Source organism: Macaca mulatta, chromosome 1 (genome assembly GCF_049350105.2).
Source record: "Macaca mulatta isolate MMU2019108-1 chromosome 1, T2T-MMU8v2.0, whole genome shotgun sequence".
NCBI classification, from domain to species: domain Eukaryota; kingdom Metazoa; phylum Chordata; class Mammalia; order Primates; family Cercopithecidae; genus Macaca; species Macaca mulatta.
In genome coordinates this window covers 120,431,038-120,486,076 of record NC_133406.1, presented here as the reverse complement: position 1 = coordinate 120,486,076, position 55,039 = coordinate 120,431,038, and the positions used below count along the sequence as shown (strand labels likewise).

Below are 55,039 nucleotides of genomic sequence, written 5' to 3'. Positions count from 1 at the left end.
GAATCTTTTCTTTACGTCCCGTTATTAAAACTGACAATATCCTGTAATCTGTTATAAGCCCATCTTCCTCTCCCCTTAAGTTACTTTTTCATGGCTGTCTTTTCATCCCTTGGTATTGTGGATTTCTTTTATTTCTCTTTTACTTCTAGAAGGATTTTCTGTCAGGGTCAGGCATGGGTTATGACCCATGCGGTGGGACTTGAGGCCCACACACAGATTTTCCTCCTAAAGCACCAACTCCACTCCCTCAACATGCATGAGTTTCCTCAGAGATCTACTATTTGAGCTTCTCCCATGGAACAAGGGTGATCATGTCAAAATAGCTTACATCAACAGAGTGTGTTACAGTAAAGGGTTTTCCCTTAAGTCATCGAATATCCTTGTGAGCAGCACAGGACAGACATTCCCATTACACACTCAAGAAACCCGACCTTGAGAGAGATTAGAAACCTTCCAAGGTTCACAACGCTGGTCAGCAGTGGACCTGGACACTGAAACTTGTCCTTCTGACTCCAAATCTAGCCATTTGCTGAAATACAGTCCTACTGAAAAATAAGCTATTTGAAAAAAGTAACAAGATTTTCTTTTCCAGCGTAGATGGCAAAGGATTACGTTGTAGGTGCCAGAGATGACTCAACTTCAAACTACGGATTTAAGTCTGTAAAGAACCTTTATGTCTGGAAACTTTAAGTCTGGAAGGGACCATAGTAGTTATCGAATCTTACTCTTTTGTTCTACTGGTGAGGAAAATGAGGCCTAGGGAAACATTGTGACTAGTTTACTGCACAGACAGTTGTGGGTGAAGCTGATATCAGAAGCCAGCTTCCTTGCTCCCAGCTCAATGTTGTTTGAAAAATGCTACTCAGTCTTTGTTATTAGATTTTTTCCATCAGGTGCATAAATTCATGGTAGGACATGAGAAAGTAATGCTTTCATGGTTTACAAAGAACATTTTCGAGAATCTCTCCCATTCTGATGGTGCTCTGGGAGAAGAGCACACGGCTTGGCCTCCTATGGCTGTTGGTTCAGGTCCGCATTCTGTTATGCACTCACTGTGTGACACCGGGCATGATACTGAGCCTTTTGGACCCTCAGATTAGATAGATCTTCTGTGTTCTCACCAGCTATTGCAACCCTCAGTCTGCTACCTCCATGCCGTTATATAAAGATTTAAAGCCTTTAGGACCCTGAGGTTGCTAATCTGTACATGGAATGATGGTATTACTAGATCAATTTATTTGCTGCACTACTTGTTTGACACAAACCTCTTTCTCTTTAGGCAGCTGGATGGGAATCATCATTGCTTCATGGCACAGTGGTGTACAAAGATGTTAACTCCAAGTCTTTCAACTTCAGAAGTCCTGGTCCAGATGTAAGACAGAACTAAGTTCTGACAAAATGGTTGATTAGATAGATCTCCTGTGTTTCCACCAGCCATCCCAACCCTTAGTCTGCTACCCCACGCCATTATATAGATTGAAAGACTTGAGATGGGAGAGAAGAGAGTAGAACAGATGAGAAAACTAGATGTTCATAGGTCTTTTAAGAGGTCTCTCACTGAACCCCCACATTGACTAGCTCCAAATGAAGGCATTGATAGGACTCACATAAACCTTTGAGATGTAAGAATATAAAGGACCAGAAAAATATCTGAATCAAAAAGATCCACTGAATAGTAAGTTTATTTTTAAAAAATGTCTACATATAGACACCTCATACATGAAATGTACAAAGTGAGAATCTCAAAGTCCCAAATCAGCAACAATCACCTTCAAAGTAACAAGGATGGGGATGGCACCATAATGGAGAGATACAGTGGAAGCCAGGCAGCTTTCGAATATTAACTTTATATCTTTATTTATTTATTATTTTTAATTTCAATAGGTTTTTGGGGGAACAGGTGGTGTTCGATTACATGAATAAGTTCTTTAGCAGTGATTTCTGAGATTTGGGGGCACCCATTACCCAAGCAGTGTATACTATACCCAATGTGTAGCCTTTTCTCTCCTGCCACCCCCACCCTTTCGCCTGAGTCCCCAAAGTCCAGTGGATCATTCTTGTGCCTTTGTATCCTAATAACTCCCACATATGACTGAGAACATACAATGTTTGGTTTTTCCATTCCTGAGTTACTTCACTTAGAATAAGAGTCTCCAATTCCATCTAGGTTGCTGCAAATGCCATTATTTCATTCCTTTTTATGGCTGGGTAGTATGGAACTCTAGCTTTAAAGTGCAAAGGAAAACAACTTTCAACCTGGAATTCTGTACCCAGCCAACCAACCATTAAGGGTTAGTATGACAAAAAGATATGTTACAGTTATAAGAACGTAGTTAAGATTGCTATCCATAGACTCATGGAAATTACTGCCTAAGCATGCCCTTTGTCAAAAAATAAAAGAATCCTAGAAGATATGTTACAATAAAGAAATAAGTGTTGACTGTATTAAATAGTTATAACAATGTTTAAAATAAAATTAATAGTACCTTTATTTTATTTTTAATATAAGTAGGAACAAAAATACCAGAAAATAACAACTGAGATTAAAGGGAGTTAGCAATGAAGTGAAAATATTCTAAGATCTGGCCGGGCGCGGTGGCTCATGCCTATAATCCCAGCACTTTGGAAGGCCAAGGCGAGCGGATCACAAGGTCAGGAGATCGAGACCATCCTGGCTAACACGGTGAAACCCCATCTCTACTACAAATACAAAAAATGAGCCGGGCATGGTGGCGGGCGCCTGTAGTCCCAGCTACTCAGGAGGCTGAGGTGGGAGAATGGCGTGAACCCAGGAGGCAGAGCTTACAGTGAGCCGAGATGGTGCCACTGCACACTGCACTCCAGCCTGGGTGACAGAGTGAGACTCCATCTCAAAAAAAAAAAAAATCTGATCCTGATTAAATTGAGACTTCATTAGAAAATGTTAATTTAAGTATATGTGTTATCAGAGGCCTTTTTTGATAATGCAGACTTGATGTTGCTGCACTTACGATGAAATATTACAATTGAGCCCCACAGTCACCAAGACTTCCAGTAGAGCAGGAAAGTCTTTCTGAGTCGTACACCTTCACGTCACTCTTGCCTCCAGCACTAATACTCCATGCACTCAAATCTGTGCTCCTTCAACACCACATGTTGGTACTTCCTGGAACAACCCCATTCGAGGTCACACCTCCATGCCTTTTTTCATGTCATTCCTCTGCTTGCAATGCCCTTTTTCTCATTCCTTGTGTGGGCATGTTTATTCATCTTTTAATTAATTCATTCAATAAATATTGGATGTGATTAAGTGCAAGAATCTGGGTATATGGGTGTAGGTATGGTAGGGAAGGGGACAGAGGTGAGAAAAAGTTGAAGAACAGCCATCTGATTTCTGTCCTGCAGGATCTTACCACAATGACAACTTGGTTTGGTTTACAGCATTACTTTGGAGGCTTTTCCTAATTCTACTCTCTGACAGCAGAAATGCCTTCCGTTGTGCTCACATACCCCACGCCTGGCACTTAGAGTCTCTGTTTTCTGGTTGGCTACCTGATATATCGCTAAGCTACTTTAGGTCAGGGATCATACCTCCTTCCTCCCTCTCACCTTATGCTCAGCAATTTTTAGTAACAAAACTAACCCAAAGAAGAGTAGTTGCTTCAAAATCTGCCTCTTTTCTTCTTACGTATTTCCATCTAGCGGTTCTAGGGAACAAGCAAGCTCACTCATATCTTTCTTTTTCCCACAGAGGAAACTTCACTTTATTTTTATTTTTTTCTTTTGAGATGAGTCTCGCTCTGTTGTCCAGGCTGGAGTGCAGTAGCGTGAGCAGCCTCCTATGCAGACTCGACCTCCCAGGTTCAAGTGATTCTCCTGCCTCAGCCTCCCAAATGATTGGGATTTTAGGTGCCCAATACCATGACCAGCTAAGTTTTGTATTTTTAGCAGAGATGGGCTTTCACCATATTGGTCAGGCTGGTCTGGAACTCCCGACCTCAGGCGATCTGCCTGCCTCGGCTTCCCAAAGTGCTAGGATTACAGGCATGAACCACTGCATCCAGCCCAGGAAAACTTCACTGAACATATTTTTGGAGAAGACATTCACTTCTTTGTCAGGGAGAAATGCCTTATTTCCTCTCTTGGAAGAATTCATGCTCTAAGCCCACTTGAAACAGTGAAAATTCCTCTATGAGGTGATTTAACTTGGCTTCCTAAAAAACTCCAAATGGAAACTTGTGCATTAGTACATCCCTACAGGTAGACAGTACATTTCTCAAAAGTGGTATGTGATTAAACATGCTTAGATGAAAGTGAATATTCTGATAAAAAATTAAAATGTGATCTCTCTCCATAAGTCCGCAGATACGCAGTAAACTCTCATCAGTTTTTGACATGCTGGTACAGCTGTCAAACAGAATTCCCTAAGATAATGGATGCATTCTAATCTGTGGTGTCAGTGAGGTAGTCACTAGCCACATACGGCTATCAAGCACTCAAAATGTGAAGACTAAGAATGGGGAATTGAATTGTGAACTTCATTTAATTCCAGTTAGTTAAACTTAAGTTTAAACAGCTATGTGTGGCTAGTGGCTGCCATATTGTTCAGCACAAACCAAGAAGACAGGGGCGATTTTTTTTGTGGAAACAAGTTGATGTGGAACAAAAGATGAATTGTTCCTGTTTGCAGGGAAGCTTAGAGACAGAGGGAAACTCATGGAAGTAGGTTCTGAGTACTGAAGGAATTGTGGGGAGTTTAGGGGAAAGCTGTAGAACTTGTATTTGAGCCAAATGTAAGTAGGTCGCCAAGCAGGAGTGTCTCAGCTGACACCTAGGGTACACTTTAGAAAGAAATCGTTGTCATTCTCTGCGATGTGATAGACTGAGTCTGGAGTTCTTTTGTCACATCTACAGCCCAGTTTTCTTCCTCTGCTTTCCCTGGTTCAAGCTTGGATGCGATTCCTTTCCCTTCCTCTTCAAATGACTGATGACCTTCATTTTGAGTCGAATAGAGGAACTTCTCAATATTTCTTCATTTGAGGTCACGGGTAAATTGCCTATAGTTTCAGTCTGACAGTTACTCACTTAGGATCCATTTTAACTAATGAACAGCTTCTGTTTTACTAGTAGTTCATGCCTGTCAGAAGCTTTTTGAAAGGGTGGAAAGAAGAACCCCAGCCAGACGGGCAGCAGTGTGGAAAGTATGCATTGAAATGGCGTTAGAAAGAGGTCAAAGAAGATGTATTTTGGGGGATTGTGAAAAAATGAAGTCTGGTAGAAGGATTTGGAGAAGAACTGATATGACTATATAATATGGAGGTGAGTCTTGTAATTTTTTTTCTAATTTTAAATCCTAAGAAACAGCATGAACTAATCATTATATTTAAAAAGAAGGAAAAAAAAATACTGTGATTTTGTCCCTGCTTCCACAGGGTGCAGACTTTTATGGCCCTGGACTTTGTCCCTTCATATTTTACAGAGGTATTGACCATGATCACTGATACAAGCAAACCCTTAATATCTCCTTATATTGAAAGCAAATCCTATCAGCGGGAGAGAGGAAATGAATCACTGTGGAGATGCCCATTAACTTTTATAGCCAGTTTGAAGAAACTGTTGTCTTGAGGGCAGCAGGATTCATCCCCACTCACTCATCCCACAGTGGGAGACACGTGGCAGGGAACTAACTCTCCTTCTCCCCCACTTCATGAACGACCTATTGTCTATTTTCATGATAATCTCTCCAGCTAGAAAGTATCAGTTGATTTGCCCAAGAGGCACAATGGAAGTTCCACTCCCAAGAAGTAAAATAAAAAGCTTTCATCTGTCAAGGTTTTCAAGTCAGACTTAATCTCCTTCATGAATCCTGTCCTAAACCAGCCGCCTCCTCCGTAACATTTCCCACAGTGTATGTAAATTATTTGCTTATGGGCCTAATGTCCTCAATAAGGTATCTTTTCTCAAAAATAGAGATGTGACTTTTCATATTTGTCTATATGTCTGGCACTTCAGTTGTGTTTAACAAGAACTCACTGGACAAATCTCAGTGTATTGAAATCCCCAGGATAGCGCTTGACACATAGAAGGCCCACAATACATGTTAGTTTCTTTATTCTATATCGTCTTCTAAAGATTTTCACAGACTAGATTGAGCCTTTTATCTCAATAATTCATATACATTTTACAGACTCATATGTAGAGGTGTAAAAGGCTATTATAATAGCAGGCACTATAATTCATTTTGAGGGGAATTGTTTTTGATAGGGAAAATACCTTGGTAAGTAAATTGGGGTGGAAAGTGAGACTCTAAGAATATTGATTAGGAAAATGCAAGGCAGTAAAACGTACTTAAATTGTTCTGCTTTTGAGCAATAAACTGGAAATTTAATGGAGGGGAGCAGGAGGGAAAGGTGAAGAGAGGGAGAGAAAGGAGACAGCAGAGTAGTAAAGCACTGCAATGTGTTCCAAAGGGCTTTTAAAAACATGTCTGTCTAATATTAAGCTAAATTTTTGTTTACTTTTTTGTAAATTGTAAGCTTTCCAAATTTTACTATATTCACAGAGGCCTTGTAAGAGTGGAGATTTTGGTTTACTTTGCTTTTATTTTTCTATTACAATTTCAAAGTGTTGTGTTTATTAAAAAGCACCATATTATATGAAGACCACAATTTCATTTTTGTAAAAAAATAAGCTGTATAAGTATTCACGGGTGTATAAATTTGTATACATAGAAAAAAATGCAAATCACACTGATCTGTGATTATTCTCAGGGAATAAGACAGGAGTGGAAAAAGAGAAGAACTTTGACTTTTTATGTAAATGTGTATTGTTTGAAAATGGTCTCTAGCATGTTTTATTTTGTCATTAGCCAAACAAATATATTCATGAAATAATCCCTTTTCCAGCCGCCTCACCAGGCTGCTGGGAAGATCAATTAAGATAATCTATGTGAAAATTGTTTAAAACTATAAAGTGCTCTGAAAGCTCAGAAGTGCTATGAACACATAAGGGATTATTTATGTCATTGAGCAAAATGTGCCATGACTTTGGTTTCTCAATTCCTTGTTATTAAAATAAGGGAGTTGGACTAGATGGTTTCTTAAACTCCTGCCAGGTTCAGATTCTCTATGGTGTGTCTCTGTTCCTTGCTTTTCAATCCCCAAGCTCTCAAACTCGCATCCTCCTGCCTTATGGGCTTCCACAGCATGTCCTCAGGGCTCACCTGGTCTGTAACCTTGGCCTTTGTGAGTCCCTGAAGATTATTCAGCCTGCGTTCAAGGAGGGCTGCTCTCCAGCACTAAATGTACAGGAAGCCTGCCTGTTAGCTGACTTCACTCGGTTTCCATAAGGCTGGATTAGACATCTGTAAACATCTTTAATAACCAGGATTATTTGAGAACTCGTCATACCTCTTCTGGCTTGGAGAAAGCTATTTAACCAGAAGACCATGGCCTGTGATTTTTTTTTTCTTTTCTTTTTTCATTATACTTTAAGTTCTAGGGTACAAGTGCACAAAGTGCAGGTTTGTTACATAGGTATACATGTGCCATGTGGGTTTGCTGCATCCATCAACTCATCATTTACAGTAGGTATTTCTCCTAATGCTATCCCTCCCCCAGGCCCCCAGCCCCTGACAGGCCCCAGTGTGTGATGTTCCCCACCCTGTGTCCAAGTGATCTCATTGTTCAATTCTCACCTATGAGTGAGAACATACGGTGTTTGGTTTTCTGTCCTTGTGATAGCTTGCTGGGAATGATGGTTTCCAGCTTCATCCAAGTCCCTGAAAGGACATGAACTCATCCTTTTTTATGGCTGCATAGTATTCCATGGTGTGTATGTGTCACATTTTCTTTTTTTTTTTTTTTTTGAGACGGAGTCTCGCTCTGTCGCCCAGGCTGGAGTGCAGTGGCCGCATCTCAGCTCACTGCAAGCTCCGCCTCCCGGGTCTACGCCATTCTCCTGCTTCAGCCTCCCAAGTAGCTGGGACTACAGGCGCCCGCCACCTCACCCGGCTAGTTTTTTGTATTTTTTAGTAGAGACGGGGTTTCACCGTATTAGCCAGGCTGGTCTCGATCTCCTGACCTTGTGATCCGCCCGTCTCGGCCTCCCAAAGTGCTGGGATTACAGGCTTGAGCCACCGCGCCCGGCCGTGTCACATTTTCTTAATCCAGTCTATTATTGATGGACATTTGGGTTGGTTTCAAGTCTTTGCTGTTGTGAATAGTGTTGCAATAAACATACATGTGCATGTGTCTTTATAGTAGCATGATTTATAATCCTTTGGGTATATACCCAGTAATGGGATTGCTGGGACAAATGTTAATTCTAGTTCTAGATCCTTGAGGAATCGCCACACTGTCTTCCACAATGGATGAACTAATTTACAATCCCACCAACAGTGTAAAAATGTTCCTATTTCTCCACATCCTCTCCAGCATCTGTTGTTTCCTGACTTTTTAATGATCGCCATTCTAACTGATGTGAGATGGTATCTCATTGTGGTTTTGATTTGCATTTCTCTGATGACCAGTGATGATGAGCATTTTTTCATGTGTCTGTTGGCTGTATGAATGTCTTCTTTTGAGAAGTGTCTGTTCATATCCTTTGCCCACTTTTTGATGGGGTTGTTTTATTTTTCTTGTAAATTTGTTTGAGTTCTTTGTAGATTCTGGATATTAGCCCTTTGTCAGATGGGTAGATTGCAAAAATTTTCTCCCACTTTGTAGGTTGCCTCTTCACTCTGATGGTAGTTTCTTTTCCATGCAGAAGCTCTTTAGTTTAATTAGATCCCATGTGTCTATTTTTAGCTCGTGATTTTTGGTTATTTGCTTTCTCTCATTTTTCTTTTTATTTCACATTGGATTCTGATGACTTCAAAATTTCTCCCTCCCTCCCTTCTTCTTATCTTTCTCCCTTTATTCTTTTCTTCTCCCCTGGTCCTTTAAGTCATTTTCTTTCTATTATGTATCCACTTGTTTCTTATCTGTTGTGTCTTACCATATCGCCTCCTCAAAATGACTAGGTGAAAATACGGATTCCTTTATTACCAAATTCCTTGTTTCATTTTGTATTTTATGAAGATTTTTGTGATAGCATTACTTTATTTGGTTTAATTTATATAGAATAAAATGCACACATCTTAACTATTAAACTAGAAGGATTCTGACATATCTATACACTTGTGTAACATTAATCCAGATCAAGATAGAGAACAGTTTCATCACCTTGGAAAATTCCTCCTGCCCTTTCCCAGTCAGTCTTCCCACCAATGATGCAACTATTCTTACTTCTTTCACCATAGATTAGTTTTGGCTTTTTGTCCATTTCATATGAATGAAATCATATAATATATACTCTTTTATGTCTGGATTTTTTCACTCAACATAATGCTTTTGTAATTCATCGACATTGTTGCCGGTACTAATAGTTTGGTTTTTTTTTATATTGCTAAGTACTATTTCATTATATGAATGTAGCACAGGTTATTTATTATTATTATTATTATTATTATTATTATTATTATTCATTTTTGGTTGATGGGCATTTTGACTATTTCTGGTTTTGGCCTAAAGTTGCTATGAATATTCTTTTTTTTTCTTTATTTCTTCTTAAAAAAACAACAACAACGGAATACATGTGCAGAACATGCAGGTTTGCTCCATAGGTATACATGTGCCATGGTGGTTTGCTGCACCTATTGACCCATCCTCTAAGTTCCCTCCCCTCTACCCCCATCCCCCAACAGGCGCTGGTGTGTGTTGTTCTCCTCTCTGTGTGTTTTGGTTACTGTAGCCTTGTAGTATAGTTTGAAGTCAGGTAGCGTGATGCCTCCAGCTTTGTTCTTTTTGCTTAGGATTGTCTTGGCTATACAGGGTCTTCTTGGATTCCATATAAATTTAAAATAGATTTTTCTAATTCTGTGAGGAATGTCAATAGTAGTTTGATGGGAATAGCATTTAATCTATAAATTACTTTGGGCAGTATGGCCATTTTCATGATATTGATTCTTCTTATCCATGAGGATGGAATGTTTTTCCATTTGTTTGTGTTCTCTCTTATTTCCTTGAGCAGTGGTTTGTAGTTCTCCTTGAAGAGGTCCTTCACATCCCTTGTTAGCTGTATTCCTAGGTATTTTATTCTCTTTGTAGCAATTGTGAATGGGAGTTCATTCATGACTTGGCTCTCTGCTTGCCTATTGTTGGTGTAAAGGAATGGTTGTGATTTTTGCACATTGATTTTGTATCCTGAGACTTTGCTGAAGTTGCTTATCAGTTCAAGAAGTTTTTGGGCTGAGCTGATGGGGTTTTCTAAATATAAAATTATATCATATGCAAACAGAGACAACTTGACGTCCTCTCTTCCTATCTGAATACCCTTTATTTCTTTCTCTTGCCTGATTTCCCTGGCCAGAACTTCCAATACTATGTTGAGTAGGAGTGGTGAAAGAGGGCATCCTTGTCTTGTGTCGGTTTTCAAAAGGAATGCTTCCAGCTTTTGCTTATTCACTATGATACTGGCTACGGGTTTGTCATAATAGCTCTTATTATTTTGAGATATGTTCCATCAATACCTAGTTTATTGAGAGTTTTTAACATGAAGGGGTGTTGAATTTTATCAAATACCTTTTCTGCATTTATTGAGATAATCATGTGGTTTTTGTCTTTGGTTCTGTTTATGTGATGGATTATGTTTATTGATTTGCATATGTTGAGCCAGCCTTGCATCCCAGGGGTGAAGCTGACTTATCTTTCAATAGTCAGGTCCCTCTTCTGTAGGGCATCTGCAGTTTGCTAAGGGTTCACTTCAGGCCCTATTCATCTGGTTTGCTCCCATGCCTGGGGATGTCACTCACAGAGGCTGGAGAACAGCAAAGATGGGTGTTTGCTCCTTCTTCTGGGACCTCTGACCTCGAGGGGCACCAACCTGATTCCACTAGGATCACTCCTGCATAGGATGTCTGACAACCCCTGTTAGAGGGTCTCATCCAGTTGGGTGGCACAGGGAGCAGGACCCATTTAACAAAGCACTTTGTCCCTTGGTGGAGAGGGTGGGCTTTGCTGTGGGGACACCCACTGGTCTGGGCTGCCTGGATTCCTCAGAATTACCAGGAGGAGAGGCTGAGTCTGCTGGTCTGCAGAGACTGCGTCCACCCCTCCCGCTAGGGGCTCAGGCCCAGGGAGATCTGAATTCTGTCCCTGAGCCTCTGGTTGGAGTTATTGGAGATGGTGCAGGGAGGCCCCCGCAATGAGGAAGGATGGGTCAGGTTTAGGCCTGAAGAGGCACTCTGGCGGCAGACTGCCACAGTGTGTTGGGCTGTGGGGACAAGTCTTGGGACCAAGTTGTCCAGCCTCTCTGGCTCCAGCAGGGGAAAAGCCCAGCCTGGAGCTATAGAAATGGGTGCTGCCCTTCCCCCCCGACAGGGAGCTTAGCATGTTAGGCAGTTGCGAGTCCCAGTGCTGGCTGCTGCCCCTTCCCCAAAGAGCTCAAAAGGCTTAGACAGCAGGCAGCTGCAGCAGGTGCTGGTCACTCTTCTCCCTGGGAGTTCTGTAGGCTTAAGCAGATTCTAGCTGAGAGGCCGTAAGAATCTGCATATTCTGGGATTGGGACGCTAGGCCCCAGTGGTGTGGGTTTGTGAGTGGGATCTTCCAATCCGTGGGTTGCCCAGTTCCGTGGAAAAAGCACAGTTTCCCCAGCTGGGTAGCACGTTCACTCACCACCTCCCTTGGCTTGGGGGAGAGGGTTCCCCTTTCCCGTGTGGCTCTCAAGTGGGCCACCACACCACACTGTTCTTTCTCTCTGTGAGTCATGCCAGCCTTCTAGACAATTCTGATGAGAGAACTTGGATACCTTGGTTGCCGGTGCAGGATTCACACGGTTATTATGGTTTTTTTGATGGGAGTCTCTGATCGCTGCTGCTTCTAGTCAGCCATCTTGGCCCCACCACCCCGTGTCTGAAATGTATAGCTGACATGGATTTATGGAGCCAAACTAAATATAAAAGTAGAAGCAGCAGCAGGAAGAGCTGTGTAGGCACTCCTGGTCCTCAGCTTGAGCACAGGGAAGCCATTCCTGGCTTTATCTCATGGAGGTCCTTGGGGTATGAATATTCTTACACAAGTCTTTTGGTGGACATATGTTTTAATTCCATGCGAGGAGTGGGATTTTAGTGTCGTGTGACAGGTGTATATTTAAGCTTATTGGAAACTGACAAGCTGTCTTTCAGGGCTTTTGAATCATTTTACATTCCCACTAGCAATGCAGGAAAGTTCCAAGTGCTCCACATCCTCAGTAATTGTTAGTAATTGTTAATCTGGCATTGTTAGTGTTTTAATACTTTTTGTCTTAATTCAAAAAGTGAGACATTTATTTTATGTGCTATAACTTAACACAAAGTAAGGGATTACAAACTGCTCAACTATCAACATAGCAAAAGGGCAACCCAAAGAATGGGAGAAAGTATTTGCAAATCATGTATCTGATAAATGAGTAATATCCAGAGTATATAGAGAACTCTTAAAAGTCAGCAACAGGCTGGGCGCAGTGGCTTACGCCTGTAATCCCACCAATTTTGGAGGCCAAGGCAGGCAGATCACGAGGTCAGGAGATCGAGACCATCCCAGCTAACACGGTGAAACCCCGTCTCTACTAAAAATACAGAAAATGAGCCAGGCGTGGTGGTGGGCGCTTGTACTCCCAGCTACTCGGAGGCTAAGGCAGGAAAATGGCGTGAACCCAGGAGGCAGAGCTTGCAGTGAGCCCAGATCGCGCCACTGCACTCCAGCCTGGGCGACAGAGTGAGACTCTGTCTCAAAAAAAAAAAAAAAAAGTCAACAACAAAACATAACCCATGTTGAAGTGATAACAGCAATCTGCACTCCCACATTCATTGCAGCACTATTCAGAACAGCCACAAGACATTGAGTCAACCTCAGTGTTCATCAGTAGATGAATGGATAAAGAAAATGTACTGTGTATACACAATGGAATACTATCCAGTCATAAAAAAGAAGGAAATTCTAGCATTTACGACAACATGAATGAACCTGGAGAATATTAAGTGAAATGAGCCAGGCACAGAAATACAAGTACTGTATGATCCCACTCATATGTGGAATCTAAAATAGTTGGTCTCATAGAAATAGGGAATAGAATGATGGTTCCCCGGGACGGGGCTCTTTGTAGAGGTTGTTGACTAGGGGGATGTTGCTCAAAGGATACAAAATTTCAGTTGGGGAATAAGTTCAAGAGATCTATTGTACAACACGGTGACTACAGCTCATAATATATTGCATTCTTGAAAAATTCTAAAAAGGTGGGTGTAAAGTGCTCCCATCACTAAAATATAACCTTGTGAGGTAATGCATATGTTGTTAGATTTAGTTTTCCACAATGCATATGTACTTCAAAACATCACATTCTATGTGGAAAATATATACCAATTTATCTGTCAATTAAAAAAAAAATCTGATTCAAAAATGGGCAAAAGAGTTGAATAGAAATTTCTCCAGAGAAGATATACTAATGGCCAATAGGCATATGAAAAGATGTTCAACATCACTAATCATTAGGGAAATGCAAATCAACACTGTAAAGAGATGACACCCCACGTCCATTAGAATGGCAACTATCAATAAAACAGAAAATAACCAGTGTTGGCGAGGATGTGGAGAAATTAGAACCCCGGTGTACTGTCGGTATGAATGTAAAATGGTACAGATGTTGTGAAAAACAGTATGGCTATTCCTCAAAAAGCTAGAAATAGAATTACTATGTGTTCCAGCAATTCCACTTCCGGGTATATACCCCAGAGAATTGAAAGCAGGGTCTTGAAGACGTATTTGTACACCCATGTTCATAGCAGCATTATTCACAATAACTAAAACATATAAGCAACTTAAGTGTCCATCAGCAGATGAATGGATAAGCAAAATGTAGTATATTCATGCAATGGAATATTATTCAGCCTTAAAAGGAAATGAAATTCTGCAATATGGCACAACAGGGATGAACTTTGAAAGCATTATTCTTAATGAAACAAGTCAGTCACAATAAGACAAAAACGGTATGATTCCACTTCTATGCAATAACTTAGAGCAATCAAAATTATAGAGGCAGACAGTAGATTAGTGATTGCCAGGAGCTTGGGGAGGTAGGCAGGGGGAGTTATTGTTCATTGGGTGCAGTGTTTCAGTTGTACGAGACAAAAAGAGTTACAGAGAAAGACAATTGTAATGGTTGCACTTTATGAATGTATTTAATACCACTGAACTCTACATTAAAAAATGGTTAAGATGATATATTTTATGTTATTTGTATATTACCACAATAAAAGAAAAAAACCCAATGGCTACTCAAAGAAAATGTCCCAGTTCTTCTCGAGAAGATAAGTCTTTTGTAGGGGAATCAGGATGCCTTACCAGGCCTTGGTTTTCTTTAAAACAAAGGAGTTGGAGTGGGTGATTTCTGGCTTCATTTCTTACTCAAATAATGAAGTTAGAGGAAAGCACATGAGTACGGTTGTCAGTGCCTGGGCTTTGGCATCAGAGACTCAGGTTCTCATGGGGTTCTGCTGCTTATTAGCTGAAGGGTTTTGAGGTAGATAGCCTCAAGAATCCTCTATTTTCCTTCTAATAAAATCAGATATTAATTACACATCTGCCATAGGGAAGTTGTGAATATTAAATGAGATAATGAATGCAAAGAGTTTAGTATGGTGCTTGATACATAGTAAGAGCTTTATTAAGCTCTTAATATCATTTTTTAAAAGTGGACACTTGGGAGGCCGAGGCGGGCAGATCATGAGGTCAGGAGTTCAAGACCAGCCTGAACAACATGGTGAAACTTTGTCTCTACTAAAAATACAAAAAAAAAATTAGCCATGCAAGGTGGTGTGCTCCTGTAATCCCAGCTACTCTGGAGGCTGAGGCAGGAGAAGCGCTTGAACCTGGGAGGTGGAGGTTGCAGTGAGCTGAGATTGTGCCACTGCACTCCAGCCTGGGCAACAGAGCAAGACACAGTCTCAGAAAAAAAAAAAAAAAAAGTAAAAAAAAAAAACAGTGGACACTTCCTGAAGTATCCCAGTTGTTCCTGTGACATATACAAGCTGGGAATAAAGAAGAGAATATCATTTACTCCCAAGATTCTAACCAAAGTACTCACATTAGGCGGGATATAAATTTTCATGCACAGAGTTTATGCTTGAAAGTACAGGTGTTACTAAGCCAAGGCTCAAAGCCAGCTGTAGGTCTCAAGTACTTTCTACCTCCCTCAATGTTTGGTTTGCTCAGGTTTCCAACCTCTTTAAGGAAAACAAGAAAGATAGGAAGAAAATTATTATTTACCTTCAGTTCTAAAAATTATTCACATCCTTAAATGCTCTCAGGCTTTTTAATTTTGAATTTCAAAAGATGTCTTATCCTTCGCATAAGTAATAGATACATTTTATTTTAAAAATAGGAAGTGAATATGAAGAATTTATGTTGAGGGTGATACTATGGATTTATGGGAGTTTCTTCTTTTCTATGCTTTCAAATATTTATAAAAATTTATTTATTTATTTATTGAGACTGAGTCTCGCTCTGTCACCCAGGCCGGAGTGCAGTGGCGCGATCTCGGCTCACTGCAAGCTCCGCCTCCCGGGTTCACGCCATTCTCCTGCCTCAGCCTCCCGAGAAGCTGGGACTACAGGCGCCCGCCACCGCGCCCGGCTAAATTTTTGTATTTTTAGTAGACACGGGGTTTCAGCGTGTTAGCCAGGATGGTCTCTATCTCCTGACCTCATGATCCGCCCGCCTCGGCCTCTCAAAGTGCTGGGATTACAGGCGTGAGCCACCGCACCCGCCCATATTTATAAAACTTTAAAAAGTCAACAAATAAGTGGACTTCATGCTTTCCGGCTGAGGGAGTCTTGAGGCCCTGGTACTGACATCAGGGGACTGAGAGGGCCGTGTTTGTTTCAGGTCCTCCGCAACGTGGTGGGCATTGGAGTTCATATCATGCAGTCCTTTGAAAGACAGGCCTGCGGCTCATGCTTTCAAGTGGGAGCAGTGGATGTGGTTTGCTCTGGGAGTGGGAACTGCTGGTGATGGGTCCCAGGGTGTCTCTGAGTTGTTTCAGCAATCTTGGCCCTGACCAGCATTGACAAGCCATCTGGAAGCACCTGAGCCTGAAAGTGAAAGCTGAGGAAGTTCCTGTGTGAGGATGTGGCACTACGGATCAACTACAGGGTGCAGCAAAGCTGAGATTGTGACCTTGGTGATAGCAGAGGCTCATTGCTCTGTTTCAGCATCTGCCACAGAGCCCAGCATATAATAAAGGCTCGATGTATGGTTACTGAATACATGAGGGAAACATGGTGGGAATCAATGGGTTTATGAACTAGCTAGGCTAGAATCCCTTTTGGGGCTTTCTCCTCTGTAGAGACTCCCAGGCATTTGGAGGAATAGTTTATCCCCCAGTTGTCAGCTTGGGTAATAGAGGCAAATCCACGTCTTCTGCAAGAACAGGTTGGAAGCAGTCAGGACCCATCTTTTCAGTTAGTAGACTGTGTGGCTAGAGCAATTTCATATAAAAACTAGGAAACAGGATTTGTATTGCTCCACTGAGAAGAGGAACAAGCTATCGATGCTGATACTCAGCTCCACCCTCATGAATGGGGAGATCAAGTCCCCCGAGGGTCCCTCTGGCCATGGCACTGGCTACTTCTGGACTGGCTTTGACAGTTTCTCTTCAAATCGATGACAAAGAATGACTTTATTTTGGGCAATAAATTGGTATTCTAATGAACATGGTCATAATATAGTTGACAGATTATGTGGATGGCAATTTCTCTCCTTGTGGAGTCTCCAAAGGCTTGAAGTATTTCCTTATTTAAATTTTCGAACTTAAAACAAAATTGAAAGACTTTTACAAAGGTGGGATGTTTTTACCTGCATACCTATCTCTTAGATTCTATCATTAACATTTACTATCTTTGCTTTATCACATATCTATATATTTACCCATCTCCCAATCCATCCATTCATTCATCTTAGGTTTTTGATGCATTTCAAGGTAAACTGCAGACATCAGTACACTTCCCACTGATTCCTTCAGCATTCACATCCTTTACTAAAGTTCAATATTTATCTACAGCTTTTTTCCTTTTGAGGTAAAATTTATATACAATTAAATACTCAAATCATAAGTGAATATTAGATGAATTTTGATAAATGCATATGAAGATATGGAACATTCTCATCACACCCTAAACAGTTCCTTGTGCCCCTTCACCATCAATTTTGATTCCATCCATAGGAAACTACTGCTCTGTGGGGACTTTTTTCCACCAGAACGTCTGTCAGTGTGGTTAAAGAATATGTACTCTTTTGCATATGGCTCCTTTTGCACTCAATAAAGTATTTTTGAGATTCATCCATGTTGTTTTGTGTGTCAACAGTTTGTTCCTTTAGCCATTCCATGGAATGAATGTATCACAGTTCATTGCTCCATTCTCATGTTGACAGACACTTCAATGTTTCTAGTTTTTGTTATTACAAATAAAAGTGCTATAAACATTTTTGTGTAAATCATTTTGTGGACATATGTTTGAATTTCTCTTGGATAAATACTTAAGAATTACTGAGTCATAGAGTGGGTAGTTGTTCGGTTCTATAAGAATCTGCCAGACTTTTTTCCCCCACAGTGTTTATACTATTGTACATTCCAACCATTCATATATGAGAAGGGAGAAACCTTTAGCTACTTCCAAAGAGGCTTTTCTACATATGTGTAAATTTTTCCAACTGGAGACAGGCTGATGACTTCAGGGACATGAGCATGGGATACAGGACACCTGTCATCACCACCACCATCAAGTTGGGATTCGGGAAGGAGGTTAATCATATAAGAAATCCTGTGACCAGCATGAGCTCCTGTCAGACCACACAGGGCACTGGAGTGAACAGGGCACAGGGGGCCCTGGAGTCATGGTAAGAAAGTGTTTCATTGGTAAAACCTTTTCCTTTGGGGAGGTAAATAAATTATTTCTTCCTTCTTGGTAGCCCTTGAAGATAAGGATGGTCAAACAAAATAATATCATACCTGGAGAAACTCAGATCTTGGTAAGATTTATTAGTTAGGAATCCAATGTTAATGCCAAGAAGCAGCCACCAGTTGGGATCAAATGTGAGCCTATGGATCAAGGTGCATACTCAGACACAGAGAGCTTTCTGAAAGATGCTACCAGTAATTTTTCCAGGGCAGAGATGGGTCCTTTATTTTTCTCTCTAATCTAGCCCATATGCTTAGCTGAGAAGGTTTCTTCATATCACTTTAAATGATGATGTACCTTGATTCTTTAGATAAAATTTTTATGAGCATTCTTTATTGCATTCTTTATTGCATTAGGATTAAAATTAATGCATTAAATTAATGCATCTTAAGGTTTTATTGCATAGTGTTGCTTTGTTTCCTTTTTAAGATGATACAATTTATAACATGCAAGTTTGCTGTCTGTCCCCTCCCTTTATGTACATAGAAAATGAGCAAACATGTGGCCATGAAACAGATGGTCATAGAATTGGTTCAGAGGTTGTGAGTGCAGTAACCCAGGAGTGTCTATTCTGAAATACCACCAGGAATGCCTGGACACAGTAGACAAAGGTGGTTCAACTGGACGCCTTAGGAAACATGCTTCCAAAAACAAAGTAGCTGAAAAGAGACCAGAATAACAGAATATCAGAGCCAGAGGAACATTTGGAGGTAATTCAGTACCTCCTTCTTTTCAACCTACAGGGGAGATAGTGGAACAGAAGCAGGGATGGGCCTGCCTGCTGTGCCCACAATTCATTGGAGATTGTTGTGGTGAAGAATTTCGTTTATGATGAAGGAGAAATAAACCCCTGTCAGCTTAAATTCGGGCAGGTTTATTGAAAAGCTGAAGAAGCATCTTGCAGAAGCAAAGCATGGCTGAGGCTTGTGGGCTCTGTCTGGGAAAATGAGCAGCCGACAATGGCTGATGCTGCCTCTAACTCTGTTGTTCCCTGTGAACATCTCTCCTATTCTCTTGCATCTTCCCTCAGCCTGGCAGTCTCTGTATACTCTTCAACACATAATTGAGCAAAGCTGTGCCAGCCCCAATGCCACCCAGCACTTTAGGTCAAATTAGAAAGGCGTGAAATAAACTGGCCTGTTATAATACAGCTGTTGAAATAACAGTTGAAAATACAATATCTTGACTCCTGGTTGAGTGCTTTATGCTGAACTTTCTTTTCTGAAGAGAGCACAGACTTTGGGATATCAGAATACATTATGTTTCTTGGTTATTTGGGGTTTATGGTTTTCATGAAGCTTTGAAAGTTTTCATCTAGTATGTTTTAAATATTTTTCTATCCCTCTTATCCACTCCATTCCCTTCAGGGATTCCATTTAGTAGAGTGTTTAAAGTTTTCCCACTGATGGGCTTTTTATTTCTTAAATTCATTTTTTCCTGTGTATTTCATTTGTGTTCATTTCTATTGGTATTCCCTCTAATTCATTAACCTTTTCCTCTGCAATGTTCAATCTAGTGCATTTTAAAAAAAAAATTCAGACAGTAAAATGTAGTTTTCACTTACGGAACTTGATATTTTAAAAGTATCTCCCACATCTTCACTTAATTAAAATTGTAATAACTGCTGTAATGTCCTTGCCTGCTATTTCTAACATATGTGTCATTTTCAATGAATTATTTCATTCTTCATTAAGTCTCATGTTTTCCTGCCACTTTGCCTGTTTGAGATTCTGGGATTTGATGCCACACATTTGATGTCAATGCCTAAATGTGCCCAGTGACACAACTCAGCTTCAGTGTCTGTGCACACCCAAGATTGTGCAGCAGGAGAGGCAGAGAGAGCAGAGGCGAGTGTGCCACACATGGGGGTAGGGAGTACTTCACTTGTGCTTGGGGCTTTCCTCTGCCTCACTGAAAAATATGTGTTCATTTTCTTTTCCATAAGACCTGCCCTACTTCAGGCCCTATCCCTCCAATGATCAGGACAGTCCTCTTTCCAGTCTCATCTCTCCAATGGACGGACAATGGTTCAAAACAATTCAGGAGAGAAAGCATTGTCTTATCAACAAATTGTGTTGAGAAAACTGGACATCCATAGGCAAAAATAGAAAAAAATTCACAGATGCTGGTGAGGTTTTGGAGAAAAAGGAATGCTTTTACACTGTTGGTGGGAGTGTAACTGTCAACCATTGTGGCAGACAGTGTGGTGATTCCTTAAAAATATAAAGGCAGAAATACCACTTGACCCAGCAATCCTATTACTGGGTATATACCCAAAGGAATATAAATTATTCTGTTATAAAGATATATGCACACATATGTTCACTGCAGCACTATTCACAATAGCAAAGACATGAGATCAACCTAAATGCCCTTTAATGATAGACTACATAAAGAAAATGTGGTATATATACACATGGGATACTATGCAGTCACAAAAGGGAATAAGATTATGTCCTTTTCAGGGACATGGAGGGAGTTGGAAGCCATTAGCCTCAGCAAACTAACACAGGAATAGAAAACAAAACCCTGCATGTTCTCGCTTATAGGTGGGAGATGAATGATGAGAACACATAGACAGATAGGGTAGGGGTGGAGACAACACATCCTTGGCCCTTTCGGGGGGTGGGAAGTGGGGAGAGGGAGAGCATCAGGAAGAGTAGCTAATGGATGCTGGGCTTAATACCTAGGTGATGGGATGATCTGTGCAGCAAAGCACCATGGCACACATTTACCTATGTAGCAAACCTACACATCCTGCACATGCACCCCTGAACTTAAAATAAAAGTGGAAGTAAAAAACAACTAACAAAGAAAGAAAAAAAAATCCACTTAAACATCCATACTTGCACAAAAACTAACTCAAAATTGATTATACAACTAAATGTAAACTGCAAATCTAGAAAACTTACAGTAGAAAACGTAAGAGAAAATTTTCATGATGTAGAGTTAGGCACGAAGTATTCTTAGTTATCGTATCAACACAAACTATTAAAGAAAACATTGATATATTCAACTTCATAAAAATTAAAAATCCTTGGTCAGCACAAGACATCGATAATAGAATAAAACATATGCTACAAATTGGGAGAGAAATATGAAAATCCCACATATGATGAAGGACCTGTATAATGGTTAATTGTGTGTGTCACTGTGACCAAGCCCCAGTGTGCCAGGACATTTGTTCCAACATTATTCTGGGTGTGTGCTGGAGGGTGTTTCTGGATGACATTAACACTGGAATAGGCAGACTAAGTGAAGCAGACTGTCGTCCCTAATGTGGGTGGGCCTCATCCAATCAACCAAAGGTCAGAGGAGAAGGAAAGGGCCTAATAAGAAGGAAATGCTTTCCTGGGTATCCAGCTTTCCATCTTGGGAATTGCAGCCTCCATAATCATATGTCCAAATTTATATGTATACACACACACACACACACACACACACACACACAAGTACATGCATTATACATATATATATATATATATATATATGTATGTATACACACATTTCATAAGTAGGAAGGATTGTATTTTTAAAAGTTCAGTTATTCAATGATAGTTGCTGAGCTAGCCAATGAATATGAGGGAGTTCTATTATATGATTCTGTCTCCTTTTTTATACTATTGAAATTCCACATTTGAAGAAGTAGGATAGGATAACAGCTGATTTTCTTAACATACACTTCAAAGCCCTAGGAATTAGCAGGGAGTCAAAAATACCACCCAGAACCCTGCCCCTAAACACCAGGGCTAAACAACCCTGTAGCCCTCAGGTGATTTTCTTTAGCAGGGTCTGGGAGCCACACAACTGCAGAGGGAGCAGGAAACACTACTCGAATAGAGGCCAGGACAGCAGGGAGGGCCTGTTCATGACAGAACACAGGTAAAACTATCCTCAGAAAGTGAGTGTGAAGAAAGACAGATCATGCCTGAGACCTGGTAGTAAAAAATAATAAGCAAAGAAAGAAACAAAAGCTACCAAAACATCCATACTTGCAGTAAAACTAACTCAAAATTGATTATAGAACTAATCAATCCATACTTACACTGGCTACTGGGGAATTGAAAGGAAGGGGCTTCACGGTGCAGAGGACCAGAGGTGGCAAGCTCGGAAACCCAGAATTGCTGGGAGATGGGGAGGTGTGGACAAAGGAAGCATCCTCTGGAGACTTGTGGTGAAGAGAATGAATGAAGTAACTGGCAGAAATTAGAGGTCCTGGTAGAATGAAACAGAATCCCAGAATGAGAACACACACCATCCCTGTCTCCTAAAGCAAGACATTTTCTAAAAACTCAAGAAAAATTATTTTTGGCAAGTACCTTATATCTAGTCATGTGCACCATATACCAAGGCAGTGGGAAAACGTTATTAAGCAAAACTCAGCGAGACCCTATTCCCTCATGAGGACTCTCCCAAGAATAAATTCCCTTCAACAAGTGATGCCCAGGACACTCACTTTTGAATAGTTCATGAGCATCAGCATGTTTAATTGTGGACCTAAACCAAAAGCCAAGGTGGAGGCGAGGTGGGAAACACAGGCTGTCACTGGTATATGCTTGGGTTGAACTAACACTGTAAGAAATGGCAGGTTAAGAGGTCAGAGAAGAGGAAAATAATATCTTTGGTTGTCATAGTGGTAAAAATTTAAATTCAAAAGATATGATTAAAAATTTATAAACCAAATATTAGAAGTGTGTCAAGTTAAAAGGGGACTAGTGATGTCAAAACATTTTTAGTGCAATGTTTAACATGAGCTACACAACCCTTCCTAAATAACAAACAAAAGGCACACACACACACAAAGAAAAAATAGCATTGATAAAGAAATGTAGTAAATACCATCTACTACTGCATATGATAAATGTAGACTAAAATATGGAAGAGTTTAAAATGTAAACAGGGAAATAAGAATGTTTTTATTAATCTGTATCCTTATCCACCAAAACCAATCATCATAAAAGCTTAAAACATTGTATGTAAAAAAAAAATCTACTAGTCCAGAATGATAGGCAAGAATATTTTAATTAAACAGATTTAAAACATAAACATTTTAACTTTAATAGACTAAAATTAGTCCTGGATGAAAGTTAAAATTTGGGCAGGGAATATTCTTTTTCACAACAGAATGCCAACAGAAATAAGTTTATAGTAAGAACTGAGATAGAAATTTCCAATGTACAAACATAAATATAATAACTGACACAGCCAGGGGTGATTGATTGATGATGAAATTCTCAGAGGAAGATTGTTAGAATACGGGGTATTTATCCTTTTTCAAACCACTTTCCAAATTAATTATAAATAAGGTGTCTTTACAAAGGACAGATCTCCCAGATCCCTCCTTAACCACGTAACCAGTCCTGATATAACAATAATGGTGACAGACAAACCGGACCTTCTCTGCCTGCAGATGAGCTGAGGTTGGAAACTCACAGCATTGACTCTGCAGTGTTCCTGGCAAAATGTTTAGGCTGAATTTAATCATAAGGAAATTTTCTGACAACTTCAGAATGAAGACCATTGAGCCAGACAGCTGACCTGTCCTCTACAAACAAGTCCATGTCACCACCATCAATGACAACAACAAAAAGATGAGGAGATACTTTGGGTTCAAAATAACTAAAGAAGTGTAGCTACATTATCTTTCTGCCCAAAATGTCTCTTCTCCTTTTTGTTGTGTGATTCGTGGTGACGTGGACTGTGTGAAGGAGACACGTCAGTTGTCCTGCTCAGTGTTCTACATTCTGCAGTTGTCTGGTGATTACCTCCTATGAAACTCAGGCTAAGCGTTTTCAGCAAGAACATGGCATTGTTCATATTCTGCACCGGCAGAGTCTCGGGTGACATACTGTCTCCTGCCAGCAGCTCCTGACTCCTGTTCTCTACAGGATGGAATTGAGAGGAACAGGGCTAAGGCCTCTCAATGCTGTTTGTCCATCCGGGAATTGGTGTCCTTGGGTATTCATCACAAGTGGAAATGGGACGGATTGTGGTTTCTCAAATCAATGGATCCTAGTGGGTTGAAATCATCAAGAGCGTTCTGTGTCTAAAATTCAGTCCTCAGCAAAGGACCCCTGCAGTGTTGTATTTGAACTTCAACTTGCTTTGCTGTTTTAGTTTTTCATCAAGCGGAAAAGCTACTTTTTGTGACATCTTTTCATCTTTTTCATCCTTCCAGCAGTATTTGGTATCTGTAGGAGAGAGAAAAGAAAAAATGAAAAGAGCATCTATGTCAAGTCCTGCTGATGACTGAGTCTGGAGGGATTGTTAAGTTGTGATAGCCCAGGGGCAAACTGAGCTCCTGCTGGGAGGATGAGCTGAAGCCTCAGCCTCTGGCTAGCTGAAGGGGCAAGTGCCATCCACAAGTGAGAAGAAAACACCGCTGAACTTCCAGTCAGCCTGGAGGGCAGATATGAGGACCTGCCTATGCCCAACCAGCAGCCGATGACCCTTTCGTTCTGATCCTCTTTGTCCGGAGCAGTGATGGCTTTTCACACCTCCCAGAGAGGATGTGCTCAGCGTCTACCATGCACACTCAGAAGCAGAGGGCTGTAGAAGGAGAGGGCCCTTTGCAGAGAAACCCACCCCCTTACAACTCCATGTCCCAGTCTTCTGGGAAGGAGCGGGAGAGCAGACTATGGGAAGAACCTGGACGTGAGAAGCAGCAGGGGCCTCAGACAATACCCACAAATAGGGAAGAGAACAGCAGTGGGAGAATGAGCTGTCATCATAGACAGAGAGAAATAAGGAGTGAGTGCCGCTAAGAGCCATAGATGTGATTACTTTCCTACTCTAAGCTTGCAGGCCAGGGAATCTGCATGCCAGTCTCCACCTGCTGAACGGCAGTTTTCTTTTGATCATTTTCGGTTTTAGGACACTTGAGGCATGAATGTGGCCAATGACTTGATGCCCATGTGTGTTGTCGGTTGAGCCTTCAAGAGCATCACCTTCCAGCTGGGGAGGGTTCTTCATTCCAGGAGGCTCTAAACCCAGCTCTGAAAATGAAACCACAGACAATGGGATCCACTGGCATCCATGTTCTCACTGTGACTTTCCTCCTACCCAAAGAACATCAAATAAGGAAAAGTGGCATCCAAAGCCAATGGAGTCACTTTGATATTTTCTTTTTGTTGATCTTTCTTACATTACCCAGTAATGACAAGATTGCCAGGAAGCAAAGACACTCCCACTTCACAAAAATATTCAAACAACAGAGGATTGAGAAACACAAATAGATTACAGGTAGATAAGGCAAGGAAATCACACTGTATCTAGATTGTGCTTTTGGGAAGGAAGAGATTATAAAACTCAAGCAAAATCAAAGTGAAATCAGAACTGAGCTCAAATAGGAGAAGGCGATGGCAGGGCCTGGCAGGGCCTGGCCGGGCAGCAGCCCATGGGGCACAGAGGTGAGATCAGACAGCGGTGACAGCAGCTGATGAGAGAAAAGAACCAGGAAGACTAAACATGGAGAAGTTACAAAACTTGCATCATTATATGATCTCCTGCATGTATATATACCCTATATAACATACATACCAAATATGCTTAATATATATGACAAATGACACAAATGTATATATCTATATATACATATTAATCTAATAAAAGTATTATACAGGGATTTGGGAGCTATTGAATGTAACAGTATAACCACTCTTCTCGTCCATAAAAATTGGAAAAAAATAGAAATATGAGAATATTGAGAAGAAAAAGTGTGGTGAGAAACAAATGACCAGTTGGAAAGCCAGGAGAAATCACCAGGTGAAGGAAAAGAAAACAAAAGGCATTCATTCTGTCCTCTTACCTGGAGCCTGGTTCATGCTCTAGACTCCAGGGAAAATGAGCAAGAGAGGGCGTGTCTGAGCCAGTGGGGTGAGTCTTGGCTGGGGGTGTGGGAATCCATGGAGAAACAAAAGAGATTCCAGTGGGAAGAAATATGTTTAAATATTCGAAGTTATCACGGCACATGTCAGGGACTACGCATTCCCTGACACTCACTGAGCGCCTTCCGTGTGTCCTCTTCAGGGACCCAGATGGTGCTCGTTACATCACGTGACCCTCCCTCCTCCTGAGGACATGGGTCTCCTTATTCTTCAGCTGAGGGCATCGCCTGACAGATGAGCACCAGGCAGCCCCAGGGGCTCCAGGAGGAGATATTGAGTGGGACAGAGAGTAAGGATGAACACGACCCAGGGTTTTAAGGAAATCTGAGCAGAAGTGGATCCCTGGAAGAAAGAAACTGAGGACGTGGCTGTGGACATAGTAGAGATGATGAACTAAATGGAGTTTCATAAAAGAGACTGATGTGTACACTTTCCATGAGAAGGTTGCCCTTTTATTTCAAAAAAAGCTGAAAAAGCAGAAGAAGCTGGATACGTCAGAAGACTGACTTGAGGGCCAGGATTTACACTTTGACTGAATGTGCCTAATAGGTTATTACTGAAAGTGTCTGGTAAAGGAAGATTGGCCTCATAAGGGATGGGTAATGAGAGGAAGAAAGCTGGCAAAGTAGACTTTCTAAGAAAGCAATGGAAGAGGGGTCCCCAGAAAGCAGAGATCCTAACAATTGCTCTACCGCAGACGAAACACCGCATGTGAAGTCACTTTCTAAGTGCGAATTTGCCAGAAAGAGAAAAGGATTCGATATCATCTATTCATAGGTTTATTGAGCAATTGTTACTGAATCCGGTCCTCTGGAAATTATCATAATTAATACTCTCAATAATGATTACAGGTAGATATGATTTTTCAGGTATCTCATATGAGGGAACTGAGATATAAATAGCAAAAAGATAAAAACTTTGGCCAAAGTGAACAACTAGACAGTGGCAAAGCCAGGGCCTGAGAGCAAATTTGATCCTAAGCCCCAGGCTCTTGCTCACCTCACTGGGTTGGAGCATCGTGGATTTCAACTTGACTCTGAGGGAGCATGAAGAGGCCCCACTGTCTCCTCCACCCACAGTACCATGACCACCAACACCCGGATTACAGCTTCCCGGTCCCCTTTCCTTCCCTACCTTGGAAGGGCCATTGCTTCCCAGGATCAGCGTTGGCTGTGAAGCTGCAGGTGGTGGAGGAAACGCCCCGCCTGGCTAAGCCATAGCCACAGTCAAACCCTTGATCCAGCTGCAGTTGCAAAGAATTGGGCACCAGGGTTCTCGGCTCCGGCTGTGCCTGTGAAGCCTGCATCTCTGACAGGTGGTGGCCGATGTCTCCACTCCAAGGCCCGTGGGGACAAGCTGCCTGGGTGGGAGCTGAAAGAGAAGGGTCTTCAGTAGGAACAACCTCATTTGTTACGCATGCCCAGAACGCCTATCCTTGATGTCCCTGCCTCTCAGTAAAATCACCCAGTGACCAGGCCACGCAGACCGACATCATGTAAATGCAGGCATGGTCACCTTTCCTGTTTGTGCCTGGGGATGCTGAGATGGCAGGTGCCCAGGCTGGGCGTCCCTGAAGTGAAATACCCCTGTTTCAGCCCAGAGGGCTTTGGATTGGCTAACAATGTCATGCTAATTATTCTGTCATTATTGATCTCTTTCCAGTGGTCTAGAGGGAAAGTTCTAGAGCGCCCTCAGAGCATAGGAGAGGAGAAGTTGTTTCTCTCCACACACAGGGGTATAAGAACAAGGCAAGAGTTAGAACCGCCAGGCTTTGAGAAAGAACCATGGAAAAGGGGGCTGGGATCCTATAGACCAAATACTAAATGAGGAAAGCTTTTCAGGGTTCCGGGACATTTTGAATTTCCTATTGCCTATAATGGTTTTACCACCTGCCCACACATATACATCTTATTGCCACATGAAGGGTCTCAGCAGCCATAAGCAAAGTATTAGAGGGACCAGTCCCTTCACAGACACTTAGGGGCCACAGGTATTACGGATCAGCGTGTGTGGTTCCGTAGGGAGAGAACACCGAGCACAGTCCTCATCTTACCCGCTCCTCCAGTGGAGTCCAGGCAGCACCCGTCATAAATATTATCGCTATTTCCACAGGAAGGGGAGATCACACTCTCAGAAAGTGGACTAAGGAAAGACTTCCGGTGGCCTCACGCCAGTCCAGATCTGCCTCAGAAGAGGGATGGGGTGCGCAGGGCCTGATCCACGTTGCTGCAGGGCTCCTCTCTCTCCTCCCCTCTGCACATCCTCATTCTCATCAAGATTTCTCTAAGTTTTCTTAAAAATGCCTTCCATGTATCTGTTCTCTTTCATCTTCCTGAGAGGACAGTGTATCAGACTCATCACTGATGCCTGACTTCATACACCCCTGCAACTGCTTTCTCTGATTCTGCCATCTCCACACGAGCAATTATACCACAAGCAATTTATCACCCAAAGGCCCTGTTCTTTCCACGTTTCTACTCTGCTTCTGAAAACTCTCCGCTGCCCACTGCGCCACTCTCCCCGCTCACTCTGCCTGTGTGCTCCTACTATCTTCTGCCCCATGATCCTATCCAGCATCACCTCCCACCACTCCCTCACACAGAGTCTCCCCTGGGGTCAGGCTGGCTGCTCCCTGGCCCAGCCCTGCACAGGGTGCCTTCCAGTTTCTGCGTCTTTGTCCAGGAGCACTTCTCTTGGCTTGGTGTGGCCTCCTTAGTTACTCAGGGCACAGTTTACTGATCGTTAACCATCAGTCAATCAGTCACTTAGGACACTCTAAGATTTTAAGATAGTTCACATTGGGCAAATGAGAACAACATGCTGAAACAACAAATCTCATTGGTGAAGACTGGGCAAACACAGGTCTCTCTTTCTGATCCTCTGCACTTGCTGTTTAGAATCAATGTCTAGGAATGTTTTTAATTATTACTACTTAATTTTGTCATGTCATTTTGCCCCTCTTTGCTAGACTACTGAGTCTTATTAAACTTATACTTTGAATATTCTTTGCATTTTCAGGAGAAAAGGGAAAATATTTTCTCAAGCTTCTAAAATACGGTAGTATTGTGAGTTGGGCAGGTGGGAAAAAGCGCTCAATTATAGATCAAGTGATCATTTAGGTTGTATTCTCCTTGGTTCTACCAAGCTTTCCTCTGTAAGGAGAGGATGGATGGAGCAGCTCACCTGTGGAAACCGCTGCTGGGGTCAGGGCTGTGCACTGTGCACACTATTCACACACCATTGTCATGAACCCACACACAGGATGCATCCTTGTGTAATTTGACAGGTGCATTCATTCATCTCAACCCATCTGCATGGAGGATTGTGGCCTCCCCAGGCCCCTGTTTCATGATGCTCTGGCAGAGCCGGCCCATATCAGAGGCATGTCACTTCTGAGACATGTGTCTGAGCACTTCCCTTCCTCCTTGTAGAAGCCCTGTCCTGGTTGGGGTGTTCCTCAGACAGAGCCCTGCAGATATACAGGGGCTCAAGGATGGCCAAGTTGAAACCCTGGGGACAAGGGCTGGGGAGAGACTAAGACCTTTCATCCCCTGTGTGATTTTCCAAGGAGAGCCCCATAGAGCTGTAGGTCCCCCTGGAGGGACTGGAGGAGCCACTAGCTCTGCTCACAGACAAAGCGCACAGAGGCATTCCTCCTTCGGGAATCTGCGCCAGGGGCTGCAGGAGTTCTTTGTACCAGGCTAGCAACTTTTCTGTTTCAACTTGCAATCATTCCAAATTAATTTCTACAAAAGAAAAAAGGGTGAGCACCCATGTCGGCTCAGCCCTGACACGTTCTCCCGCCAACACAGAAATAAATAACAGCGACTGTGCTCTGGAGTCAGGTAGATATGGGGCTTATGTTCCCACTGCAACTAGTCAAGACATACTGGGCAGGTGAGTGGACCTTTCTGAGCCTCGGCGTCCTCAGCTCTAACATGGAGATGCCACCGCAAACTTGGGAGCGTCCCTGGAGCACTGAACGAGTTACAGCAAGGACAGAGCTTGCTTAGCAAGGGGCCTGGCATACAGCCGATGCAAAGTCAATGTGTATTTTATTTCTGTTTCATGAATTGCTGTGATCCTAAAAAAAGCCTTTGCTTCTTTGAAACTCAGGGAGAAATGGAAAACAGGAAAGGAGATGGTCCCAACATCAAAGGCACTTACCAAAATAGATAGAGGCCAACATTTTTGTTGCTAGTTTCTTTTCTCTTTCTTTCTTTCTTTCTTTTTCTTTTTTCTTTTTTTGAGACAAGGTCTCCTTGTTGCTCAGGCTGGAGTGTGGTCGTACAATCGCAGCTCTCTGAGGCCTCAACTTCCCAGGCTCAGATGATCCTTCCACCTCAGCCCCCCGCATAGTAACTGGGACTACAGGTGTGTGTCACCATGTCCTGCTAAGTTTTTGTAGAGACAGTGTTTTTCCATGTTGCCCACACTGGTCTCAATCTCCTGAGCACAAGCAAGCCCCTTCCCTCGACCTCTCAAAGCGATAGAATTACTGAAGTGAGTCACTGCACCTGGCATTGTTGCTAATTTCATTATAAAATATTCATATATTTTGGGGGACATCACAGAGTTCCTTGTTCTTACTAGAAGATGATTTGATGGGTAAAATTCCCAACAATCAGGCCAGGCATGGTGGCACATGCTTGTAATTCTAGCACTTTGGGAGGCCGAGTCAGGCAGGTCACCTGAGGCCAGGAGTTGGAGACCAGCTTCACCAACATAGTGAAGTCCCATTTCTACTAAAAAGGCAAAATTAGGCCAGTCACGGTGGCTCATGCCTGTAATCCCAGCATTTTGTGAGGCCAAGGCGGGTGGATCACCTGAGGTACGGAGTTCGAGACCAGCCTGGCCAACATGGTGAAACCCATCTCTACTAAAAATACAAATATCAGCCAGGCATGATTGTGGGTGCCTATAATCCCAGCTACTTGGCAGGTTCAGCAACAAGAATCACTTGAACCCAGGAGGTGGATGTTGCAGTGAGCCAAGATCGTGCCACTGCATTCCTGCCTGGGTAACAAGAGCAAGACTCCATCTCAAAAGGCAAAAATTAGCTGGGCGTGGTGGCAGGCACCTGTAATCCCAGCGATGCAGGAGGCTGAGGCACAAGAATTGCTTGAACCTGGGAGGTGGAGGTTGCAGTGAGCCGATACCATGCCATTGCACTCCAGCCTGGGTGACAGAGTGACTGCGTTTCAAAAAAAAAAAAAATAGAATGAGCAAGAAGAAATGAACGTTGGATATTTTTCTCTACACATCCTGTGAAGCTGCTGTCTCAAGGGGAAGTTGCTAAGAGGAAGGGTTTTCTGGAGATCATGGGGACGGGAACCACTCTGCTTTGTTCATCAGATATACGAGTTGTCAATGGCTTCTGTGAGAATATAGCACTGAGACCAACACGTGGTTGAAACTACAATCCCATCCATGTAAAATCTACTAGCGCTCTACAGAGGATGTAAGCTATGGCCTTGCATGGAGGAAAGGACACTAGACTGCTTCAGTGGAGGGAAGCTACCACAGAGGAAATACAATAGCAGTCACCAACCTTTTTGGCACCAGGGACCAGTTTCAAGGAAGACAATTTTCCACGGAGCAGGGTAGGGGGAATGGTTTTGGGATGATTCAAGCACATTACATTTATTGTGCACTTTATTTCTATTATTATCACATTGTAATACATAATGAAACAATTATACAACTCACCATAATATAGAATTATTGGGATCCCTGAGCTTGTTTTCCTGCAATTAGTTAGTCCCATCTGAAGGTGATGGGAGACAGTGACAGATCATCAGGCATTAGATTCTCATATGGAGCGCACAACCTAGACTCCTCACACGCACAATTCACGATAGGGTTCAAGCTCCTATGGGAATCCAATGCTGCTGATGATCCAACAGGAGGTGGAGCTCAGGCGGTAATGCTCACCCACTGCTCACCTCCTGTGCGTCATGAACCAACACAGGTCCATGGCCCCGGGGGTTGGGGATCCCTAAAGTAGAGAATCTAGCTTGGGACACAGAAATCTTGAAATAGACCTCCAAAATAATTGAGCAAGACTGCAAGCACATGTGGGTGGCCAGAAAAGAGATAAGGGCACTGCTCAGGGCAGCAGTTAGCAACATAATTTCAGAAAAGAGAGATGCCCTATCTTAAAGAATGACACCATCTGATCTTCGACAAACCTCACCAAACAAACAATGGGGAAAGGATTCCCTATTTCATAAATGGTGCTGGGAAACCTGGTTAGCCATATCCAGAAAACTGAAACTGGACCCCTTCCTTACACACCAGCTATAAAAAAGATTAAGATCATGTCCTGTGCAGAGTGAATGACATGGATGAAGCTAGAAACCATCATTCTGGGCAAACTAACAAAGGAATAGAAAACCAAACACCACATGTTCTCACCCATAAGTGGGAGTTAAACAATGAGAACACATGGACACTGCGAGGGGAACAACACATGCCAGGGCCTGTTGGGGGTTGAGGGGAAAGGGGAGGGAGAGCATTAGGAGAAATACCTAATGTATGCGTGGCTTAAAACCTAGATGACGAGTTGATAGGTGCAGCAAATCACCATGGCACATGTATACCTATATCACAAACATGCACATTCTACACATGTATCCCAGAACTTAAAGTAAAATAAAATGAAACAATAAAAAAAGAAGGTCTGTTATACAGATTTCTCCAGGTAAGCTACTGTTGTCAAGATTTTGCAATGATCCCTCACCATCCCCTTCTCTGGTCTGTTTGGATACGCACAGCCTGCTCTTGTGAGAAGATGCCAGGTGACAGATGAGCCAGTTGGGACAGAAGAGGAAGTTCCACCTAGTGGATGTCTGTGCTTAAAACTAGATCCAAGAGCCAGATTCAAAACAGGCTCAGTATACAGGGCCTGCCTACAGAGATGAACCGCCTCAGCTGCACAAGTTGCACGAAGCAAAACAGATAGGGGCTGCCTGGGAGAACGGTGGAGCTTTGTGACCTTCAGGCTGGAGTACTCACAGGCTATATCTAGAGCAGAGCAGGCAAGCTGATCCTCCAGTGAGTACAAGGTGCCGCTATAAGCCTGGTGGCAGTCACACAGGTCATGAGGAACCAAAGGAGTCAAGTAAACTTCATCCAGGGAGTTCTCTGGGACCTCCTGCTCCTCCACCTCTAGCAGCTCCTGCCTCAGTCTGGTGGGTAAAGACGACATAAGGTAAACACCAGAGATAACCAAAACCACTGTACTCAGCTGGGTCTATAGGGAGGCTCACAGGAGGGACCAGAGGAAGCAAAGGACAGTCCCCTCAGAGAGATACAAGGATGCTTCCCTGTCTCGAGCAGGAGACAGAGAGCAGCAGGTGCTCAGTGCACTGGGCAGACAATGAGCTGGGGAGGAAAGAGATGGAACAATCCCTGTGAGAAATGGCCATGACACAGTGCATGCAGCACTTTTGCATACATTTGTTGAAATTAGCATCACTGGCCAAATGAATACAGCCTCGTAAGGCTTCACAGACAGAGTGAGTGCATCCTCAACATCCCTTGCTCTCAATATCGTAGCAGGACATGAGTAATTTTCACTCACTTTCCTGCTATCAAATACTTGCAAACATGTTATTGTCAAAGTGGCAGACATCAGATGTGCACCTCTTCTTCACTTTAAGCAAAAAGGACAGAAAAGAGGACCACAGAAAATGTCTGTGACTGATCAGTTCAACAGAGTCAACTGAATGCAGACTAGTACAATTTACAGGGATTAATAAGGAGAAAAAACAAATATAGGTATACAATGAACAGAGTCAACATTATGAACATGGCTATTTCATGGTTGGCTGAACAGATGAAACAGGTATATTCAGCACACTCTGATTTTCCCTGCGTGTGGAGTCTCCAGATATCAACACTGAATTGACTGTCCATGATTCCTCAGAGTTACCTGCGGCATGGTGGGTCTTGGTCTGCTAGCTCCTCTTGATCCTTGTTAATTTCTGCAAATAAATTCAGACAGGGACAAACACATTAAGCAGGTTCCCCTACACACACAAACAATCCACTGTGCAATCCTAACATAGGAACATCGGTTTCCTCAGTGGGAGAACAGGACACTGTGAGAGAAATATTTCTGGAGGCCTGAAGTCCTGTCATGAGAGAGGTGCTCTGGGTTTCTTCCCTAAGCCTAGGGGTGAAATCTCCCTGTTGTGGTAGATCATCATCCCAATATCATCACTCCTGATTTTGTGCAAAGAGTTATGCAACATTTTTCACACCAATTTAAAGCAAATACCCCAACTGCTTTCTAGCGGAAATACCTAACTTTCTATCATTAAATACCCACATCGTTCATGGTTGCGAGGATGTTTGACATTGAAATTAGAATGAAGGGGGGAATCAACAGACTCTTGAATCAAAATGAATCTTTGGTGCTATAAAGAAACATTGGCTATTCGTGCCATCTAGGAGTGACGAGGCCCAGTCTTGCTTCTGCAAACATAACAAAAGGTAATGGACTGCTCTGCTAAGACAGGCCAACATCGAAGACACAGAGAATGAAGCTTGATTCATTGAAATCTGGGTAATATCGCTAACAGAAATGTAGTCAAAGATGCCACTGGCCTTGGGCAGGCATAGAACCTGAAGGAACATGGTTGGGGAAGGAAACTTGTAAGGAACACAATAGCTGGCAAGACAAAGTTTATTCAGATTAAGAGGCCTGACAGACACCTGTTGGGCATGTGTTACATACATTGGTGTGAATTTTTCACACCTGCTTGGGGTCCAGTGTCCTAACAGTTGATCCAGGATGCCACAAGAATGGCCTGAGACTAGGAAGAGGCCAAAGTTCATGGACCCAATCTTACGTCTTTGTTTCAGACTCGATTCCAGAGGGATACAAATCTACATGTATATCTAGGTCCAGTTCACAGTGTTGACAACTCTCAGTCCAGCCACGGGTGGGAGGCCCAAGGATTTTGGGGTCCACCTAGGACTTACATCACCTTCACAACGGAGTACTCACTGTCTACGTCAAGAGCCACGCAGGCTTGCTGTTCCTCTAATGAATGCAGGGCACTCCTCATATCAGACTGGTAGGAGTCAGTCAGGTCAGGAGGGATCGGAAGAGTCGAGTCAGCTTCATCCCATGACTCCTGAGGGACTTCATGCTCCTCCACCTGTAGCAGTCGCCTATTGAGCCTGTTGGGGTAGGAAGGTCTAAAAATTAATCCATGGAAGATCAGGTGCCACAGAGGTCTATCTGAATTTGGTGGAAGGTTTGAGACAGTGGTTGCAGAAATCAGAGATGGGAATCTATTTAAAAGGAGGAAAAGTATCCTCTAATTTGTAGGATACAGTGTGGCTTCCAAGGGAATGTGGTGTGGGGCTGTGCTCAGGGAACTGGCCAGATTATAAGGCGATGGGGAGGGAGAAAGGAAGCCCTCTATTATCACCCTCATGACACACAGTATGGAGAGATTACTAAAGCAGTGGCTTCAGTGGTTTTCCATAAAATGAGTTGAAGTTGATATGCAATAGGTACATGATTGTAGCATTAGAGGAAGTGTAGGCTCCAAAACCTTTCACCTTCAGGCAGGCCTCTTATTCTCAATATAGTGACAGGCTATGGTTTTTTTTCTAGTTCCTTTTCCTATTACCAAAGTCCTAACACACGATGAAGAGAAACAAGCCAAAATCAAGTCTGCATCACACTGGTTGTGGCCCCGCACCCAAGAGAGAAGGGGCAATTGCAGGAGCTCCCTAGTCAGGTGTGTTGACCTGAGTAACCAACTGCAGGTTACTAAATGTCAGAGGGAGGAAGTAATGGGATCCTATGCAGGTACCACCATGAAAACAGACAATCTTATGACTAGGGATAATTTGTGACTTGCTGAGAGGATATATATATATATAGCACTTTCTGTTTTACCTAGGTCTGGAGTATCCAGCTGTCAACAGTGAATGAACAGTCTACAGTTCCTGAGACTTACCTAGGGCACAGTAGTTGTTGGTCTTCCATCTTCTTTCGGTCGTTTAGATTTTCTACAAATAAATTCAGACAGGGCCGTCACATTAAGCTGATTCCCCTCCACACATGTCCAATTCACTGTCCAGTCCTAACACAGAGTCATCTAACTTTCCAGTATGAGAACAGGATACTGCGAGAGACATATTTCAGGAGGCATAAGGTCGTGTCTTGAGAGAACTGGCTTATTGGCTTTCCTGAGCCATGGGGCAAAATCTGCCTGTGCTAGTAGGCCATCATCCCAACATCCTCCATTCTGAGTCTGGCCAAACAGTGAAGTAATCCTTTTCCCCACAGACTCTAGGCAAATAGCTAAATTGCAATGTATGAGGGAGACTGTAATATTCAGCCACCTTCACCAAATACTCAGGTTTTGATGATTTAGAACAGGGGCCCCCAATCCCCAGGCCACAGACCAGCACCGATACATGGCCTGTCAGGAACCAGGCCATAGAAAAGGAGGTGGGTAGCAGGAGAGCCAACATTACAGCCTAAGTTCCAGCAAATCAACCTGTGTCTACGAGTGATGCCCACACCAATGACACGTCTAAGTCCAGCCAGGAGTGCGAGGTGCAAGGATTACAAAGTCTGCCTGGGGCACCAATAAGAGATTTATCATGTTCACAATGGAGTACTCACTGTCTACAAGAGCCAAGCTGACTTGCTTTTCTTCAGAAGAATACAGAGTTCTCCTATAAGGCTGGCAGGAGTGAGTCAGGTCAGGAAGAACAGAAGCAATCAAATAACATCCATCCAGTAACTCCCCGGGGGACTTCATGCTTGTCCACCCTCAGCGGTTCCCTGCTGAGCCTGCAGGGTAGGAAGGACTATAGATTAATCCAAAAAGTTTCAGAGCCCTAGCTGGATTTCATGTGAGGCATGAAGGAGCAATCACAGAAAGCAAATGGTCAACCCATTAAAGAGTTCAATATTCTCCTCTTCTTGGTGGGTTGCAGTGTGGTTGCCATGGGGTAGGTGAGCAATAGAGAGAGAGGGAAAGAGAGACAAGAGAGAGAGAAGCATCAGGTACTCCATGAATTGGCCAGATTATGATTTTCTGAGGCAGGAGACTGAGTGTTTCTGTATGGTACAGTCATGACTTACTGATTATCATGTCCCAGAACAGTGGTTTCATCCTTTTTTCTTAAATTGTATTGAATTTTATATGTATTGGCCAAGTAAGTACAGATTTTGAGGCATTATAATATCCCCAAAATCTCATGTCATCAAGTCCCCTTTCTCTTAATATTGTGGCATGGTATAATAATAATTTTTCTATCAAATTTTCTTGCCGTGGAATACTCACCACTGTGCTAATGCAAAACCAGCAGAAAGCAGATATGCATCTCAGGGTGGTTGAAACCATAAGAAGAACATATCTGCTTGCAGGAAATCTCTGTGACTGATTAGTTGTTCACGAGGTCAACTGGTTTTGTGTACGGAACTTGAGAAGTTAATAAGAAATGGCAAATAAGAAATGGCAAATAATACAAGTATCACAATGAAAACAGAAAACATTGTCCAAAAGGATCATTTCTGGTTGGCTGAAGGGATGCATTAGGTATATTCAGGACTTTCTGGTTCTCTGTGGATATGAGTTGTACAGATATCACCCTGAATTGACAGTTCCTGATTTTTCTCAATTACCTGGGAGCAATTGTTTCTTGTCTTTTCACCTCTTCAAGACCAAGTTGCTTTTCTGCAAATACATTGAGAGAAAACCAGTCACATGAACTTGATCCCATTCATACATGGACAAACTTGTGTCCAAACCTACACAGTGGCATAAATACACTCAGTGTCATAACAGCCTATTGTGAGAGGAACTTCCCAGGAGGCCTCAGCATGAGCCTTGTGAGAAGCCACTAGGTTTACATTCCTGAGCCATGGAGCAAATCTCCTTAACATAACAGGTCATCATCATAGTCCCTTCTGTCCTGAGCCACAGCACACTGTTAAACACATCCTTTTTTACTGAGAGATCCTGGGGATCCACTTCAATGCTTTCCAGGAGGGTTACTGCAGTATTCAGCATGCTTCCTTCGGATAGGTTACTGTTGGTGGTTTTGTAGAATTCACATTTAGATGGATAGATTGCGTCAAAAGAATCTCTCATGCTATGCAGAAACACTGGCCTTTCATCTTGTAGGGAGTTTCAGGGCCCAGCCTTCTTTCAGAGAAACATCGAAAGTCCAGTAGTGGTGTTCATGTTCTGGTACTCAGAGACTTCCTAGCTAAGGCAAGCCAACTAAAAAGAGACAGTGTCTAGCCTGACAGAAAGGAACAAGAGTAATGACAGTCCCAGGAATATAGAAATGGCTGCCAATGGCCTTGGACAGCATAAAAACTCAGGCTGTTTGGGAGGGAAAAGTAGAAGATCCCATGTGAGATGACGGATTCAGTCTAAATTGGGAGGACTGATGGATAAATCCTGCATCCAGGCCGCAGGGGTGCATATGAACTTGTGAGGTCAACCTTGGGTACAGTGATTTGCTAGTGGGGCAAAGATGAAAGATGACATGTGATATGGGGCTAGGATGGAGCAAAACTCTCTGACTCATGGGATGCCTTCTTCAAACTCAATCCTAGAGCCTGGTTCTAACTAGTATATGAGTATAGGGTTCGCCTGACAGTATGGCATCTGTCATTCTAGACCGGTCGTGGGGTGCCAAGAATATGGAGCCTACCTGGGAAGCCAAGTGGGGTTTCCTCTCCTTTGGAATTGGAGTGTTCGCTGGCTACGTCCTGAGCAGAGCAAACTTTCTGTTCGTCCAGTGCCAAGAAAGTGCCTTCGCAAGGCTGGTAAGATTGGGACATATCATGGTGACTACAGGAAGTCAAAACACTTTCCTCCAGAGAGTCCTGCAGCACTTCCTTCTCTTCAGACTCCTGCAGCTTCCTGATGCGCCAGACAGGAGAGGAGTGACAAGAGGGATTCAACACCACAGCATCTCAGGTGGTTTCACGGGACACATAAGGGAGTGGTCACAGAAACCAAAGGGGTAGTCTCCTCCAAGAGAGAAAAATCTATCCTTCTAAATGTGGGGTGGATGTGACCGCCCTAGGGACAGAGCAAACGCAAGCAGCAGGTGCTCAGTGCGTTGGCCACAAACGAGCTGCTGCGGGAGGTCCCAGACTCTCCCTGTAAACCGCGATCACGACTTGCAGCGCAGAGAACTGACACAGGGCTTGGCTTCCTATGCTTAAATGTGTTGATGTTTACATGCAGCACCCAAGTAAACACAGCTCTTGAGGCATTCCAGATACACAGATCTTGTCTTTTCAAAGCCCATTTAAAAAATATTTTGACATAAATTACCATTTCCCTGTTTTGTAATGAAATACTTGCCAACACGCTGACATCAAATATGTAGAAAGCATACATGCATCTCACTCTGGATTAACCACATGGGAGAGAACAGGTGACATCCCTGAGTTTGGTTAGCTCACCTGGCTCAACTGATTGCATATTCCTATGCAAGGGGGGGATTAAGAAATTGAAACCTGGCCAGGCGCAGTGGCTCACACCTGTAATCCCAGCACTTTGGGAGGTAAAGGCAGGCAGATCACAAGGTCAGGAGATCAAGATCATCCTGGCTAACACGGTGAAACCCTGTCTCTACTAAAAATACAAAAAAAAAAAAAAAAAAAATTAGCCCAGCATGGTGGCAGGTGCCTGTATTCCCAGCTACTTGGGAGGCTGAGGCAGGAGAATGGCGCGAACCCAGAAGGCAGAGCTGGCAGTGAGCCGAGATCATGCCACTGCACTCTGGCCTGGGAGACACAGCAAGACTCTGTCTCAAAAAAGAAAGAAAGAAAGAAATGTGTAACCTACTCAAGTACCACAATCAAAAAGACAGCATTGTTAAAACGTATAATTTGCAGCTGGATGAATGGATGAGGCAGTTCTGTTTGTCACTTTCTATTTTTCCCTGGATCTACAGTCTCCCGGTGTCACTATTGTACTAACATCCCACAAATCTACAGAGTTACCTGGGGGGCACTGGCGCTTTCCCTTCCTCTTCCTCACGATCATTTCGATTTTCTGTAAACAAATTCAGAAGAGCAGGTCACATTAAGCAAATCACGCTTCACACAAGACCAAATCAGTGTCCAGTCATAGCACAAGGACATAAATATTCTCAGTGTAAGAAGTGATATTCTGACAGGAACGTTCTAATGTGCCCTAGATTAAGTCTTGACAGAAGTAGATGAGACTGCTTTTCAGATCCGTGGGACAAAATCTCCCTCATCTGGTAGATCTTAATCTTATATCCTCTGACCTGAGTCAGCACAAACAATTAAATCATTTTCCCTAAGATTTTCAAAAATTGCCCTAACTGATTTCCAGAAGTGCTGCTGCAATACTGATTTATCTCTTCATATATCATGGTCAATGAATGGTTAGAGAAATTTATATAGAAAATTGAACTGATAGATTAATTCTAACAACTTTTGCTTAAAAAAGAATCTGTGGGGCCGGCGGGTGGCTCATGCCTCTAGTCCCAGCACTTTGGGAGACCAAGGCAGGCAGATCACTTGATGTCAGGAATTCAAGATCAGCCTGGCCAACATGGTGAAACCCCACCTCTACTAAAAATACAAAAATTAGCCAGGCGTGGTGACGCACACTGGAAGTACCAGCTACTCGGGAGGCTGAGGCAAGAGAATCACTTGAACCCTAGAGGCAAAAGTTGTAGTGAGCCAAGATCACGCCACTGTATTCCAGCCTGGGTGACAGAGTGAGACTTCATCACAAGAAAAAAAAAAAAAAAAAAAGGAAAAAAAGAAAAAGAAAGAAAGAGAAAAGAAAGAAAGAAAAGAAATCTGTGGTGCTACCCAGAAACAGTGGCCACTCATGGGGTGAAGAACTCAGGACCCAGGCTTGCTTTATGGAAACTTATAAGCAAGATAAGGGTGCAAGTGTTGATGTCCTGGTTTCAGTTGACTGAATAGTTGAGACAAGCTGGTTTAAAGGAGATCCAGACTGGAGATGAGGAGAGTGAAACCAGGGAAACAACATCTTCAAATAAATGGACAAGGCTGTCAGTGGCCTCAGACAGGCAAAGAAACTCCACGGACATTGTTCAGAGACACAAATAACACCATTGCAGCTGACAAGAGACATAGGAACTGAGCTAGGAGGCCTGACAGATACCTCCTGTACTCCTCCTGTACATGGGTAGCTATGGTTTTGTCACACCTGCCTCTGTTCCAATAACCTGATACTGGGCCAGGATGACAAAGGTATGACATAGGCCAAGGAGGACAGGAAAGCTCTCTGATCCACTGGTATCTGTGTTTAATATTCCATCCTAGTTTCTCATTCTCTCTCTCCTCTTTCACTTCTCTCTCTCTGTCTCTCTTTCTCTCTCTCTCTCTCTTTTTCTTTTTGACACAGGTTCTTGCTCTGTCGCCTAAGTTGGAGTGTAGCAGTGCAATCACGGCTCACTGCAGCCTCTACCTCCCAGGCTCAGACAATTCTTCCACCTAAGCCTCGTGAGTAGTTGGGACTATAGGCATGCAGCAGCATGCCTGGCTAATTTTTTGTATTTATTGTAAAGATGGGATTCACCATATTGTCCAGGCTGGTCTTGAACTCCTGATCTCAAGTGATCCACCCACCTGGGCCTCCCAAAGTACTGTGATTATACATGTGAGTCACTGCACCTAGCTCCATCCTAGTTTCTGACTCAAACCAATATGTGTGTATACAGCCCATCCTCAGAATTGATCTTCCATAGCCTAGACAGAGGTATGAGACACAAGGAAAACAGAGGTTACCTGGGAGAATGTTTAGAGCATCCTGCCATTCATCTTGAGAGGATTCACCATCAACAAACAGAGTTGAGGTGGCTTTGTCTTCCTCAAATGTGATTTTTGTGTTCCTGTGTGGCGGGTTGGAGTTACAAGGGCCGTGGCTATTTGAACAACTGATGACACATTCCTCCAGTGAGTCTTCAGGGACTTCTTTTTCTTCAGCCTTCTGTGCCTCCCTGATGAGCCAGGTGGGATAGAGATGACAGAAGATTAGACCGAGAGGGATTGGACCCCAGGGAGTCCTAGCTGGTTTTGACAGGAGGCATAAGAGAGTGGTTCCAGAAAGCAAACAAGAGGTTCCCATTTAGAGAGAACAGGCAATCTTCTTCTCTCTGCAATGGAGCATGGCTGCCGTGGGAGCCAGAGAGGAAGAGAGCAACTGGTGTTCATTGCACTGGACAGGTAGGAGCTGAGGAGGATGAAGACTCAGCTATCCCTGCACAGTACACACAGCACACACAGAGAGACAACAGCTGCCACACCCTGTGTCTAAGCTGGGTTGAATTTCACATACTGTGGCCAAGGGAACGCAGGCTTTGGACCCATTATAGACTCCAGACATGGTGTGCCTTCTAGGCCTTTTTATTTTAACATTGTGAGATAAAATGTAATTTTTTTTTGTCTAGGTACTTTTCCTGGTGTTTCACTTTGCTAGGTACTTCCTAATTCCTCTGCTTGTTGCCTCTTTGCTATTTATCATTCATAACAAGTATCTAAAGACAACCATGGAGAAAGCAGCTTTGCACCTCCTCCTGGTTTTCACAACAGGGTAGAACAGGCCTTCTCTGTGTGTGCAGGAAGTCCCTGGGGCTGGTGAGTTTATTGAGGGTCTTCCTTAAGGTACCATGGAGACAATGGACAAACATGTTAACAGGCCTATTTCCTTGTTAGGTGAGTGCAAGAAATCAGTGCACTCTGCAGCTTTCTTTATCCTGCATCCGGAATCTGTGACTACCTTCACTCCCTTTGTGTTCTTGCTGAGACCTTTTCCATATGTTACCACCCATTACCTGCTCCTGATTATTCAGTCTTACCTGGGGGCAGGTGATGCCTGTACTTTATCGACCTCCTCAGCTTTATCATTTTCATCCTCATCTTCATCATCTTCTGTAAATACAGAAGTGTTCGTTCAGATATTTCCCACTTCACACTCTGCAAGCACAGTCAGCCCAATGAGCACAGAGACATGAACATCTATGATGGGTCAGCATTGAACTGAAAGCTCTCATGTTTTATCTTTAACAAAATGCCCTGGCGTTGTTTCCTGATCCATCAGGCAATGCATTTCTGATCTGGAGGGCCACCATCAAGATGTGGGCAAACAATGAAAAGACGTTTTGCTCCCCATATCACTGGAGGCTTGTGCAGCCTCTCTCCGGCCTTTGGCAGCTGTCTCCCCCATCCCGCCACAGATCTGATTCCCAGGCACGGGCTTGGTGTCCTGTCACAGTTTGCATTTAGAAACTAATTCTTTCTCTTAGGAGAGGACAAACTTGTCCCACAGTCCTCTATACATCAGGAGACGGCACAGGCCCTCCACGTGGCTTCTGCTGTGTTATTCAGGGACATTCTCTCCATGGGGAGTGCTCCAGTCTAAAGCCCTTCCTACCACCAAATGCCCCCACATCAAGTGCCTTCTCCAACACCACACGGTGAGGGGCTTCATCTCATTTTGAAAAGCAGTCATAAGTGTTCTGGCATTTGAATGATAGAGACACTTGCAAGAGACAATGTGTCTGCCTTTGCAGAATGAGAGACAGTAACCCAGGAAAGATAAATAAATCACTCACCAACAGTTACTAAGAACATTGCTGAAGAGACAGCCTGGGAACCTTCATTCTTAGTCCAGAGCTTTTTTCACTCTAACAAGTGTCCTCCCGTCACAGCCTCCTTCCTGTCCTTTAAAACTAGATAGATACTGCCTGTTGTTCCAAAGACCACCTTCCATCAAGGAAGGAGGGACATTTGCAATACTGTGACCTCCAACCTCATGGGTTTCTCATCTCTGTTCTTACCCAGGAAGTCCTGGTCATGTCATGGCCACATATGTTTAGTGGAAAAAAGCCCCACCGATACAACCGTCATTGTGAAAGTGTGGAGGTCTGGAGTCTCTCATAAGCCTGGGGTTTGGGGTCATCAGGGCCTGTGGCCATCTTACCTGAGCTGAGCTTGTGGACAAGGTGCCGTGCCAGCCTACACCCCTTGGCCAGCTGTTCTTGGAGGTCCCGCCGCTGGGACTTGTCCGGCTCATCCGGAGTGAGGAGGGCCTGGAGATGCTGAGTCAATGAGCGGGAGGCATCTCTCCCTTCCCGTAACTTCTCCCTTAACTGGATCAGCTCTCGTGCCTGAGAGTGAACCAGGACTTTATATTGCCTAAGGTGAGAGGGTAGAGAACATTTAACAGTGGAAAGGGATGAGTGATCAGTTCTAATATTGCAACAGAGATTTCTGAGACAATGTCCTCAAGGAGACCTCCAAGTAGAAGGTCAGCACATGTTTAAAGGAATGTCTGTGGCCAAGAGAAAGAATAGAAAATGGTTTACAGGCTTCCTCTGTATCAGAGAGGGCTCCTGTAAGATCCTTGATGATGTTTCATTCATCTTTCTCTTCTGTAAACAAAAGTAGGTGTCTTCCTAATTCCATTTCAAAAAGACATCCTTTCAGTTCCTCACCCTGGACACGGACATTTCCATGTGAAAATACGCATAGTGCATCTTGCGGCGATAGATACAAAGCCATGTACAGAAATGAGGCTGGGTGCAGATGGGGCGAATTGAAAAGATGAAAGAAGAAAAGAATGACAGGGCCGAGAAGGCAGCATTGATTGAGTGGAAGAATGAGACGCCGTAGCCAGTCAGGAGGTGATTCTGACCAAGGGTAAGTGGGGTGGTGATGACACACCATTTTGAGTATACTGAATGCTGCTGGGTGGTTCCCACTTCTTTGGTTAATTTTGTGTTATGCAAATTTCACCTCAACAATTACTTGTTTGAAAAAGAGAAAACAAGGCTCTGAGAAACAACTGCAACCCATAACGTATTATTATCCTTGTTCTCTGTTTGATAAATATTTGTGTGTCGTGAGCCTGCCATGGCAATTCCTTCCCTTCCCTGACCCAGCTTAGCTCTTACTTCTCCCGCCGAGCTGCTGTACATCAGAGATTTACACACCTGCCCACCTGCCTGCCCCCACGGGGCCCCCTCACCTGAGCTCCTCAGCTTCCTTGAGCTGCTCTGAGAGCTTCTCCCCCTTGAACTGCAGCTCATCCCTCAGCATAGATTTTATGAGGTCTTTGCACTCTTCATACTCTGAGAAAAGACAGACACGCCTGCCTCAGTGGAAGGCTGGACATGCTGCTGTGGTCACTGCCTACAGGGCAGGAGGCAGGTCCATCCAAAGGACAAAACTGTCCCCGCTACCAGGCTCTAGGCAGGGATTTCCACATCTTTACTCTTCAGTCTCCCGACTTTCTGGCATCTGATCCTCCAAAATTTAGAGACGAAGAAAGAGAAACTCAAGGGCACATCAAGGAAATTGACAAGATGATTCAACCACAATGAAGTGGAATCAGAATTCACAGCCCCTGAGGTCTTGAGTCTGAATGCGGGGCCGCTTTCCCAAGCCTTCAGCCTCTCCTCTAAAACACTGCACTGGGCCATGAAGCAGTGATTTCTTGTACAGTCGGGAAGGCCCCTAGGACTATGGGACTGATGGTTTCCCTTTTACTGGGAATTCCAAGGACAAGTATGTCAAAGATTTTTTAAAATCTTTGATTTTTAAATCATATCTTCAGATAAGATTTTAAGAATCATATCTGAAGCATAAAGTATGAGACATAAGACCATAAGGCCATGAAGGAAATATGCCCAAATACTAATAAAGCTTGTGTTAATTTAGAAACAGTACAATGAAGAACTAATACATAGTGTTTACTCTGTGCCAGTAACTGTTCCAGGAGATTGGCAAGAAATAGCTCATGTAATTCACTGCAGCAATTTACAGAGGTAGGTATTATTGTAGTACTCTATGATCAAATGATAAAACTGAGGATCAGAAAAGACAAGCAACTTGGATGGAGCGCAGGACACAGGCCCAGGGTCCCTGCTATGCACACTGCACTGCTACTTCCACACATTCTCAGGCGCGATCTTTCTTCCTCTTTAGGAACAAGAGCCTGTGCCCCAGGAAGCAGGACTTCCTCTCACCAGGGTACTCTCTGCTTTTTTTTTTTTTTCCTTCGAGTCTTGCCCTGTCCCCAAGGCTGGAGTGCAATGGCGCGATCTTGACTCACTGCAACCTCTGCCTCCTGGGTTCAAAGGATCCTCCTGCCTCAGCCTCCCAAGTAGCTGGGGTTACAGGCACCTGCCACCATGCCCAGCTAATTCTTGTATTTTTAGTGGAGACGCGGTTTCACCATGTTGGCCAGGCTGGTCTCAAACTCCTGACCTTGTGATCTGCCTACCTCAGCCTCCCAAAGTGCTGGGATTACAGGAGTGAACCACCGCACCCGGCCCCTACTCCCTGCTCTTGATGCTGTCACTTATAGCTACCACAGGTTCTATTAGGAGCAGACACCTCTTGAAGCCCCTCAGAGCGGGTACTGGGTACTATCACCAACTTTCCCTCAGGGTCCCTAGAACAGAGCTTTGCCTTTTGGGCCTCAACAGAAGCTTGAACTGAATAAAAGTTCACTAGTCCCAGACATTTAGAACAACAGACTAGATGTTATTCGTCTGCAGGATCTTATATGGTACAGAGAGGATTCTTGAAAACATGATTGAGCCTCTTGGAGAAAACAGGTCGTTCTCTGCCTGTGTCAGAAAATCAGCAACTGGGATTTGAACTCTAGTCCCACCCCCACCTGACTGCAAACATGGAAAGTTGCCAAATACTTTGGTACCTCTGTCTTCCAACTTTAATAAAATGTTAAAATACCCATTTCTATTTTCCTAGAAGTACGGGAAGGATGAAATTATTTTTGATGGAGAGAGCATTTAGTTTCTCAGAGAGAAGACAGGATGTCATTCATCACTTTCATGATGGTGAGCCTAGAGATCTTACTGTATTTATTCTGCTGGTTGGCCAGGAAGTAGGCCACTTGAGTTACAAGAAATTTCTCTTTTATGTTTCTGAACTGTTGTTTCTTCTCTGCCAGCTGGGGGCGCAATTTCTCATTGATTTCTAGAATGTTCATCTCTGCCTTCTCACTGGACCAAGGGCCAGCAGACACCACCATGCTGACGTTTGTGGCAGAAGAGGTGGAGTCAGGGACTGGGGAGAAGAAACACAAATATATGGTGGGTTAAAAATTGGTGGAATCAAATAGGTTTAATCAGGACTGAGGGATGTCAGTAACTGAAATTCTTAACTTACTGTTGAGAAAAACGTGATCACTCCGCACAGCACTTTAGGATCCTTAACCACAAAAACAAGGTTCGAGGTACCTTAGCTCAGAGCTGAAGGCACTGCCCGTAGCTCAGACTCTAACAAGAGTGAGGGAGATTGTGGCCAGCGTGCCAGGTAATGGTCTCCAGTTGCAATAACAGAATTAGAAGGTGGGGGTGTCATGGAATCTTAGGAGCCCTGCATTCCAATTGCCCAGGCTTTGCTGAAACACAGGCACCCTGGTCTCACCTGAGGGTCACCACCAATGGGGATCATTCCTGAGCATTCACTCTCAGTATTCGTGTACCCTTGTGACAATGGCACAGACCCATCTCTTTCCCAATACATCTAAGCATATTCCTCACTGTTTAGCTCTTGTCTGTACAAAATCATCAAGACAGAAACAGTTTCCCCACAGGTTATATTTTCTTAATGGTAGTCATGAAGTCACCCCACCTGCTCTAAGTTAAAACACATCTTAAGGCTTTTCCACAAGTGTAAGATATCAAACTTTTAGCCTGCTCTGATATCCTCTGGGTCTTCTGCAGTTTTTTCTGTATCTACTAGAAAGTGAATGAATAATTCATTTTTTAAAAATGTTTTCTTTTCTTTCTCAGTATTCTTCTTGCTGCATCCCATTGTTATGTTGATTTCTTTTATCTTACTGGGGCACCATCTTGGGTTTTCATCACACCCAAGACCAGTTTGGCATCCCTACGTCCAAAGCTCTTCCTCTATGTGGGTTGATTTGTTTTTTAATGTCACTGAGCACTACATGTTATACTTGTCACTTATGGATGTCATTCTAGTGCCACAAGAGCACTTTTCAAGGTATCAAGTGATCAACATCATTTATATAGACGTCTCCTGAAAACGTGTGTGACCATCTATCTTGGGAATTTTTGTAAACTTGATGCTATTTTGTTGTTTCCATTTTGTTTTCCCATATACTGAAAAGAACAGGGCCACGAGCAGTTCTTGTGGAATATGGTTTGATGTATATTTTGTTGAGTTGGACTAACACCATTGATTTTTGGTTGCATTCCACTAACAGAACATGGCAAGATCAAGGTTATGGTCAGGGTTGGTTGGTGATCCTCAGTGTTGCTGTGCAATAGAAGGTGAGTTTGAGGTGAGAGGAATGAGTAGGAAAGAGTGACCCCCTGAACCACCTCCTCACTTTCTCAGCTTTCATTCCCACCTAGGTTTTGTGAGCCTGGAACTTGGGGGACTGTCCTGTAGCCCAGGTCTCCTAAGATTGGCTGGTGGACTAGCCCGAGTTGAGGGTGCAGTGGGTGTGACCCTGGGCTGCCCAGCATTCATGTGGAAGTGAAGGAAGGAGGACTGGATCAATCGCATTTGAAAGCATCCATCTCTGCAGCCCACACCATCCTCCAATGACACTGTAAGGATATTGCTTTGAGATGCATCAAAGGCTTTAAGTCAGTGCATTTTCTGGGGTCTGGGAGACCTGACATTCTGTGTTAGAATGAAAATCTGTCAAGTATGATAAAACTGCAGGTTCACAAAGTTACATGGCTTACATGAGGTCACACAGGGATGAGTTTTCAGCACTGCCAATAAAAGCAATCACAATAATTATTCAGTAATTATTCATAGGATTCATATAATTCAGTAAATATTCACATAATTATTTAGTAATTATTCATTGACCAATTTGTACAAGGCATTTTGTTCAAAACTGTGCTCATATGTGGACATTGTATCTTCTTCATAATCGTTAAGGTAAAGCTATTATCCATAAGTAACAGGTAAGAAACCTGAAGAAGAGGGATAGCAAATCATGTGTTTGGCCATATTTCTATTTTTTGGTTGTTGTGATGCTGGAAGAATGAGCAGAATGAGTCACGGGAAGAGAATTCATTCCTGTATTATTTTCCAGGACACAAGTGTGCCCTCCTAGAGTACTGGGACCAAAATTCCCAAGTGTCTGCAACCTTGCTTTAACAGTATGGGAAATAACCTCTATCACCTGGAATTTCCCTGGGACTTTGGAATATGCAAGAGAAGTATGAGACTTGGGTCTTCCTTTGGCTGTGTTTAATTCACTCTTTGATTCACTCACTACCTTCTCCCAGGGTGGGGATTATTCTGTTCATGAGGGATCCACTCCCATGCCCCAAACACCTCCCATTAACCCCAACCTCCAACACTGGGGACCACATTTAAACATGTAATTTCGAGGGGACCAATATCTAAACTATAGCAGCCACCATAGATTAATTTTGCTTATTCGTGTGCTTCATAAAAATGGAATCATTTTGGCCGGGCCTGGTGGCTCACATTTGTCATCCTAAGACACTGCGAGGCCGAGGCAGGCAGATCACCTGAGGTCAGGAGTTCGAGACCAGCCTGGCCAACATGGCAAAACCCTGTCTCTACTGAAAATACAAAAATTAGTCAGGCATGGTGGCAGGTGCCTGTAATCCCAGCTACTTGGGAGGCTGAGGCAGGGAGAATTTATTGAACCTGGGAAGCGGAGCTGAGATCGCGCCACTGCGCTCTGGCCTGGGCAACGGAGCAAGACTCTGTCTCAAAAAAAAAAAAAAAAAAAAAAAGGAATCATTTAGTATGTTCTCTTGTTTTGACTTTTCTTACTTAGGTGGTTATATATGACACTAATTTGTTGGATTGTGTTTTTCCCTTGTTTCATTTTGTTTTGGCCAAGTAATATCCTATTGATGGTATGATTATCACACAATTTGATATCCATTTTTCTGATGGGAGACAGGTTTGCTTGTTGGCTACTGTGCATAAGTAACTATGAATATTCTCGTACAATTATTTTTGTGAATATACATACTTATACTTATTTTACTTATTTTCCTGGGTATCTAAACCTAGGGATGAAATCGTTTGGTGAATGGGTAGAAAATGGTCACAGAGTTTTGCAAAGAAGTTGTATTATTTTACATTTCTATGAAAGATACAGGCCATTTCCAGGTGCTGTACCTTCCCACACACTTAATATTTTCAGTCTTTTAAATTATAGCCATTCTACCATGTGTATGGAGATATCCTATTTTGGTTTTCTCATACCTATTGTTCATTTAGATAACTTCTTATGGAAAAGACCTTTTCAAATGTTTCTGTTCATTGATATATTGGGGTGTTTGTCATTTTCTTTGTAATCTATAGGAGTTCTTTATATATGTTGAATGAGTCCATTTATATATACATTTTTTGATATTATATAGCAAATAATTATTTCGGGTCTACAGATAGCTTTTAAGTTGTTAAACAAAACATAATAAGCAGAAAGTTTTTAAAAATGAAGTGCAATTCACTTGATTGCTTACTATGGTGAGTGCTACGGTATCTCATCTAAGAAATATTTTCGTATGTCAAGTTCATGAAACTATTTCCTGTTTTTCCTTCACAAGGTTTCTCATTTTAACTTTCATACTGCAAGTTAATTTCAGTGTATGGTGGAGAGTGGTTGTTAATATTAACTTTTTAAAACAACAAATATTATTTCACTCAAAAACGTTTTACTTAAGTCTTTCATTTTCCCAATGAAGGGCGTTGGTATCTCTGGCAGTGCCAGTGCCTTGGTCAGGACGGCAGCGCCTGCCCTGAGCTCTCCGCCTCTCGCGCCCACCAGCAACGGCGGCCCCAGCAGCAGCGACCAGAGGAGCCCCTGCAAAGGCGCAATGGCCCGGTGGATGCCTCTGTCTACAGCCTGGTGGCGGACGGGACCTGTTAGGACGCGGCCATCGTGGGCTACAAGGACTCGCCCTCTGTCTGGGCCGCCGTCCCAGGGAAAACTTTCCTCAACATCACCCCAGCTGAGGTTGGTGTCCTGGTTGGCAAAGACTGGTCAAGCTTTTTCGTGGATGGGCTGACACTGGGGGGAAGAAATGTGCTGTGGTCCCGGACTCACTGCTGCAGGATGGGGAATTGACCGTGGATCTTCATATGAAGAGCATCAGTGGAGCCCCCACCTTCAATGCCATTGTCACCATGACTGCCAAGACGCTAGGCCTGCTGATGGGCAAAGAAAGTGTCCATGGCAGTTTCATCAACAAGCAGTGTTATGAAATGGCCTCCCACCTTCAGTGTTCTCAGTACTGACCTCCTTTGTTCCTTCGCCTCCACCGCTTCCCACAGCTTTGCCCCACTTTCCTTCTCATACACACATACACCATTTTAATTCTGGGGGCCATTACCCCACACTCCTTATTGCTGCTAAAACCACATGGGCTGGGGGCCAGGACTAGAGGGACAGACACCCCCTGTACCCATACCCTTCCTGTGTGTGGTTGGAAAACTTTTTCATTTGGGGGTTTTGAGTTTTTTTAATGAATAAAAAAGATTCTACTAAAAAAATTAAATAACTGTACATATGTGGGCATATTGTTTGAATCTGTATTCTTTTACTTTGATGTATTTATGGATATGTACACCAAACTACCATTTTTAAATTACTGTAGCTTTAAAATCAGGTTTGAAATCTAGCAGAGTAAGTCCTCCAAGTTATTGTTTCTTCAAGACCGACTTGCCTATTCTAGGTTCTTTGATTTTCAGATACATTTTGAAATTAGTTTTTAAATTTCTCTAAAATCTCTTACTAGAAATATTAATCAAAATTGTGTGGATGTACTATGCTAACAAAATTGAGTCTTCCAATCAATGAACATGGTATGTATTTCTCTGTTTAGTCTTATTTAATTTTCTCACCAATTGCCTTTAGGGGCCTTGTACCTGCTTCATTGCATGTATTCTTAAGCATGTAATGATTCCAGCTATCAATCTCTATTATATTGTATTGAATTTCATTTTCTAGCTGCTAATTGCTAGTATGGAGAAATTAAGATAATGAAATCAACTTTATGAAGGTATAATTTAGGTACAACAGACTGCACCACTTTAAAATGTATAATTCAATGCATGTTTACAAATGTGTACACTAATGGAACTACTGCCACAACCAAGATAGAGGAATTTCCCTACGCCCCAAAGTTTCTTGTACCCCTTTGCAGTTCATCTGTCTTTCAACCCTCAGTTCCAAGGAGCCACTGTCATTTCAGGTCCGTTTGCATTTTTAACTGTTTTCTATAAATGAAATGATACCTGTGTTCTTTTGTGTCTGCCTTCTTTCATGCATCAACTTCATTTTAAAATCCATCCATATGAGTATTTGCATCAACAGTTAATGCCTTGTAATTGCAAGTAGTATTCCTTTCTGCAGCTATACCATGTTTTTTTATACATTCACTTGTGATTGGACGTTACTATCATTCCAGGTTTGGGCTATTATGAAGCTAACATGAGCATCCATATATGGAAGGCCAGGTCTTACTAATGCAGGCCTCCCTAACTACTGTTTCAGTACCGACTGAGTGGTCAAATTAAATATTAAGAGCAAAAAATAAGCCAGTGCCCTCATACAAAGGCTAGAATGTAACAAAAGCCCACCAAGAGTTTTGCCTAGGCTTTTCCTGGGCCTTAAAGCAAACAAAATAATGAAGGAATTCTTGACAGGAATCATTTAGGATTAAACAAGTTTTATTGGAGGTCTGAAGGAACTCCCCAAACCTCTGCGATTTAGCAAGAGACAAGATAAGGGTCCCCAGTCCCTAGACCCATTAAATTAAGTGAATTTACTGAGGCTCCAGAGGAAGGTCTTCAGGACTCAGACTTAGTTATAGATTGAAAGAAGTTAATCACTTATGTATTTAGATGAATGCACACTTCCACATCACATATAGCTTAGAAGGTACATAAACTCTGGAAACTTTGTAGTTTTGAGTTGGTCTGGTGATAATTTCCAGGCCTTCTCCCTGTAACCAGTTGCAGAAGTAAAAATTCTCTTCCTCCTCAGTTCATCTGCATCTCGTTACTGGGCCGTGAGAAATAGCAGCCCGCCCCTCAGTTTGGTCTGGAAACACACATACAGATCATTGTGCAGACATCGTGTGTAAATTCCTAGGAATGGAATGACTGTCCGTCTGATTTGTATATGTTTAACCTTTAAGAAACTGTTAGATTTTCAAAGGAGTTGTACCATTGTTCATTCCCACAAGTATAAGACTTCCAAGTGCTTTGTATCCTCACCAACATGTGCTATTTTCAGCCTTTTTAATTTCAACCATTCTCATGGATATGTACTGGTATCTCATTGTTGTAATGACTGATCTCCCTGATGACTAAACAGTGGAGCATCTTTTCCTATGCTAATTGACCATTCATGTATCTTCTTTTCTGAAGTATCTATTCAAGTCTTTTGAGAAATTGTTTCATTGTGCTGTTTATCTTATCAGACTGCATTATATATATATACACACACTCTAAAAAAACCCTTTATTGGAGATAAATACGATATCTCCTATATTGTGGCTTCTTTATATGTTCTCTTAATGTTCCCTATTTGGAAAAACGATAGATAATCTTCAAAACGGTGACTCTATATATATATGTGTATGTGTGTGTGTATACATACATATATGTCCTAAGAATCATTAATTAGACATATATGTGAGTATCTATTTCTGGATTCTCTCTTCTCTTCCACTGATATATGTTTTATTTTTTTCAACAAAACACATGCTCTTGATTTTCATAGCTGTATAGTAATTCTGGAAATAGGTAGTGAATTTATTTACCATTATTCTTTTATAATATTACTCTTTTATTCTTGATCATTGACATTTCCATATAAATGGTAGAATCAGCTTGTAAATTTCTACCAGAATGCTGGTTGGAGTTTTTTTTAGAATTCTATTGGATCTGGAGATCAATTTGGGAAGAACTGACTTTTTAAATATAACAACTCTTCTGATCCATGACAAGGTTTATCTCCCCACTAATTTAGTTCTTTTATTATTTCTCAAAGCAATTTTTGTAGTTTTTGGTGTACTGGCCCTACATACACTTTGTTGACTTTCTTTCTTCTGGAGTGCTGTGATGTGATCTCGGCTCACTGCAACCTCTGCCTCCCGGGTTCAAGTGCTCCTCCTGCCTCAGCTTCCTGAGTAGCTGGGACTACAGTCATGTGCCACCACACCCAGCTAATTTTTTGTATTTTTAGTAGAGACGGGATTTCCCCGTGTTTTGCCTTATGGTCTTGATCTCCTGACCTCATGATCTGCCCACCTTGCCCTCACGAAGTGCTGAGATTAAAGGCATGAGCCACCCCACTCAGCCTGTTAAATTTATTTATAAGTACATCATATATTTAGATGTTACTTTAAATGAAATGGTATTTTTATTTCATTTTCCAAATGCTCATTGCTAATATACAAAAATACAAAAGACTACTTATATTGAGCTTATATTCTGCAACATTACCAAACTCACTAATTAGTTTTGGTAGATTTTTGTAGATTTCTAGGATTGTTAACATACACAGTCATTATCTGTGAATAAAGACAGCTTCAATTATTTAGTTTTAAACTTTTCAATGCTTTTATTTATTTATTTTCCTTACTTTATTGCATTGGTTTAGATCTCTAGTATAATGCTGAATTGAAAGAGTAACAACAGATATTCTACTTTTTTCTCTGATTTAGAAAATGTCTGGCATATTCTTACAGAACTATACAACTACCTACTCTATGACTCAGTAATTCCTAAGTATGTATCCATGAGAAATTAAAACAGATGTCCAGAAAATGATGTGTACAAGAATGTTCATAGTAATTTTATTCATAATAGGAAAAACTGGAAACATTCAAGTATCTGTCAATACAAGAATGGATCAATAAACTGTGATACATTCATTCCATGGAATGGCTAAAGGAACAAACTGTTGACACACAAAACAACATGGATGAATGTCAAAAAGATTTTGAGTGCAATAGGAGCCATACGCAAAAGAGTATGCACTCTTTAATTCCATTAGTAGATGTTCTGGTGGAAAAAAAAAAAGCAGTAGTTTCCTATGGATGAAGTCCAGGA

General features: G+C 42.6%; 1 protein-coding gene and 1 pseudogene across 1 annotated transcript; one reads left to right on the top strand and one right to left on the bottom strand.

Moving 5' to 3' along the window:
- Positions 1-24,802: 24,802 nt before the first annotated feature.
- Positions 24,803-46,970, bottom strand: NBPF7 (NBPF member 7). The gene is given in 14 exon segments (XM_077949693.1): positions 24,803-25,005; positions 27,031-27,267; positions 32,914-33,086; positions 33,833-33,884; positions 36,554-36,677; positions 36,679-36,724; positions 37,562-37,613; positions 38,602-38,741; positions 39,908-39,959; positions 41,699-41,910; positions 42,769-42,829; positions 43,893-44,107; positions 44,940-45,042; positions 46,796-46,970. Coding segments are annotated over 14 exon segments (1,845 nt in total).
- LOC715767 (profilin-1 pseudogene) lies at positions 46,969-51,214 on the top strand (annotated as a pseudogene).
- Positions 51,215-55,039: the final 3,825 nt, after the last annotated feature.